We start from the raw sequence: 58,718 nt of genomic DNA, 5'->3' as shown, positions 1-58,718 counted from the left end.
TTTTTACGTCCATGTTAAACTAGACCCAGGAGATCAAGCAGCGCCTGTGGAGGGAGATGGGTGATTGACGTGGAGAGTGGGCTGTATCCTCTTCCTCAGGTCCCGCCCATCTGACCTTGACTGACAGCCTGTGACGAATCACAGACGATGGGTCGTGTTCTGTCCGTGACTGACAGCGCACTTCCCCAATCACAACGAGGGGCGAGGGCGGGCCCTTGTCTGATTGGCGCAGTCCGGGGGGGGGGGGAGCGCCGTTGCCAGGTCACCAGCTGCGCGTTGCGAGGTGCGCGTCGGAAGCCGGCCGGTGCGGACGCGGAAGGGTGAGCGGCGCGGCCTGGGCAGGCGAGGCCGGGGATCGAGCGAGGAGCCCAGGGCCGGACGCTGCCTCCCCGCCGGCCGAGGAGCGATGGAGCGCAGGCGGCTGGAGACGGCGGGTTCGAGCTCAGGCTCAGGCTCCAGTTCGGGGTCGGGTTCGGCGGTCGCGGGCCTCCCTCCACGGGAAGACTCCGAGATGGCGCTGGCCGGCATCAACATGCTGCTCAACAACGGCTTCAGGGAGTCGGACCAGCTCTTCAAAAAATACCGGTCAGTCAGCACATTGACAGCGCTCCGGGCGCCTTCAGGTCCATTCGGCTCAGGCCCGGGCCACGGGCCCCAGCGCATCGCATCGCGCTCTGTTCGGGGTTCGGGTTCGGGTTCCCTCGGTTCAGGCTCGGGTTAGGTTCCCTCTCTGTCGCGCTGGGCTCGGGTCAGGTTCGACCGCACTCGGGTCAGGTTCGGATCCCCTCAGCTGCGCTCGGCTCGGGTCCTCTCGGCCGCCCTCGGGCCGAACTCGATGTTGCGGATGGGAGAAGCCTGAAATAAGAAAAAAGGTTGTGAGGCAACAAGACAGACGGCAGGTTGTCCAGACGCCCCCTTCAAGCACCAGAGACGCGGGTTCGAAGCTGACCTCGGACACTGTCTGTGTGGGTGTTTGAGGATAATCCCTGTGACTGCCTGGGTCCCCACCCCATCCCAGGGATGTGCAGGTTGTTGGGTTAATAGTCCACTAAAAATTGTTTTTAGTGTGTAGGGGAATGGTGTTGTCTGGGGGTGGGTGGGGGGGGGGGGGGGGTTTGATGGAAACGATGGCTATTTTGGTGCAAATATTGCCAACAATTTGTGCAACCACATCGAAAATGTGACCCAGAGATCAACACTTCTACTTCCTCAGGAGACTAAGGAAGTTCATCATATCTCAAGTTCAAGAGAGTTTATTGTTACGTGTCCCACATAGGACAATGAAATTCTTGCTTTGCTTCAGCACACCAGAACATAGTAGGCATGAATACAGAACAGATCAGTGTGTCCATATACCATTATATAAATATATACACACATGAATAAATAAACTGATAAAGTGCAAATAAACAGATAATGGGCTATTAATGTTCAGAGTTTTGTCCGAGCCGAGTTTCATAGCCTGATGGCTGTGGGGAAGCAGTTATTCCTGAACCTGATCGTTGCAGTCTTCAGGCTCCTGTACCTTCTACCTGAAGGTAGTGGGGAGATGAGTGTGTGGCCAGGATGGTGTGGGTCCTTGATGATGCTGCCAGCCTTTTTGAGGCAGCGACAGCGATAAATCCCCTCGATAATAATAATAATAATAATAATAAATTTTATTTGCGGGCGCCTTTCAAAGTCTCAAGGACACCTTTCAGAAATTAACAAGAGAGAAAAAACATAGAGTTGGAGTAAAATAAATAATAAGGACATCACCAATACACAAATTAAAGACAGAATTCGCTCCAAAGACAAAAAATCAAAAACACAATGTGAAGAGAGAGCAGCGGCAGCTAAAGCGCGCCAGCGTCCACTCTCCCTTCCGACAGCCATCTTGGACACAAACTAACATATTCACATTACACACAAAAAATCATCTCCCCACAATGGATACCACTGTCGGGGAAGGCACAATGTCCAGTCCCCATCCCCAGTTCACCCAAAGTCAGGCCTATTGCCTCTACGGAGGCCCGATGTTCCTGGCCGTTCTGGCCGGGTGCTGTTGCCCCGGAGTCGGGAAATGGAAGGGAGGTCAGAGCCGATGATGGACTGGGCAGTGTTTACTACTTTTTGTAGTCTTTTCCGCTCCAGGGCGCTCAAGTTGCCAAACCAAGCCACGATGCAACCGGTCAGCTTGGTTTCTTGGTCCTCCAAAATATTCCAAATGGAATTTAAACTGGAGATGGTGAAGGGAGGGCTTAAGCCAGAAAGGGTTATTGGGAAGAAAGAGCTACTTTAAATTTAGTTGCATCTGGTTGGGTAACTATAGTTGGGTGGAGCTTATTCCATGCTTTAATTGTGCGGGGGAAGAACGAATTGCTGTATACATCTGTCTTTGTAGCTGTGATCACAAATTGGATCGAATGCCCTCGTCTGCTCCTAATTGGCTTGGGTTTGGTGTAGGTCTTGTAGTCTATGTCGAGCTGACCATTTAACATTTTATAAAAACAGGTCAAACTTCACGTCTGTCTTGGAGAGGGTTCCACCCCAGAGCATTCAGAAGTTTGGTGACACTCGCTTCTCTCTCATAGGTGTTATTAACTTGTTAGTCTCTCTCCTTGACATACCGACTCGCCATAATCTTCTCAGGAAGTAGAGGCACTGATGTGCATTCTTTATAATTGCATCAGTGTTCTCGGACCAGGATAGATCTTCAGAGATATGCACGCCCAGGAATTTGAAGCTCTTGACCCTTTCCACCATCGACCCGTTGATATAAACGGGACTGTGGGTCCCCATCCTACCCCTTCCAAAGTCCACAATCAGTTCCTTGGTTTTGCTGGTGTTGAGGGCCAGGTTATTGTGCTGGCACCATTTGGTCAATCGGTCGATCTCTCTTCAATAATCTGACTCATCCCCATCAGTGATACGTCCCACAACAGTGGTGTCGTCAGCGAACTTGATGATGGAGTTCGCACTATGACTGGCTACGCAGTCATGAGTATAGAGTGAGTACAGCAGGGGGGCAGAGCACGCAGCCTTGAGGTCTCCTGTGCTGATTGTTATCGAGGCTGACACATTTCCACCAATACGGACAGACTGTGGTCTGTGGATGAGGAAGTTGAGGATCCAATTGCAGAGGGATGCACAGAGACGCAGTTCTGCGAGTTTGGTAACTAGCTTGGAGGGGATGATTGTGTTAAATGCCGAGCTGTAGTCAATGAATAACAGCCTGACATATGAGTTTTTGTTGTCCAAGTGGTCCAGAGCGGAGTGGAGAGCCAGCGAGATTGCATCCACCGTTGATCTGTTGTGGCGGTATGCAAACTGCGGTGGGTCCAGGTTTTTGTCGAGGTAGGAGTTGATTTACACCATGATCAACCTCAAAGCACTTCATCACCACCGACGTTAGTGCCACTAGTCGATAGTCATTGAGGCACGTCACCTCGGTCTTCTTGGGCGTATAATTGATGCCCTTTTAAAGCAGGTGGGAACCTCAGACCTCAGAAGTGAGAGGTTAAAATGTCTGTAAAAACTTCAGCCAGTTGGTCCGCACAGGTTTTTAGAACACGACCGGGTATACCATCAGGTCCAGGTGCTTTTCGAAGGTTCACCACTCTGAAGGATTTTCTGACGTTGGCCTCTGTGACTGAGACTGAAATACCATCACAGCGAATGGGGGCTCGAGAAGGCACATCAGTGTTCTCCCTATCAAAGCGTGCGTAAAACTCATTGAGCTCGTCAGGGAGTGATGCTACGCCGACATTCGAGCTGCCTCCTGATCTCGCCTTGTAGGAGGTGATTGCATTCAAGCCCCGCCACAGCTGCTGAACATTTGTCTCATCCTCCAGTTTGGAGCAGAAGTCCCTTTTGATGGCCTTACCAAGGTTGTATCTGGACTTCATGTAGACCACTGTATCATCAGACATGAATGCCCGGTGTCTGGTCTTCAGAAGCGTGCGGATCTCATAGTTCGTCCAAAGCTCCAATGACTCTTGCCAATTGTTACCGAGGTAACATAGAAATAATCCTATTGGGAGATATCCCAACCTGGTTTGTCAACAGCTCTGCCCAAGACTGTGACAAATTACAGAAAGTAGCAGGCAGCCCAGTCCTTATCACAGGCCAGACTGCCAACACACACATCACAATATAGACTTCAAACAACATCAAGAAAGCATCATACACCCGACCCAAAACATCAACTGTCATTTCCCTTCACGGATTCTGCCTGAGCTGCTGAGTTCCCCCAGCATTTCATCCTTAGCTCAGGATTCCAGCATCTGCAGTTCCATGAGTTACCAGCTTATTAACCAGTTGGCCTGACCCTTTCTCTTATCCATCATTCTCCACCTTCTCTGCAACTGCAAGCTAACTTGTTTTCTCTCTTTTACATGACAATTGCGATGAAGGCTCCTTCATTTGGAATGTTAATCATGCCACTGCGTGGGCTGATGTTTCCAACATCTTCCGATTTTATTTTATTTTATCTGCAATTTAAATAAAATCAAGGCAGTTAATTAAATGTAGAACATTCTAATTTATTGGAGGGGTTATGGAAAATGTAGTCAGTTGAGTGATGATAGAAAGCCATAGCACTGAGTTCTGGTAGATGTACATTATTGTTTGTTTTGATGCTCTACGGATGCTGCCTGACCCACCGAGTTCCTCCAGCAGCTTGTTCTTTATTCAAGATCCCAGTGGCTGCAGCTTCTTTGTCTTTATTTGTTTTGAGAATTTTAACTTTAAAGGTTTATTATTGACATGTGACTGAGGTACAGTGAAAACCTTAGTTTTTGCATGCTATCTAAGCAACTCGGATACCATATGTAAATACAATCGTCAAACTATATGTAAATACAATCGTACAATAGATAAAGCAAAGGGAAAGAGAAAGAATGCACAATATAATTCTCAACATTGTAATGCAACAATTGCATAGACAAAGTCCGATGTCTGTAATGGGGTAGAGTTGAATCGGACAGTACCCTGGCTTATGGATGGAATGTTCAGAAGCCTGATAATGGGAAGAAGCTGTTAGAGACTCTGCACACTTTCAAGCTTCAGCACCTTCCGCCCAACAGGTGCAGGGTGAAGGAATAACTGGGATAGGACAAGTATTTGGTTATGTTAGCTGCTTTTTCGAGGCACCGTTAGTGTAGATGGAATTATTGGTGGGAAGTCTGATATCTGGTGATGGACTGGGCTACATCCACAACTCTGCAGTGTCTTGCGGTCTTGGGCGTTTCCAAACCAAAGTATGATGCAACCCAACAGTCTACTTTCTATGGTGCCTGTGGAAGTTTGTATAACTCATTGGAGACATGCCAAATTTTCTTAGTCTCCTGAGGCTAGAGGGATGTTGGTGTGTCTTCTTGGCTGTCGCCTCAACGTGGTCAGTCCACGATAGATCTTCATAATATTTGCACCAAGGTACTTGAAGTTAAGAAATGGGTTAAGTGTTTCACAAAAAGTGGTTGCAAAGTGTTATTATGAAGTGTTTGCAGCTGAGTGTTGAGCAATCTTATAACTGTGGGAGAGATGTCTTATTTGCAAGTTACGGATCATACAACTTGTTTTAGTTCCTTTTCCTTCATGCAAGAGTCAAGAGAATTCAATTGGCCCAACAACGGAACAATGAGATTCTTATTTGCAGCAGAATAACAAGCCTGCAAACACAATACACGTAGATTATATTTAATTTTAAATTAAATGAATTCATGAATTAAATGAATTAATAACCACAATACAACTAACGAAGTCAATAAAAGTTCATACTTGAGGTTGGCTGTGCAGCCTGTGCAGTCTTCAAAGCCTGATGGTTGTTGGGATGAAGCTGTTCTTGAACCTGGTTGGGGTTTGTGGACTCCAGCACTTTAGGTTTAGGTTTATTTTTGTCACATGTGAAAAACAGATCAGATCAGATAATACTATACATCAATACAATTGAGTTTTATAAAGTTGGACCAGGCTCTTCGGCCCAACTTGCCCATGCCAACCAAAAATGCCCTATCTACGCTAGTCCCACCTTGATCCACAACCTTTCCTATCCATGTACCTGTCCAAATGTATTTTTAATGTTGTTATAGCCAACAAGGTAGACATTATAGGTAGTAGTACATTGGGTGGTGCAAAGGGAAAAGTACAGAGAGCAGAATATAGTTCTCAGAATGGTAGCACACCAGTTCTATCGACAAAGTTGAATGTCCACAATGGAATTTAAGTGGATCAGACAGTATTTTTCCTGATAGTAGGAGTGAAATGAGAGCATGACTAGGTTGATGGTTCTTTGCAATTGGCTGCTTTATGAGGCAACATTTCCTATAGATCTCTTCGATGGTGGGGAGGTCAGTACCTATGATGGACTATGCAGTATTCACCACTCTCTGTAATTTCCTTTCCTAGGCATCTAAGTTGCCGAATCAGGCCATGGTGCAGTCAGTCGGTATAGAAATACAGAAAGTAGGTGCAGGAGGAGGCCATTCTGCCCTTCGAGCCAGCACCGCCATTCCATATGATCATGGCTGATCATCCAGAATTAGTACCCTGTTCCTGCTTTTCCCCCATATCCCTTGATTCCGTTCATAAGAGCTATATCTAACTCTTGAATACATCCAGTGAATTGCCTTCCAGAGAATTCCACAGATTCACAACTGTCTGGGTGAAAAGGTTTTCCCCCATCTTGGTCCTAAATGGCCTACCCCTTATTCTTCAACTGTGACCCCTGGTTCTGAACTCCCCCAACATCGGAAACATTTTTACTGCATCTAGCCTGTCCAATCCGTTAAGAATTTTATATTTTTCTATAAGATTCCCTCTCATCCTTCTAACATTCCAGTGAATACAAGCCCAGTCGATCTATTCTTTCATCATATGTCAGTCCCGCCATCCCGGGAATTAAACTGGTGAACCTACGCTGCACTCCCTCAATAGCAAGAATGTCCTTCCTCAAATTAAGAGACCAAAACTGCACACAATGCTCCAGGGCTCTGTACAACTGCAGTAGGACCTCCTTGCTCCTATATGCAAATCCTCTTGCTATGAAGACCAACATGCCATTTGCTTTCTTCACTGCCTGTTGTACCTGCATACTTACTTTCATGTACAAGGGTACCCAGGTCTCGTTGCACCTCCCCTTTTCATAATCTGACATCATTCAGATAATAACCTTTTTCTTAACCTCACATTTATCCACATTATATTGCATCTGCCATGCATCTGCCCACTCACCCAACCTATCCAAGCCATCCTGCACCCTGATAGCATCCGCCTCACAGCTCACACTGCCCACCAGCTTTGTGTCTTCCGCAAACTTGGAGATGTTATATTTAAGTCCTTTGTCTAAATCGTTAATATATATATTGTAAATAGCTGGGGTCCCAGCACTGAGACTTGCGGCATCCCACTACTGGTCACTGCTTGCCATTCAGAAAAGGACCCGTTAATTCCTACTCTTTGCTTCCTGTCTGCCAACCAGTTCTCTATCCAAGTCAATATTCCTACCCCATGGATATTCAAGATATTATTTGTCGACAAGACAAATTTCAAATTTCTGAGGAAGTAGAGACATTGATGAACTTCTTTTATGATCACACCAATGTACTGAACCCAGGTCAGAGATATGCATGCTAAGGAGCTTGAAGCCGGTCACTCTCCACCGTCAACTCCTCGATCAAGAGTGCTTTGTGGATCCTCTGCTTTCCCCCCGTTAAAGTCAACAATTAGCACCTTGTCTTGCTGATATTGAGAGCGAGATTGTTCTTCTAGCATCGTCAAATCAAATTTTCAATCTCCCGCTTGTACTATGAGTCATTACCGTTTATTTGTCCAATAAAAATAATATCTTTGCTGGTATTATGCACAGAACTTTGTATGTGCATGAATTATTTTAAACAGTTAGATCAAGGTTTAAGATGAAGCTTGTATAAGAATTTACTGTAATATTCATATGACAGCAATGCCTTTCAGTTGGTCCTGCCCATAATCATTGAGTCTTTCATTCACTGAGTGTCGAATTCAAACCATTCTAACGTGGCTGTTCAAAATATCACTTACTAACGGATGAGAATTTACAGACTGTCTACATAATGAAGAGTAGAAAGAATGAGAATAACTGATGGTTTGAAATGGAAACAAACTCTGGACACTCATAAGTCAGGCAGCATCTGTGAAAAGACAAACAGTTAATGTTTCAGGAAAAGAACACAAGTTAGTTTTAAGTTGAAAGGATTGAATACACGATTATCTAATTTTTAAAAACTATATCGGAGTGAATTATGTGTCGAAGATGATTAGGGAGGATTTAGTTTATATCAAATTGATGTTCTGTGTGTGAGGTTAACTGGTTTTTGTTGAATGTTTTTCATTTGGTGACCAATTATGTAAAGTGCCCACTTGCAATTGTTTAGTTTGTTGCACTGCTAGTTCTCTTATAATCTTATGCGCTTTGAGGGTGATATAATGAGTTCCAATATATTTGCAAGGTTTCTGATTCTCATTTGTTACCTGATTGCTGATGAATTATTTGACTTTGGGTGGCTCTGTACAAGAAACGTGTGTTCATTGGCCGAGCAGGAACCACTGAAGTGAATTACTCGGTGTTGCAGTTTATATTGTGGGTTATCGATCTGGTGGCATAGTGCGATTTTTTAACTTTAGTTCAGAATTTTGCGGTGCAAAAGGCTGATTTAATAAAAGCTTTATGAAATGTCGCCTGCGAAATGTTCCAGTACGACACCTCTGCCTCATGCGCAATCATTCAGTATCATAGACTGAGGTTGTTAAAAATCCAAGTGTTCATGCAGTTAATAAGTCATTTTTTTCCTATCTTTTAAAATTTTTTAGTTTGGCTTGCAGTTTGTTTTGGATTTTCTTTACTTTTTTTCTATGTGGGGGAGGGGGGTAGGTTAAGGGGGAAACCGCTTCCCAGTCACCTCCTGGCGAGGACGCGACTATTCTCCGAGTCGCGTCCTCGCGGCCTACCAGCTGGATTGGCGCGGCCTTTCCTACTGGGGACCGGACCAGAGCTTCAGCTTGATTTAATATTCACGCGTTCAATAGATATGGTCACTGCAGCCCCTTCTTGGCATGGCTGTGACATTTTCTAAACGTGTACAAACCCATAGTTTAACCCACTGAGCCTTCAGGAGAAACAGTATTTATCATGCAGAAACGAGCAGGAGAGAAAAATATTTAAATCTATAAAATATATAAGGTATAGGAAAGAACTGCAGATGCTGGTTTAAATCGAAGATAGGAACAAAATGCTGGAGTAACTCAGCGGGACAGGCAGCATCTCTGGAGAGAAGGAATGGGTGACGTTTCGGGTCGAGGCCCTTCTTCAGTCTCATCCGAAATGTCACCCATTCCTTCTCTCCAGAGTTACTCCAGTATAAAATATATAAGTTTGTTGTCAAACTGGAAGGGGTTCTATGTTGTACGAGGATGTTGCCAGGACTCGGGGGGCCTGACCTATAGGGAGAGGTTGAGCAGGCCAGGACTTTATTCCTTGGAGTGCAGGATGAGTGATCTTTTAGACGTGTACAAAATCATGAGAGGAATAGATTGGGTAAATGCAGAGTGTTTTGCCCAGAGTAGGTGAATTGAAAACCAGAGGGCATAGATTTGAGGGGGGGGAAAGATTTAACTTGAAGAACCTGAGGGGTAGCCTTTTTTACATGAAGGCTGGTGGGTGTATGGAACAAGCAGCCAGAGAAAATAGTTGAGGCAGAGACTATCTCATCTACTAGTGTAAATGGGACATGTTGGTCAGAGTGGGCAAGTTGGGCCGAAGGGTCTGTTCCATGCTGTGTGACTTGACGACCCAATTGAAATGTGACATAAACATCACTGTGAAGTATATATTAGCTCTGAAGAATATACGGGCTGTTCTGGGCAAAATGCAAACTACCCTCTGTTTTGTAGTTGCAGTGGTGTGTGGAAAGTAGAACTCACCACAGGGCTGTGGGGTGCTTTAAATCTCCATATTTTTGGTCAGATATCTCTGCGTATGATTCTGCTGCAGCAGTATTTGTATTTGCTGCCCTGAGATCCTGGAAGCATTCTCCGTGATGAAACCCATGATGTGCCTCCCTCTCCTGTTTTATTTTCTTGAAACGTTTATCAACCTCTCCAAACTCATCTGTTCTTGGAGTTTGCAACTAATTTCAATTGGTAGCACATGTGGGCAATTTACTTCAAAGATCTATGAAAATGTAAACCTCCTGACATTGAACTTTTCTCAAGTCTATCTTCTTTATCTACTGTATCTAATTTAAATGATATTTTACCACTTACACAATCTAGTTCTTTCATAACTTTTACTTCAATCAGATCTCTTAATTTTTAAGAACTCTTAACCCTGTGCCTAATTTTGGAAATGTTGGAAAGGAACAATTAGTAAAAGTGCTCAAAACTATTTGCTACACTCATCTTCCAAATAACATATAGCAAAGACGTGTATTTTCCCAAGTTGTAATAAAAATAATTCAAAAGTTAAATTGAGAAAGTTAATAGAACATGGAAACGTGCAGAACAGGAACAATCCCTTTGGCCCACAATCTATGTCAAACTTAAATGCCAACATAAACTAACCACACCTACCTGCACATTGATTGATTATACCTTTAATAATCCTTTACAGGAAATTACAGTGCCACGACAGCTTCAAGACAGACATAACACCACACATTTCCTCAAATGGCTTCCATACTTAACAAGTTAAAATACAAGTTAAAATACAATTAATTAAAAAAAAGTGCAGTTATTTATGCGCATTATATAACCTTATAGCAGCTGGTAAACAGGACTTCCTATGTCTCTCAGTTTTGCACATTGGTGCAATCAGCCTCTGACTGAAGATGCTGCTCTTGATCACCTTCAGGGCATGGAGTGGGTGAGTGGGATTGGTCATTATTGAACCCAGTTTGTTCAGAGTTCTGGCCTCTGCCACCTGCTGGACCGTTCGTTGCTCAGCCCCGACCACTGAGCCGGCCTTCCTGATTAGCTTGTCCAGTCTGTTTTTGTCCGCTATGCGGGCGCCATCTCCCCAACAGGCCACAGCAAAAAACAGAGCACTGGCCACCACTGAATGGTAGACACTGCACAGTAGGGGTTGGCAGATGTTAAATGACCTCAGCCTCCTTAAAAAATACAGTCGGCTTTGTCCCTTCCTGTACACCGCCTCCATATGACACTTCCAGTTCAGCTCACTGTCAAGCTGCACCCCAAGGTACCTGTGGTTAGCGACCACCTCCACCTCAGTGCCCTTAATGGTGATTGGTGTTGCTTGAGTCCTCCTCCTCCCCCTCCTGAAGTCCACAACTATCTCCTTGGTCTTTTTGGTGTTAAGATGGAGGTTATTGTGTGCACTCCACTCCACAAAGTTACTTATTATGTCTCTATACTCCTCCTCATTACCCCCTTTAATGAGGCCGACAACAGCTGTGTCATCCGAAAACTTCTGCAAAAAGCAGCTGTTGGTGTTATATTGGAGATCCGCTGTGTAGATGGTAAACAGGAACGGAGCCAGCACAGTTCCTTGTGGAGCCCCTGTGCTGCTCAAGATGGTGCCCGAGACACTGTTCTGTAGGCGCACGTACTGTGGTCTGAGGGAAAGGTAATCCAAACACCACAGTACCAGTGATGTATCCACTTTCATCTTCTCCATCTTCTCCCCTAGCAGTCGGGGCTGAATTGTGTTGAAGGCGCTTGAGAAGTCAAAAAATGTAATCCTTACAGATGCATCAGTAGTGTCCAAATGTGTGTACACCCTCTGTAGCATGTAAATGAGGGCATCATCGACACTGATGTTAGGCTGATATGCAAACTGTAAAGGATCCATTTGATTTGACACACTAGTCCTGATGTAGGAAAGGACAAGTCTCTCAAATGTCTTCATTATATGTGAAGTGAGCGCTACTGGTCTGTAGTCATTGTGGAGAGTGGGATGGGTCTTCTTTGGGACAGGTACCAGGCAAGATGTTTTCCACAGCCTTGGAACCCTCTGTAGACGCAAGCTCAGGTTGAACAGGTGTGTTAGAATACCACACAGCTCTGAAGAGCAAGTCTTCAGTAGCCTTGGGCTGGTGTCATCAGGCCCCACTGCTTTCCCTGGCTTCAGTCTGTCCAGCATCACCTTGACCTGAGCAGTATGAAGAGTCATGGGTGGGGCTGCCGGTGGAGTGGGAGGTGGAAAGAGGGTGTCCACATCCACATCCCTCCATTCCCTGCACGTCCATCTGCCTTTCTATAAGCCTCTTAAACACGAATATCATATCTGCCTCCACCACCACCCCTGGTAAAGCCTTCCAGGATGAGGAGGAATTTCTTTAGCCAGAAGGTGGTGAATCAGTGGAATTCATTACCACAGATGGTTGTGGAGGCCAAGCCAATGGATATTTATATGGTGGAGATTGATATAATTTTGATTAGTATGGGTGTCACTGGTTATGAGGAAAAGGCAGGAGAATGGCATTGAGCGGGAAAGAGAGATCAGTTGTAATTGAATGGCGGAACAGACTTGATAGGCTGAATGGCCTAATTCTACATTCTAGAATTTATGAACTTGTGAACATGGATAGGTGACCCAAGAAGGGTTGCAACCCGAAATGTCAACTCTCTATGTTCTCCGGTGATGATGCCTGACCCAAGTTTCTCCAGCATTTTGTATCTTATATTTGTGGTGTGATTGCTCATATGTTGATTGAAAAGGTATTAGGATTTGTCCATTTTCTCCCAAGTTTGTTGATGTGAACTTTTGGAAACAGATTTATTTCTAATTGGTAATAGGATAATAAAGGTGAGGTTACAAAACACTTGCATGAACTCGGGGTAGGTGGCCGGTTTCAGAGTGGTCTTTGAACTCAGAAATAAAATGAAAGGCACCTTAAAACATTTGGACTGAATGGAAGTGTTCTGCAAAGTGTTGTCAGTCAGTACTTGTTCCCCTTAATTTAGAGACACAAGGAACTGCAGGAATTCTGACATCTGGTGGAGAACACAAAGAACTGGAGTAAATCAGTAGGTCAGGCAGCATCTCTGGAGGACATGGATAGGTGACGTTTTGGGTCGAGAAGAATCCTGACCTCTAACAGCACCCGTCCATAACCTCCAGAGATGCTGACTGATCCTCCGAGTTCCTCCAGAACTTTGTTAATTTAGATTAAATTCCATGTGAACAATATACTGACTTGGAAGAAGTACAAAGAACTACGGAGGGTCAGGGCCCTGACCACGGGTGAACAAGGGAGGAGGAGGAGGACTGTCTGAACTGTATTGCCTTCCACCACAGTGAAGAATGCTGTGGTGGATGTCTGTGTTGAATTATGTTGTGTATTGTGTCCTTTTTTTAATTGTAACGCTGCATGGTAAATTACATTTCACTGCACCTTATAGTGCATGTGACAAATAAATTTGAACTTTGAAATGCATTTCTGTCTCACTGAGAAGTTTTAGACTCCCTTGCCCTCAAAAGCCTATTACCATTCGCCTAATCTACGCCTCCTGATTTTTGTATACCTCAAAGGTATCAGGCTTCTGAATGGTTTTTCCACAAGATAGGGTACTTTTCGATTCACCTCTACCCCAATGTGGACATTGGCATTTGAACTGATGCACTACAATGCTGAGAACTATATTCCACACTCTGCATCTGCCCCTTTGCTTTGTCTATTGTACTTGAGTTTGATTGTATTTATGTTAAGTATTATCTAATTGGATAGCATGCAAGACAAAAACTTTCACTGTACCTCGGTACGTGTGACAACAATGAACCTAAACCTTCAACTTCCTACGCTCCAGGGAAAAAAAAGTCCCAATCTATCCAGCCTCTCCTTATATGTCAAGCCCTCGAACTCTGGTAACTTTGTGGTGAAAGCTATTGGTTTAAAATGCCTGTATCTTAATGTGATGCACTTTGGCATTTCAATGGTTAAGCTCTGAAATAGGCAAAAATTCAATATTGACTGTGCTATTAAACCAAGCACAATTTTGCTGAATCGTGCCAACTGGCAGTGACTTCTATGCAACTGCTTGCTAATGTTCTTATGGCTAACATCAGCAGAAAAGGGAGGCCTGACATGATTCATCAGGATAAGAGGAGTATGCTGGTCATTGTATTATTCCTGTTGTCTCCCATGCCAGGATTCCGTTTTTGATGTATTAAGCGGCTTTTTCACGGGGCGACTTGACGCAAGAGTTAACCAGAGTTTAACATCGTGGGAACCTCGTGCGATAACAGTACGGCATCCGTGGACCACCGTAGCGCTAACGGCAGGTAATCGTGTAACTTGGTCACTCGGGAGAAAATTCAAGAAAGTTTGAATTTCTCCAAGAGTGACTTGTACACTTGTGGTTGAGCATTGCAACATTATATGAACATAGTGGCCAGTGCGATATCCGTGCGATATCCGTAATAACTCTTGCGGGTACCGTGGGAACTCCTGCGAACGGTGAGTAACTGAGCAGTTTGATTGTCAGTGCTTGTTTTACCTCATTGTTAAATAAATATATTTTTTACTATCAGATTGATGTCTGCAATTCTTCATTAACACATCACTACAAGATGAATGTCTCTAATGTTATAATCCCTCTCATGCTGAAACACAAAATAGTTGAAGGGAGGTGAAATAATCACATTTTCATTCTTTTTCATTTTTGAGTGTTCAGGTACCTCACTTGCTGAGCTATTTTACTCCAGCAGTTTGTGTCTCTTTTTGTCTAAAGCAGTTTCTAAGACTGTAGGAACTCCGCCGGCCAGGCAGCAACTACGGAGGGAAATGGACAGGCGACCCTTTCTTCAGGCTGCCTTATCTCTCTCTCCCGAAACGTTGCCTACTTCCTTCGCTCCATAGATGCTGCTGCACCCGCTGAGTTTCTCCAGCATTATTGTGTGTGGGTGGAAGTAGGGGGGAGGGGGGGGGGAGAGAGAGATACTTGCATAGAGGCACAAAAGTTAAAGAAAGGGCAGATAAACAGAGAGGGGGGGGGGGACTTCCCTCAGTGCCCATCTGTTACCATTAATTGGACAGTTCGGTCTGTGAAACGCAACACGCCAGCCCCGACATCCAGCCCGGTGGTCAGTCCTTTGAAGATAGACACCAGTTGCTTGGAGCAACTCAGCCGGACAGGCAGCAACTCTGGAGAGAAGGAACGGGTGGCATTTCGGGTCGAGAGCCTTCTTCAGACTGAGGTCAATCCCCTGCATGGATAACAGGAGTCCCAGCCAACACGACAATCGCCCGCTGCACAGTCTCTGAGCTTCCACTGCGAAAACGGTGCCTACATTTGAGCACTTATGTGACTGAACCATCCTAACACCAACCACAGAGCATTCCTGAACTACTACCTACCTCATTCGAGACCCTCGGAATGGGTGACGTTTCGGGATGAGACTCTGAAGAAGGGTCTCGAACCGAAACGTCACATATTCCTTCTCTCCAGAGATGCTGCCCGTCCCGCTGTGTTACTCCAGCATTTCGTGTCTATCTTCCGTATGCTCTGTGATGGTCATCTCGGAGTCAAGTGGCAACTCTGGTCTGTAGACACGAGGAACTGCAGACGCAGGAATCACGAGCAAAACACAGAGCGTTGGACGAGCCTGACCCTTTGAGTTCCTCCATCACTTTGTGTTGAAGTCAGGTCTGGACATTGCTTGGCTCAGTCTCAGGCGCCGGCTAACTAGGAAGGTCGAGTCAAAGTCCAGCACTAACACTCAAGAAATAACGTTTGCGGCCTGATGTTCCCAATATTTAATTGAAATCATTAATAAAGTAAATAAATAGATACCGGTCTAATCAGTATCTACGGGATTGGACAGGCTAGATGCAGGAAGAATGTTCCCGATGTTGGGGGAATCCAGAACCAGGGTCCCAGTTTTACAGTCTACCGTGGGAACTCTTTAACTCAGTAAAGTAAAGTAAAGTAAAGTAGCCTTTATTGTCATATCAGCGCACAGGCAGCAGTTGATTGTTGCTCTATTCAGTTTCCCAGGGGGTCGGGACGGGACTGGAGTTGGGAGGGAAAGGTGGGGGAGTCGAGGGAGAGGAGGGGGAGACAGATGGGGGTGTCTTCATTTACTGGCGGCGGGTGTCTGTCACTGAAACAGGCAGGTGAGATATCACATCCACCTTGTGTGTGCCTCTCTCTCTCTCCCTCCCTCCCTCTTACACAGGCTGAGAGACTCTGCCTCTGTGAGTGTACGTCTCTTTCTCCCCCTCTCCCACACACAGTAAGACCGAGGTACTGTGCTCAGTCCATCTGTGTCTCCCACATACACAGTAAAACATGTCTCCAAATGAGCCAATTCAACCAAGGGAGGATATTTATAGTGTGTGAAAAAAAAGTGACATCATTTGTGCCACGTGATGATTTAACAACACTTCACAATGTTCATTCAAGATTTAACGGGAAAGCTCGGGAGACGGACAAGTCACTCGCACAAATAACAGAAATGCCGAGTACCGTGGGAACTCTTTATCTACCCCCCGTTATATCGTGCGAAACTCGTGCTGGACCACGATCACTTCACTCTGGTGACATCTTGCGTCAACTCGCCCCGTGAAAAAGCCCCATTACAGTTGTTATTGTACCTGAATTTGGTGACTGGATTACTTTAATATTCTGGGCTTGCGACAGCACTAAATAGGCTGTGTTTATTGTCCATTGTTTGGGCTGAGCCTTGAACTGCTGCTGTCTTTTTGGCACTCCCAAAATGGAGATGACCACGACATTACCCTAATAAACAGATGAATGCTGCTATATGTTCTGTTGTCGTGATGTGGGATTTAAAGTGGACTTCAAAGATGAAGTTGACTCTGCTCATTCTCCTTTAAGCAAGTTCTTCGGTTTCCTCCCACACTCCAAAGACGGTGTCCAATTGGCTTGGTAAACTGGTTTTGGTAAATGTAAACATTGTCCCCAGTGCGTGTAGGATAGTGTTAATATGCGGGGATTGCTGGTCAGTGCGGACTTGGTGGGCTGAAGGGTCTGTTTCCGCGCTGTATCTCTAAACTAAACTAAATTCTGACCCAATGCTGCTGTCAGGACAACGGGACTTTAAGACCATGTTAAGACTACATTTTTAAGAACTATGAAACTTGAAGGAGGCAAGATGGTGCTGGAGATGTGGTGACTCATGTGTGTAATCTCAGTGTAATCTACTAATCTTACTCTCTTGTACTTAAATATGATTGTGCTTATGTATAGTAAGATTTTTATTGAAAGGGGCAGACTTTTTTGAAATTACATATTTATTGAAGTACACTGATGTAAAATGTCCCAGCTGTCCTGGTGGAATTAGATCTACTACTGTGGACTAGAACTTTGGCACAATGTGATAATTAGGTAATGTAGAGTAATGTCTGTGCCAAAGGTAGCATTCCAAAGTGTTACATTTCAGTTGGTGTAAGGGGCAAATTCTCTTGAGCACATTGAATCTTTTGGATTCTCTACCCCAAGAGAGCTGTCTATCTCAACCCAGAATATATTTAGTGATGCAGAAACACCCTTTGGCCCACCGAGTCTGCGCCAACCAGCAATCACCCCATACACTAACACTATCCTGCACGTGAGGGACAATTTTATACAACCTACCAAAAGACACTTCTTTCAGCAGTTTATTTTTTGCTTGAGAGGGCTGCATGACTGCCTCCTGTGTATTTTCTTCGGAAATTTAACCTTGTTCCGATAAGATCCATTAAAAAATATTTATGTGTAAGATAATTTGTTTGTTACAAATATGAGTTGATGTTACAATGAGTAGTATTGTTCCTAATTCTAAGCAATTTCATGTATTTTTCAGGAACAACAGCCCTCTAATGAGCTTTGGAGCGAGTTTTGTTAGTTTTTTGGTGAGTAATCATACAAAAGCAGTGTTTGTTTAATAATTTCCCTCCTTAAATAAAGAGTAATGGCATTCTGCTGCAGTACTGGCCTTGATTCGTTATATTGTGGCAAGTGTTGCTGTTAATAAAAATTGGATATTTCGATATGTCCTAACCACGCCAAGGCTTTGTGTTTCCATTTCATGGGGCTGTTTCCTTGCTGCTGGTTCCCCCTGTTGCTGCATCTGGTGCAAGATTGTGCAATTTAGCTAAACTTTATTCAACACAGCTTGAATGGGCCAGAGTGGTCACTCTACCCCTTGGTGAATTCTTCATTTTTGGGAGTTTTGGAAAATAAGTTTAATGTTTTGAAAGTTTCTTTGTTTTGTTTTAAATTTACCACCGGTGACTGTATAGTACTTCAGTCTAACTATAGATAATCAATCTATGTAGACACAAGGAACTGCAGATGCTGGTTTAGAAAAAATGACTCAAAGTGCTGGAGTAATTCAGCAGGTCAGGCAGCATCTCTGGGGAACATGGATAGGTTATATTTTTGGGCGGGATTCTTCTTTGGACTGTGTATTTCGATCTGTATACTGCATTTTAATCTAAGTCGATCTCTATTTCATTTTTAGTCATTTAAAATTGACTTGGAGGTGTTTTGATGTTGTATGTTTAAATGCCCTATTTTGATTAAACCCATTATCTGTTGTGCCAATTAAGGTTTACTCTTAAATATACAAGCAAATATATGGAGCTGACAGAAAGCTGTCGGTTCCATGGAGAATCTTAAGTGTTTTGAGTTTCCGTGCATGTCCAATGAAAGGCAGAAGTGGAAGACATGATAGAGATCAGATGCCAGCACATCAACTCGTCTGCTTTGCCATTGGACCTACCATTGAGCTCTGTGGCAGAGGTGTGATGTGTTAAAGTGTGGGACTGGTTGCCTCTCACATCTGGTCCCTCAGCTTTGTACCAGAGTAAACTCCTGGAAATGGGCAAGTGCTTCAGTTATTTTAATTTATTCCTCCATGCTTTAGACTTTGAGAAACTGGTGGCTATGTTTGTACACCATGCTTTGCCATCCCAGTTTAGTTTTAGTTTAGATTTTGTTTATTGTCGTGTGTACCGAGATATAGTGAAAAGCTTTTTTCGCGGCATGCGGAAAGACTGACGATACCTGGTTACAATCAAATCTTCCACAGAGTACGAATACATGATAAAAGGAATAACGTTTAGTGCAAGATAAAGACCGATTAAAGATAGTCTGTTTGAAAAGATTGACAATATATTCCCTCCTGACGATTAACTATTATCTCCCATCTTTACTTCATTACGTGGTACATTTGTCTCAACTTGTCTTTTCCTAACACGGTTATATTTTTATATTGTAGCTCATTGTTTGGCCAAAGGGCATGCTTTTGCAGTAATGGAAATTGATGGCAATGCAACCTCAACATGTCGTACTTCGCTCACAGGGTTCCTTAATGAAAATTTTACATGTGCTCACGTTAATTTCAAACATACTGTTGAGCTGCATTGACGAGAATTTATTAAAGGGATCCAAATTTGAATTCCTGACATTTGGCTAAAATAAAGAAAACAGAATTGAAAGGAAAGTGTGATATTATTGTTTATCTTGAAATGTTTTGCAAGGCTCAATAGTTAGTTGAGTTTATTTTATTGTTGTCCGTACCGAGGTACAGTGAAATGCTTTTGTTGCATGCTTGCCAGTCAGCAGAAAGACAAACAATGGTTACAATTGAGCCATCCACAGTTATGAGTTTAACTTCAAATGTCATGTTACCAGCATGCTAAACTAATGAAAGCATCCTGCAATTATACAGTGCCCAGGATCTGCAGTGTTTTGTTTTGTGTACTTGGCTTGTTGAATCTTCATGGAATCGCAGTACAAGGTCATTTGTCTCATGAGAAGCAGGATCAGGCCATTAATCCCGAGAACCTGCTCTGTCATTGAATAAGAGTGTTGGTCTCGATGCCAGTTTTCTGGGCTCTTCCCATAACCCCTGGATAAGCTGTGATTTAAATGTCTGTCCTGGATTGGGGGGAAGTTGGATTTTAAGATGATATAAGACAGACATGAGCAAAAGTAGACTGTGAACTGTTACCCATATGTGAGTCTATAAATCAGACAAGTGGCAGTTTTTCAAAAGTGAAATGGTGAGATTTCAGGACCAGCGTGTTCCTGTAAAGGGCATGGACAATATGACCACAAATCCTGGGATGTCAGGGAAAAGGGAACTGGTGAAATGGGACGGGCCAGTTTCTTCCCAGCTGTTATCGGGCAACTGAACCATCCTACCAACAACTAGAGAGCGGTCCTGAAGTACTATCTACCTCTTTGGAGACACAATGAACTATCTTTGATTGGACTTTACCGGACTTTATCTTGCACTAAACATTATTCACATTATTCCCTTTATCCTGTATCTGTATACTGTGAATGACTTAATTGTAATCGTGTATTGTCTTTCCGCTGAATGGTTAGCACGCAACAAAGGCTTTTCACTGTACCTCGGTACACGTGACAATAAACTAAACTAAACTAACCTAGGAGGCTGACAGTAGTGTAGAGGTTATAGTGGGGTATTTAAAAAAATGTAGGAAGGCAAAAGGATGAACATTTTGTGAGTTTGTTAGGAACAACAGAGATCCTAGGGAAAGAGTTGGACCCTTTGGGGACCAAAGGAGCAATCTGTGCATCAATAGGCACAGGTGAGGTGATGAATAAAAACACCTATCTCATTGTAGCTGGGGGATTTGTAGAGGCGTTGCAAATAAAAGGGAGTGGACTTAACGATAAACAGGACTGTAGATTCAGATGTTGGTTAATACACAAAAGGATATAAAGTGCTGTATTAACTCAGCATGTCAGACAAACATGGATAGATGATGTTAAGGTTGGGACTCTTCTTCAGACTGATTCAATCAGTTTGCTGGTTTATACTGAAGACAGACACAAAGTGCTGGAGTAACTCAGCAGGTCAGACAGCATCTCTGGAGAACATGGATAGATGACGTTTCGTGTTGGGATCTTTAGACCTTGCTTCTCTAGAGATGTTGCCTGACCTGAGTTTTCTCCAGCACTTAGCACTTGTGGATTTAAAGATGGATACGTTTGCAGCAGTGGTAAGATAGAAGTAGGGGGCTGAACTAGGAATTGTGTGGAGGGAAGATCTCCTGAGAAGCTGAGGCCAGAGACTGGGAAATTGGCCTGATGTCCAGTGTGGGGATGAGTTCCAGAGAAAGGTATGGTGTTCTGAAATATGAAGTTTGCACTACGTTATTCTCCTGCTCAACCTTTGTACTTTCTCCCTCTCCTCTATTCTCATTTATCTCTCTCTCTCTCTCTGCATCGCAAGATCAATCAGTTATGACTAACAAGCCTTCACCACTTTCTTTCAAATAGTACTACTTCATCTCCCACAGACATTTCCATTGTTCACTCCATTCTTCCCCCCTCTGATCTCAACACCTGCTTCTATTTTCACTTCATCCGATGAAAGGTAATCGATCTGTATCATTAACAGTTTTTCCCTATCTACAGATGTCTGACCCAAGTATTTCTAGTATTTCTGCGTTTTTTATTTTTGCTTTCAGTTTGCAGTTGGTCTCCCTGTGCCGTCCTTTTCCATAACTATTGCTTCAAGAGATTTAATTTTGCAAATAAATTTGTCTCGCAGAAATAAATGAGGAGGGTACATTTTCTGAAGGTAGTTTTATTCCTTTTAGTACAGGTGCACAACCTTTTATCCGAAGATCCAAATAACGAAAACCTCCGAATAGCGGCCATTTTTTTCGGTCCTTGAAGAAAGGTCCTTGAAAACGTTCACCGAGGGCGGCCTGCAGAGGTGACAGCAGAACCTCCGGTCGGTCCTCGAAGAAAGGGGAACTAAATCCCCATTCATAAAAGAGAAGATGAGGGTATATTGCGCGGGAGGGTTAATAATTGACAATATGCTGCTGCCTGCCCACTGAGTTAAAAAGTTCCCACGGTAGACTCACGATACACAGTGCAGATTGTCGCTCCCTTCAGTTTCACCCCACCTACGCCCCTCTGCTTCCCGGCCATGTGTGTGACCCCTTCCCTCCCCTCTCCAGCTCCCCGCCCATTGCACCGGCGCGGGGGCTTTGCACTGTCTTCACGTCGGCGATTGCAGCAGGACCGTGCCAGTCACCGGAGACGTCAGGACCAATTGGACACCGACCACCAGGCCCACCGCAAGCACGGAGATCCCAGAGACCCACAGCCAACAGCAGCCCAGCCCAGCCCCACTCCAACTACAGAGGAACCTGGGTTGCGGATGACGGGGCGCAGCTCGGGGCGTCGTAGGGGCCCATTGGGGAGCGGCCACACAAAGCCACGCCGGGCGATGTAGCGCCCTGCCCCGGTCTTGATGTTGGAGTCCCCGGCGGGCGCTAGCAAGTCCGCGGCAATTTACAGCTGCGCCGGGCGTTGTAAGGCCGCCCTCCAGGTCACTCTCAACCCTGTAATTCGGGCGGGAGAAGTCGCCGCTGCCGGTGCCCCGCAAAGCAGTCTCCCACCGGGGACCCGCGAGCTCCCGGTGTCACCATCCACCGGAGTCGGGTCGCAGCAGCGCACCACCGCAGCTCTCCACGCTCCGAAGCTGGCTAGCTCCACGGAGGTAGGTCCGTAGGTCCACAGCTCCCACCGCTGCCCACCGACCCCCAGGCCCACTGCAAGCACGGAGATCCCAGAGACCCACAGCCAGCAGCAACTCCAGCCCAGCCCCGCTCCAACTCCAGAGGAACACGTAGGGGCAGAAGCTGATGGTGTGCAAGGTACGTCTTGTTCTTGGGGTGGCGGATGAGGGGGCGCATCTCGGGCTGTGGGCAAACTGCCACTTGTCGCCGTAGCGGCCCATCGGGGAGCGGATTCCTCTGGAGTTGGAGGGGGAGGGGGGTATTGTGCTGTTTGATCCCCCCTGCTATCCCAGGGACAGGGAGACACAGTGGCTTTTTAGACTGGTAGGCAATCACTTCCAAAGTTCTGCCCACACAGTCAGTACACCTCTCCTACACTGCATTTCATACAAATATTTATTCTGCAAGGAAAAACGACATTGAAGACTCAAACTCGCGATCGAGTAACTGCCAGGATCAAGGCGCAAACTCGCGACCTTGCGTATATCAGCCGAGCACTCTACCACTGAGCCAGCCATTAAAATCTACGCTAAAAAATTTCCATTCCGAAGACCGACAAATTCTGAATTACGAAAAGTGTCTGGTCCCAAGGCTTTCGGATAAAAGGTTGTGCACCTGTAATTCCTTTTACTAAGGAATTATAGAGCAATTGTACAATATCAAATCACTGAGTACACTAATGTTGATTACGGTGCACTTTTGAAATAACTGTTAACAAGACTGACCTTTTGGACTTGTATTTATTGTGATTGAAGCTAAGCTTGTCGCTAATCATGTCAGAAGAGGAAAGAGTAATGCAGACTTTATATTTCAGAACGCCATGATGACCTTTGAAGATGAAAAAATGCAGCTGGCTTGTGATGATTTAAAAAGCACAGAAAAACTGTGTGAAAGTAATGAAGCAGGCGTCATTGAAACAATCAGGAATAAAATTAAAAAAAACGTGAGTACATTGTATTGCAGCTTAAGCCAAATAGTAGGGAGAATATTGAAAGGATACAAAGGAGATTCGCCAGAATGTTCCCTGGGTTTCTCGGCTTGAGTTACAGGGAGAGGTTGGATAGGCTAGGAATTTTATCTTTGGAAAGCAGAGGCTGAATGGTGACCTTATTGAGGTGTACAAGATCATGAAGATAAAGTGAATGCTCAGTCTTTTATCCCAGGTAGAGGATTCTAAATCGAGAGACCACAGGCTTAAGGTGAGAGGGGATTTACAGTGCATTCAGAAAGTATTCAGACCCCTTTACTTTTTCCACATTTTGTTACGTTACAGCCTTACTCTAAAATGGATTAAATTCTTTTTTTTTATCATCAATCTACACACAATACCCCATAATAAAAAACAGGTGTTTAGAAATTTTTGCAAAGTAATTAAAAGGAAATTACTGAAATATCACATTTGCATTAGTATTCCGACGCATTACTCAGTACTTTGAGGCACCTTTGGCAGCAATTACAGCCTCAAGTCTTGGGTATGACGCTACAAGCTTGGCACAGTTGTATTTGGATAATTTCTCCCGTTCTTCTCTGCAGATCCTCTCAAGCTCTGTCAGGTTGGATGGGGAGCATCGATGCACAGCTATTCTCAGGTCCTTCCAGAGATGTTCGATTGGGTTCAAGTCCGGGCTCTGTCTGGGCCACTCAAGGACATTCACAGACTTGTCACAAAGCCACTCATGCGTTGTCTTGGCTGTGTGCTTAGGGTCATTGTCCTGTTGGAAGGTGAACCTACGCCCCAGTCTGAGGTCCAGAACGCTCTGGAGCAGGTTTTCATCAAGGATCTCTCTGTACTTTGCTCCGTTCATCTTTCCCTCGATCCTGACTAGTCTCCCGCTGTTTCTGCCGCTGAAAAACATCCCCACACCATGCTTCATCGTGATGAGTGGTGCCTGGCTTCCTCCAGACGTGACGCTTGGCATTCAGACCAAAGAGTTCAATCTTGGTTTCATCAGATCAGGTCTCATGGTCTGAGAGTCCTTTAGGTGCCCTTTGGCAAACTCCAAGCGGGTTGTCATGTGCCTTTTACTGAGGAGTGGCTTCCGCCTGGCCACTCTACCATAAAGGCCTGATTGGTGGAGTGCTGCAGATATAGTTGTCCTTCTGGAAGGTTCTCCCATGTCCACAGAGGAACTCTGGAGCTCTGTCAGAGTGACCATCGGGTTCTTGGTCACCTCCCTGACCAAGGACCTTCTCTATCGATTGCCCGGTTTGGTCGGGCGGCCAACTCTATGAAGAGTCCTGGTGGTTCCAAAGTTCTTCCATTTAAGAATGACGGAGGCCACTGTGCTCTTCGGGACTTGCAATGCTGCAGAAATTGTTTTATACCTTTCCCCAGATTTGTGTCTCGACACAATCCTGTCTCAAAGGTCTACGGACAATTCCTTCGTCTTCATGGCCTGGTTTTTGTTCTGACATGCTGTCAACTGCGGGACCTTATATAGACAGGTGTGTGCCATTCCAAATCATGTCCAATCAATTTAATTTACCACTGGTGGACTCCAATCAAGCTGTAGAAACATCTCAAGGATAATCAATGGAAACAGGATGAACCTAAGCTCAATTTTGAGTGTCAAAGCAAAAGGTCTGTACACTTATTTAAATGTGATATTTTGCAAACATTTCAAAACATCTGTTTTCGCTTCTTCATTCTGGGGTATTGTGTGTAGATTGATGATAAGAAAAATGAATTGAATCCATAAGGCTGTAACGTAACAAAATGTGGAAAAAGTGAAGGGGTCTGAATACTTTCTGAATGCACTGTAAGAGGAACCCTGGGGGGTAACTTTTTCAATCAGAAGTTAGCCTGTATTTGGAAAGAGCTGCCAGAGGTAACGATAGAAGCGGATACAATTATGACTTTTGAAAGATTTGGACAGATATATGGACAGGAAGCGTTTAGAGGGATATAGGTCCAATGCAGGCAACTGGAAAAAGCACAGAATGCCAACTTGTTCAGTCTGGACAAGGTGAGCCGAAGGGTCCAGTTCCGTGCTATAGAGCTCTATGATTAACAACTTCTGTTACAAGTGCCTCTGAGATACGTACATGCAGTCAACGGTGCTGCGTAAAGACCTGTCCTGACTAATTTGAATGGGCTTCCTGGTAATCAGTTGAAGATGAATCAAACAGTACCCTAGCTTATTGAAGGACCATTCAGAAGCCTGATAACATGTGAAGAAGCTGTACCTGAGTCTGGTGGAATGGACTTTCAAGCTTCTGCACCTTCTACCGGATGAAAGTGAGGAGAACAAGCAATGAGCAGGGTGGGACAAGTCTTTTGATTATGTTGGCTGCTTTCCCGAGGCAGCGTGAAGTGTAGATGGAGATGATAGTGGGGAGTCTGGTCTGTGTGACGCATGCACCGATGAAGGGCCAACGATATATTTTAGTCAGAACAATGTTTGGCGTGGAGGGGAACTTGCAGGTGACGGTGTACCACCTGCTTTTCTCCTTCATTATAGTGAGGGATGCTGCTGGAGTAGCTTGGGCGAGTAACTACACTGCCTGTGTAGATGCTACACACTTCACCTACTGTGAGTTTAAAGGTGAGAAGGTATGATTCTGTGAGTAATATAGCCTGCCTGTTATTTGTTGAGCTGTGGGACATCTGTCCACATGTGGTTGCTAGGGGAAGGAAGGATTTAGAGGACTATGGGCCAAATGCAGGCAATTGAGACTAGCCCAGTATTCCAACTTGCTCGGCACAGCCGTGGTGGGCTGACAGGTCTTGTTTCCGTGCTGTAAGGCTCTAATGTTGCAATGAAATAAAAAATAGTAAGGTAAGAATAGGGTGACACAGTGGCGCAGCAGAAGAGTTGCTGCCTTATAGCACCAGAGACCCAGGTTCTATCGTAACTATGTGTGATGTCTATACAGAGTTTGTACATTCCCCCTGCAACCACAAGGGATTTCTCTGGGTGCACCGGTTTCCTGCCACATTTCAAAGATGAATGAATGAATGAATGAATGAATGAATTGTCCAAGTATTCACATACAAGGAATTTGCCTTGGTGCTCCCCCCACAAGTGACAACATGACATACAGTGACAGTTAAGAATGATACATAAAACATTAAACATTAATAATAAAATATGTGAATTAAATAAAATACCAGAGCAAAAGGAGGCTCCAGATTTTTGGTTATTGAGTAGATCTACTACTCGTTGAAAAAAGCTGTTTTTATGTCTGGCTGTCGCAACTTTGACAGTCCGGAGTCGCCTTCCAGATGGAAGTGATTAAAAGAGTTTGTGGCCAGGGTGAGAGGGGTCAGAGATGATCTTACCCACTCGCTTTCTGGCCCTTGCAGTGTACAGTTCGTCAATGGAGGGAAGGTTGCAGCCAATAACTGAATTTGATGATCAGCCATGATCATATTGAATGGGGGTGCAGGCTCGAAGGGCCGAATGGCCTACTTCTGCACCTATTTTCTATGTTTCTATAACCTTCTCAGCTGATCAGACAATTCGCTGCAGCCTCCAGGTGTCGTGCTTGGTGGCTGAGCCAAACCAGACCATGATGAAGAAGGTGAGGACAGACTCTATGATGGCCGTATAGAATTGGACCATCATTGCCTGTGCAGATTGTGCTTCCTTAGCTGCCGCAGAAAGTACATCCTCTGTTGTGCCTTTTTGACTGTGGAGTCTGAGATGATGGTTCCCAGGAATTTAAAAGACTCCACAGATGTGACTGTGGTGTTGTTGATGGTGAGTGGGGCGAGGGGAGGGGGAGTTCTCCCAAATTCTACAATCAATTCCACTGTCTTAAATGCATTGAGCTCTAGGTTGTTGCGATGGCACCAGGACGCCAGCTGTAATACTTCCTGTCTGTAGGCAGATTACTCCCCATCCTGGATCGGTCCAATCAGGGTTGTGTCGGCCGCAAACTTGAGAAGCTTGACAGAGGAGTCAGTGGGGGTTGGTGTAGAGAGAGTAGAGGAGAGGAGAGAGTACGCAGCCTTGCGGTGCTCCTATGCTGAGGGTTTGCGGGTCCGAGATGTGCTTTCCCAGCCTCATATGCTGCTTCCTGTCTGTCAGGAAGCTGGTGATCCACTGACAGAGTCAGTCAATTTTGCATCGTTGACAATATCACCGGCTCTATTACTGATTTTTTTTTTTTTAAATGTCCCCCACCCTCCCCCCACCTCACCCAACTGGGCCTTCACTGATGTGTCCAGTTCTTATCCAGCACTGAAAAATTCAGGCACAGTCAACTTAGAAAGTTTGTTGTGTAGTAGCTCTGGCACAATGGTGTTGAATGCAGAGCTAAAATCAACAAACAAAATCCTCGCCTAGGTCCCCTGGCAGTCTAGGTGCTGGAGTATGAAGTGCAGGCCCAGGTTGACTGCGTCATCCACAGATCTATTGGCCTGATATGCAAACTGCAGAGAGTCCAGCAGGGGGGGGTTTGTGATATTTTTCAGCTTGACCTTGAACAAGCCTTTTAAGGGTCTTCATGACTACAGAGGTCAGTAAACAGGCCTGTAGGCATTAAGACCAGTAATCCTTGCCTTTTTGGATACAGGGACAATAGTGGAGACTTTGAAGCAGGCAGGGACAGTACAGGTTTGCAGGGACTGGTTGAAAATGTCTGTGTAGACTGGTGCCAGTTGTTCGGCACGGAGCTTGAGAGTAGAGGGGGAAACATTGTTCGGTCCTGGAGATTTCCGGCTTTTCTGCCATCGGAACAGCCTCTCCACGTCTATTTTTATTGTTGATGATTGAGAAGTGATGTTGTGCTGCACGGAGGGTGTGGGTAATTGGGTGTGAAGTGGTGATTGGAGAGTGGTGGGTGGGAAAGGTTCCAGTCTTTCCAGACTGGAGTCTTGCTTTAAGATATGCAGGTTTGCAGGTTAATTGGCTTCGGTTAAATTGTAAATTGTCCCTTATGTGTAGATTACTGCTAGTGTACGGGGTGATTGCTGGTTGGTGCAGACTCGATGGGCTAAAGGGCTTGTATCCGTTCTGTATCTCTAAAGTAAAGACTAGAGCATGACTTAGGATGTCAGCATATTATTATAGCTTGCTACCTGTTACCATTATGTCTGCATGTGGTTGGTTAGTATCCCATATGTGGAGTTTGAAAATTACATGCTACTTTCCTGAAATGCAAATAGAAATGTCAATTTTGCATCGTTGACAATATCACCGGCTCTATTACTGAATTTTTTTTTTTTAAATGTCCCCCACCCTCCCCCCACCTCACCCAACTGGGCCTTCACTGATGTGTCCAGTTCTTATCCAGCACTGAAAAATTCAAGCACCTTGTACTGGAACAAAAACCTGATCAATGTTTCCATATTCAACGTAGTGTTGAATAATTGATTATCTATAATGTTTAATTAGTGGAAGAAGCCTTGCAATGCATAAGTGAGCAAGATGAATAAGCAAGTGTGGTATTTGTACTGCGCATGGCCAGGTCATAGGACACTCGAGATAAACATTCTCGGCAGCTGAGCTGCTGCGTGTATGCAGACCTGCGATTCATCCGTAATCAGGATTGAACCCGGTTCTCCGGTGCTGCAAGCGCTGTTGAATTGCTACTGGAGTTCACAACACTATTTCTCCCTTCTCCACTGGTCCATGCAGAAATCTCAGCAGAGACAATCTAACATGCACAAACTGCATGTGACAAAAGCGTGCGTCAGAGGGCCAATTTCTCGGCATTAATATTGGAGTTTGGGCGGAGGTGATGACATGCCAGATGGCGGGGACTATTCACAGCAAGAGAAAGGCCTTTAGAGTACAAACTAGAACCAAGATATTACAAAGCATCAAACGCCATGGAGTGCAGTTGTTAATGATGTATTGTGAAATGCGTCAATTGGAGCTGGTTTATTTCGTGAGCTTTCCCCCATGTGGTGGGGGAAATCTGGCCATTTCCAAGCCTCGGGATCGACTCTGACCTGGGTCACTGTCTGTGGAGTTTGCACGTTCTCCCTGTGCAATATAACGTTGGTTTCCTCCATATTCCAAAGATGTGCGGGTTCGCCGGTTAATTGGCCTCTGAAAATTGAGAAAGTGAGATAATGTAGAATAAGTGCGAATTGGTGATTGGCGTGGACTTGGTGGGCTGAAGGGCCTGTTTCCGTGCTGTGTCCCTAAACCAAATTGATCTTAGAAACATAGAAAAATAGGTGCAGGAGTAGGCCATTCGGCCCTTCGAGCCTGCACCGCCATTCAATATGATCATGGCTGATCATCCAACTCAGTATCCCATCCCTGCCTTCTCTCCATACCCCCTGATCCCTTTAGCCACAAGGGCCACATCTAACTCCCTCTTAAATATAGCCAATGAACTGGCCTCAACTACCTTCTGTGGCAGAGAATTCCACAGATTCACCACTCTCTGTGCAAAAAATGATTTTCTCATCTTGTACCTGTACCTTCCGAAGAGCACCAGGGACTATACTGGAAGGTGGACAATTTTATACTGGACAATTTTTACATTTATCAAGCCAATTAACCTACGAACCTGTATGGCTTTGGAATGTGGGAGGAAATCGAGGATCTCGGAGAAAGCCCACGCAGGTAACAGGGAGAACGTATGAACTCCGTACAGACGTTCTGGATCGGACCCGGGTCTCCGGTGCTGCATTTTTGCTGTAAGGCAGCAACGCTACTGCTGCGCCACCGTGACTGCCCATCAGGGCATCTAACTAGGTAAAGGTAAATCATCGGAGGACGCAGGGAGGCTGGACACCTGCGGTGAGGTTGAGGTGCGGAAGGAAAGTTGTCTGGGACCAAATTTCGGTACCAAAAAGAACTAGGGGGCTTAGGTGAGAGGGGAAAGATTTAATAAGAACCTGAGGTTCAACATTTTTCACACAGTGTCTGGTGGGGAAGTTAATAAGGCAGGTATAACAGCATTTTGAAAGACATTTGGACATGGGCATGGATAGGAACCCTCTCTCTCTCTCTCTCTCATCCCCTCTCTCCCTCTTTCTCTCCCTCTCTCTCTCTCTCTCTCTCTCTCTCTCTCTCCCTCTCTCTTTCTCTCTCTCTCTCCCTCCCTCTATCCCTCTCTCTCTCTACCTATCTCTCTATCTTCGCCCCCCCCCCTCTCTCCCCTGCCTCCTATTCCCCACTGTCCCAACAGATGAATCATGGTCCGGTCCCCCTCAGCCTGTGTGTATGGGTTCATTCTCACTCTGGCTGCCCTCCCGGGTTATGCAGGGTTATTATACAGGGGTGAACCACGCACCCCTCTCCTGCATAACCCCAGGAGGCAGATTTGTGAGTGGAGTCCCACTACCGTCCCCTCCTGATTGTCCCATGCCTGTCCGGGGGGTCAGCTGGAGATGTCCAGGGTGACCCCTGGACTGACGGGACACTAGCCCGGAACAGTGGCGGTCCCACCACCGTACAGCCAGCCCGGAGAAGAAGCGCTAACTACAGCTCAACTTTGCTCCAACTCCCGAGGAACCCGTTCCCCGACGGGCCAGGGACCTCAACTGCACCTCTCGCCTTATCCAGTGTCTGTTGGTTAACCCCCTCGGTGCCGGCGAAAGCCGAGCTCCAGTCATCAATCGGGATACACACAAAATGCTGCAGTAACTCAGCGGGTCAGGCAACATCTCTGGAGAACATGAAAAGTCACCTGTTCCTTTTCTGCTGCCTGTCCCGCTGAGTTACTCCAGCACATTGTGTCTACCTTCGGTGTAAACCAGCATCTGCAGTTCCTTCCTACATGGTAATTAACGGGGTACCGATTACCCTATCAAATATCGATTAAACTAGAGAGAGAGAGAGAGAGAATGTCCTCCAACGCTGCCGGGAGAGGTTCTGCGGAATTCAAGAGGGTGGATTTGTGAAGTGAGATAGAAATAAGATTGAATTAATGTTCATAAACGAGCGACGCCTGTCCACATTTGAGTTGACAGAATTCTAGATTAATTAATTGGCCGAATAGTTAACAATTTATTCACGGTTTATACAGCCAGCGCTTCGTTCGCTTTTTCTTTATCACGATAACCTTTGACAAATCCCATGATTCCTTCCTCAGAATACGAAACTGGCTTATTGTTTTCTATCATGTTTTGAATTTGCCAAATATCCTATATCCAAAGATTGCCAAATATCCTATATCCAAAGATTGTTATTTAAACTATCAATTTAAATTGCTCATTCGCAACTGAATCTTTTGTGAATCAATTGAAGGATAGATTTATTTTATATTCCCCTGATTAATCCTTTCTTCAGAGCCATTTTGGATTAGAAAACTGAGCTAGTGTAATTTCCAAGGTACAAAAGAACAAAATATATATATTGATGGCAGCTGTAAGGCCAGTGGAGGAGGCAATAAACGTGTGTGTTCCCTAATTTCTCTGGCTTTGTTGAAGTTTGTGTCTGATGAGAATTACCTGATTAACCTTTGTTTTTCTTCTCTTCATCAGGTTGATATGCAGAGGCCAACAGCTTTAGACGTTAATAGACTCCAAAGGCAAATCATCATTGCTGACTGCCAGGTCTACCTTGCTGTACTGTCTTTTGTGAAGCAGGAACTCTCAGGTAGAGATACAAGCAATTGTTGATGCAGGTTTACAAAAAAAAAGAGGGGAATGAATAAGGTGAATGCACAGTCTTTTACCCAGACCAGGGGAATCAAGAACTAGTGGACACAGGTTTAAGGTGAGAGGGGAAAGATTTAATAGGATCCTGAGGGGAAGGTTTTTCACTCGAAGGGTGGTGGGTATATGGAACGAGCTAACAGAGGAAATAGTTGAGACATTTAAAATACATGTGGATAGGTACATGGATAGGAAAGGTTTAGAGGGATATGGGCCAAATGTGGGCAGATGGGGCATGGGCTCAGTGTGGCAACTTGATCGTCATGAACAAAGTGGGCCGAAGGGCCTGTTCCTATGCTCTGACTCTCAGCATCAAATTGAGCATTTGAATCAGCATAACAGGCAGTGGATGAAGCACTGAATTGGTTGAAAAGGTCAGCTCACTACCAGCTGTTGAACTGGATAATAAATACTGGCATTTAAAATCAAGTGTTGCAATTGACATATTCTTTCTCTTTCAAATCATAGCATATATTAAAGGTGGATGGATCCTCCGAAAAGCATGGAAAATTTATAATAAATGTTACAGTGAAATTGATGCTCTACAGCTAATGCATAAGAAAAGATCTCAAGAATCGCTGACATCAGATCGGGCAAATGATAATCATATTCCTGCTATGTCTTTGCACCAAGAGTCTCTGAGCAGACTGAAAGGTGCTGTCAGCTTTGGCTATGGGCTCTTTCATCTCTGCATTTCAATGGTGCCTCCTAACCTGCTGAAAATCATCAACTTGCTGGGGTTTCCTGGAGACCGTCTACAGGGATTGTCTTCGCTAATGTATGCCAGTGAAAGTAAGGACATGAAGGCCCCGTTAGCTACGTGAGTAGGTGTATAAGTATTTTTACTTTTGAGCTTCACAATAGAAAGTGGTACTTTGCATTTAGAACATACAGAGGAACAGGCCCTTCGGCCCACAATATCAGTGCTGAATTTAATCTCTGAACTGATCACCTCGGTCTGCATGTGATCTATATCCCTTCACTCTCTGCACATCCATGTCCCTTTATAAAAACCTCTTAAACATCATTATTGTACCTGCCTCCACCACCTGGCAGTGTGTTCCATGCATCCACCATTCTGTGCAAGACAAAAATAAACTTGTACATGCTTCCTACAAAATCAACATCTCTGACCTTAAGCAATACCCTCTAGTCTTTCACATTTCTAGCCTGTGAGATAGGTGCTGACTCCCCCAATCCATGGCTCATAATTTTATAAACTTCTGTCAGGTCTCCCCTCAACCTCTGACACTCCAGAGAAAGCAACCCAACCTTTCTCATCGTTAATACCCTCTAATCCAGACAGTAACCTGGTGAACCTCCTCTGCACCCTCTCCAAAGCAAGAATGAAATGATACATGTTCAAATCATAATGTCAAAATATCCTACCTTGGTGAAGGACACCAAATATGTAAACAATAATCAGTAATCTTGAAATGCTCTAATTAATTGAAGCATGACTCTTGCATTCCCATCCTTCTACTATTAAAGCTATCAAATCATTTGCTTTCCTAATTGTTGACTGTATCTGCACGCTCTCTTCAAAATCTCCACACGTGCACTCGGGTGTTTGAGTGCCATTTCCTAGTATTTCACCATGTAAAAAAATTACTGTTGGTTGCTACTTCCCCATTTACTTAGTCTGACCATATTCCTTTACAGTCTCTTTAACTACTCCTCCCAGCTTGCCTTGCCAGTTGGTTTTGTATTGTGAGCAAGCTTCGATACATTGCACCTAGTTTCCTCATCTAAATCAGGGGCCTCTAAACTTTTCAGCATGAGGGTCACATTTTGCAGGCCGTAGGAATAAATAAAGAAGTCACACACGCACACGCACACGCACACACACACACGACACGGACTCACACACACACACGGACACACACACACGGTGACACACGCGCGCGCACACACACACACACACACACACACACACACACACACACACACACACACACACCCACACACGCTCACATACACAGGCTCTCTCACACTCTACTCTCCTTCTCTCCCTCTCACACAGAGCCGGCTACCGATCCACCGATCTTCGCAGGGCTGGAGAGAGAGAAGGGGGGGAAGAGAGGGGCGAGAGAGCGAGAGAGAAGGGTGAAAAAGGAGAGAGAGGGAGGAGAGGAGGGTTCCCACTGGCGGCGCTGGCGGAGACCTGGTCAAAGGGTCCAGGTCAGTGCGGCGCCCCGGAGCGGGAGCTGTTCACGGGTCGCCCACACCGGGGGGGGGGGGACCCGTGAACAGCTCCTGCTCCGGGGCGCTGCACTGACCTGGACCCTTTGACCAGGTCTCCGCCAGCGCCGCCAGTGGGAACCCTCCTCTACACACCGCTACACACCTATCCTGGCCGGCCCTGCCGCCAACTGTGTGGTGGGTTCTCTCCAAGTGCTCTGGTTTCCTCCCACACTCCACGTTTGCAGGTTAATTGGATTTGTCCTGAGTGTGTGTAGGATAGTGCTAGTGCATACGGGCATCGCTTCAATGGGCCGAAGGGCCTGTTTCCGCGCTTTCTCTAAAGCTGCGCTAGCACAGAACCCGCTAAATAGCCCGCTGCACGGAACGTGTTAAGAGCTTGTTGCGGGCTGGGTAAAATCTTGTGGTGGGCCGGATGGGGCATAGTTTGGAGACCCCTGATCTAAATATTGATACAAGTATTAAATGCTTGGTGTACAAATGGTGATCTTTGGGTTTACTGTGATTGATAGCTGATCACACTGAAAATTATTTAATCCATTTTTTTATCCTATTGGTTTTCTGATTATTAATCAGTCCTTTTCCACTCTAATGCATATCACCCAAACTCATATTGTTTTTTTGTGTCAAGCCTCTTGTGTAACATGTTAGCAATATTTTTGTTGGATGTCTACATGTAGTGTACACCAACTGGCTCGTTTTGCCTCCCCTCAAAAATCCTGCAGGTTTGTCTCAAGCTTTTACCCCCCCGGCCTTAAATGTTATCTGCCATTTGCTCCACAGATGCTTCCTGGCCCGCTTGTCTTCCTCCAACACTTTGCATTTTGGTTTTTATAAATCTATTTCTACTTTACCTTCTTATATGGGTGAAGATGTAAATTCCATGTTACAGTATCATTATCAGGTTTCAGTATTCTTCCTGCCACTGCCATATACAGATGGGATGTTTCAAGAAATAATTTAGTGCAATCTAGTTTTTCTATCTCGACTAGGAGAACCACTGGCTTTGTTCGATATTTTGTCAAAGATCAGGTGTTATGAAGGAGAATAGTTACCTGGGCAACTTTATCATCGCAACTTAGTTAATCATGTGATATTTTAGATGGCATAGAGGACACCTATTGTGGCTGTTGGAGGCTAGTCCACATCACTGGGTAGTCTGCAAACCCACGGCATAAACATTGACTTCTCCATTATCAGGAACCCGCTTCCTTTATCCCTTTTCCTCCTCTCCTGATCCACCCTGGTCCTCCCCCATACCCGCTTCTTTCCTACTCCCCACCTCCCTCTCCCACAGGCGGGTAATGCCAAGTTTCTTTCCTCTCTCCCACCTACTCCATCTGCCCATCACCCGCACACCAACCAGCATCTACATCAACCTCTCTCAATTCTGCATTATGCGTAGTAGGAAGGAACTGCAGGTACTGGTTTATATTGAAGATAGACACAAAATAGTGGAGTAACCCAGAGGCTCATGCAGCATCTCTGGAGAAAAAGAATAGGTAATGTTTCGGGTGGGATCTGAAGAAGGGTTCCGACCCGAAAAGTCACCTAATCTTTTCCTCCAGAGATGCTGCCTGACCTGCTGAGTTACTCCACCATTTTGTGTCTATCTTCAATTCTGCATTATTTCCACAGGTCTTAGCTTTAAATTAGTGGCCTTCCTGACATAAGGATATTAGACCCTTCAGTCCCAGTAATATCCTGGTGAATCTTTTCTTCACCCCTTCCAGCTGCATGACATTTTTGCTATAGCTAATGACCGGAACTGCACACCGTCCTCTAACAGTGAACTCACCTGCAATTTGTACAGCTATAAAGTCAAATCCGAACTCCTATACCCAATGTCCTGACTGATAAAGGCAAACTTTCCCAATGCTTTCATTGCTGTCCTGTCTATCTGTGTTGCCCCTTTCAGGGAACCATGTACCTTACCAGCTAATCTCTTTTGGACCAGTCCACCATACAGGACATTGTCAAAGGCCTGACTGAAGTCCGTGTGGACAACATCTACTGTACCCCATTCTTCAAAGTATTTCAGTCAAGTTATTGAGAGGTTTAGGGGTTTTCTCAAGAACAGAACCAGGTTGTTGTTCTCTAATCAGTACCTGCCTTTCCAAGTGTAGGTAAGTCACGTACCTTTGAATGTTTTCTTGGAGTGTTCCTACCATTGATGCAAGAATCGCTGGTTGCAAGTTGCTTGCAGACGCGTTGAGCATTTTCAGTTTTTATTATGCCAACTCCCATATTTTATCACTAATAATAGTGATAAACCTCGCTGTGAATACAGGGTATCCTGCAGAAAGTATAAAAGTAGAAACAAAAAATTGCAGATGCTGGTTCATTAAAAAGGACACAAACTGCTGGTTCGGCTCAAAGGGTCAGACAGCAACTGGAGAGAACATGGATGTGTGGCATTTCAAGTTGGGATCGCTGTCTGGGACTACAGATTATTTAAGGTATACAGACATCCTAAACCTCTGTTCCTGTTCTGCTGCTTTCCCCACTAGGTTAGCCTTGCTGTGGTACCATACAGTAGTGCGTCCTTTCTTTGCTTTGGACGGCATGGATGCCCAAGCTGGTTTGAGGGAAGCAAAGGAAATCCTGCGGACAAAGGAATCTATTTATCCAGACTCTTCATTGTTTCTGTTTTTCAAGGGACGAATTCAACGATTGGAGGTATTTGTTTTATATTACGTGCTTAAAATATAATGCTGGAAAAGAATACAAAATAACATAAGGGCAGCACAGGGATGCAGCTGGTAGAACTATTTCTTCACAGCACTAGAGACCCGAGTTCGATCTTTACTTTAGACTTTATAAATACAGCGCAGAATGGTTAAGACATGCTAGTTCATAACAATATGTTTTCAATTTATGAATTTACATTTTTCACATAAATTGTGTTAGAGTACATTTTATTTTATGCATCAAACCTGGGTAGTCATTTGTGGGCTGTTTAATCAAATGTAGCCTGTCATATTAACCAATCGGTCTGTTCTGAAGAAGGGCTTGACCTGAAACGTTACTTATCCATGTTCCCCAGAGATGCTGCCAGACCCGCTGAGTAACTCAAGCAATTTGTGTCTTTTGTTCATTTTCTATACTTTCTGTGTTCTTTGACCAGTGCAGCAGCAGAGCTCTTTGGACAAATTGTCCTAGCGTATTTATCAGTCAACGGTGTGGCTAGTCTCCTAAACAGATGTCAGTGAGGCCACATCTGGAGTATTGTGTTCGGTTTTGGTCACCCTGTTACAGGAAAGATGTTGGGAAGAGTGCAGAGGAGATTTACGAGGACGTTGTCAGGACTCATAGGCCTGAGCTATAGGGAGGGTAAGGTAGGCTAGGACTTAATTCCTTGGAGCGCAGGAGGCCCAGGAGTGATTTAGAGAGGTGTATAAAATCAGGAGGAGAATAAAAAGGCTTGGGGAATTGAGAACCAGAGAGCATAAGTATAAAATCATGAGGGGAATAGATAGAGTGGGGAATTGAGAAGCAGAATCTTAAGTATAAACTTATGAGGGGGATAGATGGGGTAGGGGAATTAAAAACCAGAGGACGTAGGTTTAAGGTGAGAGGAAATGAAGCTGAGGGGCAACTTTTTTCAAACAGTGGTGGGTATATGGAAGGAGCTGGCAGAAGAGGTAGGTGAGGTGGGTGCAATAATATTTAAAAGACACTTGGAAAGGTATTTTGATAGGAAAGGTTTAAAGATATGTGGTCCAAACGTGGGCAGATGGGACTGGCTTAGATGTGCCATATTGGTCAGCATGGCGCGTTAGGCCGAAGGGCCTGTTTCTCTGTTGCATGGCTCTAACTCTATGACTGTCGTAACTTGCAACTGTGTGTTCACAGACTCCAAGAAGTTGCTAGCAATCTCCAAAACTTTTAACATCTATCTGACGAAGTCTCTTGACCATCTATAGTCTCATTATGTGGCTAGATGCCAACATTGTTTGATAATGGTTCAGAGGGATCTTTTACCACATTGTCAATGCAATGTTCATGATGCTACTGCTTGTATGAGGATATGTTTAAGATGTAAGTGGCTAAAGAACAGTCTTAACAACAGAAGACTAACAACGGAAGAAAAGTAAAGTCCTTGTGTATGGGTAGATTTTATTTAGCAGACAGTTGATGTCATTTTTTTGTTTTCTTCCTCAGTGTAAAATTAACAGTGCCTTGACGTCATTTCAAACTGCATTAGAGCTTGCGGTGGATCAGCGGGAGATCCAGCACGTGTGTCTGTATGAGATAGGTAAGTGTTTGTTCTCAGGGTTCGGGTTTATTTTGCAAGTCTGACAGGAGCCATTTGCTGCGTGATTTATGACCTGCTCCATGTTGTACCTCTAGGGTGAGCTGAGGCTATGTCGTTTCTAACATTCATACAGTGTACGTTCTTGGAAACGGCTTGCACCTTTGTAGAACTTGCATTCTGAGATCCTAGGCTAACTCCTTTAAGATGTAAGTGGTTAAGGAGGGAAGGGAATAATAAAAGGACGGGATTTTAAGTGGCATGTAGGTGACCCAGAGTAGAGGATTCTAAGACCAGAGAGACCTTTGGGACAAATTTTTCATTTGGAGGGTCGTCCATATCGGGAATGAGCAGCCAGAAGAAGTTATAGAAGTGGACACAATTACGACTTAAAAGAGACATTTGGCCAGATATATGCATAGGAAGGGTTTGGATGGGCTAAATGCAGGTAAATGGGAGTAGCCCAATATGCCATGTACTTGGCTTGTACTCGTTAGAATTTAGAAGATTGAGGGGGGATCTTATAGAAACGTACAAAATTCTTAAGGGGTTGGACAGGCTAGATGCAGGAAGATTGTTCCCGATGTTGGGGAAGTCCCAAACAAGGGGTCACAGGTTAAGGATAAGGGGGAAATCTTTTAAGACCGAGATGAGAAAAACATTTTTCACAAAGAGAGTGGTGAATCTATGGAATTCTCTGCCACAGAAGGTAGTTGAGGCCAGTTCATTGGCTATATTTAAGAGGGAGTTAGATGTGGCCCTTGTGGCTAAAGGGATCAGGGGGTATGGAGAGAAGGCAGGTACAGGATACTGAGTTGGATGATCAGCCATGATCATATTGAATGGCGGTGCAGGCTCGAAGGGCCGAATGGCCTACTCCTGCACCTTTCTATGTTTCTATGCCAACACAGTCAGCTGAAGGGCCGGATTCCATGCTGTGCAACTCTATGACTAGATTTTGAATTACATCAACATAGTTACTGAGGAAGGGGATTTTAATTCGGGATGTGGTTCATAACTTGGACAGTGTGGCGTAAAAGTAGATGGAGCAGCTGTCCTTTGCAAAAAAAAATTTTTAATTAAAAAAAAAAAATTATTAGAAGCAAATGTACAAAAATAGAACCAACGGCATATGAAATAATACAGTTATTGTACAGCTTCAATTTTAACTTTTAGCTATAGCTGGAAGAAAAGAAAGGAGAAAAAGCAAGAAAGAGAAAAAGTGAGATGTGCAAAGATAGAACCCCTAGACTACCAAAGTGGTGTAGCCAAAGAGTGAATAAATGAAAGAAAGAAGAGAGGAATAGAAAAAATAAGAAAAATAAAAGGACAAAAAGAGAAAGAAAGAAAAAAGTGGTGATATACCTGTCTCACATATCCTCCCCACCCACCTCACGCAGCCCGTAATTAGATTTAAGTCCAAAGTTGTGTTGTACCATGCTATCTTTGTAATAAATCAATGAATGATGTCCATGTCTTCAAAAAATGATCTGGTTTTTCTGCCAAGACAAGTTTAATATTTTCAAGATGTAGCGTCTCGGACATGTTTGTAATCCACATCTTAAGAGTAGGGACGGATGTATGTTTCCAAAATTTGAGTATTAGTTTTTTCGCCGTTATCAGGCCATAATTAAGGAAACGTCTTTGAAATAATGATAGCTCAGAGCAGGCTTCTGACGTACTTAGAATAATCAATTCCGTATCAGGATCCAATTTTATTTTTAGTGTTTTTGAGAAAATTTCAAAAATTCCTCTCCAGAAATTATGTAACTTTATACAAGAGTCAAAGGAATGTGTTATAGTTGCTTCCTGAAGAAGACATTTGTCACAAATAGGAGATGACTGAATAATAGAGACTGTGCAATATTTTAAATTGAATTAACGAATGCCTAACGTTAATCGAACAATTGTGTATATATATAGAAGGTTTTCTTCACATCTGTCTTTTAGAAGTTTTAGGCCAAGTTCATCTTCCCATCTTTGCAATTTATTTAATATTTAATCATTTGTCCTCGTGAAGTACCTGTGTTGGATCAACTGATTCAACTATTGATATTCACCAAGTTACTCGCCTATTTTCAGGTTGGTGTACCATGATAGAAATGAATTTCAAGGATGCCTACAAATCTTTTGCACGACTTAAGAATGAGTCCAGGTGGTCCCAGTGCTATTACGCTTATTTGACTGCAGGTTTGTGCAATTTTGCATATTTGTTTTAAAAAGAAGCAAATGCATGCTGCAGTTATAACTTGTGATGTGTGCTGATTAATACAGATATCGGTTTCCTGCATAATTCAGTTCAAGTTATCCAGAATATATATGGAACCATACAGCACAGGGGCAGGCCATTTGGCCCACAATGTCTGTGCTGAACATGATGCCAAGGTAGATGGTCAGAACCTTTTTCTCAGGGTGGAATGACAAGGACTAGAGATCATAGCTTTATGGTGAGAGCGGCAAAGTTTAAAGGAGATGTGTGGGCCAAGCTTTTTTCCCCATAGGCTAACGGGGGCCTGCAACACGCTGCCAGCGGTGGTAGTGGAGGCAGATATGATAGTGGCGTTTGAGGCTTTTAGATAGACACGTTGGTTAAGTATTAGATGACCAAGAGCTTGTTTACTAATTAATCTGTACTGAGAAAGATAAGAGCAGAAGAAATTACGAGCTGGGGCCGGAAACATGGTAACTCGTGTCTACTGCCTCAGTGTAATCTACCATTCTTGCACTCTTGTACGGGTATGATTGGGCTTCTGTATGGTAAGATTTTTACTGAATTGTATGTAAAAAAGAATTTGACTGTACCTGGGTACATGTGACAATAAAGTACTATTGAACAACTTGGATATGCATGGAATGAAGGGATATGGTTCATGTGCAGGCACAGGAGATTAGTTTAATGTGGGATCATGTTCGGCACGAACATAGTGGGCCAAAGGGCCTGTTCCTGTGCTGTACTCTTTAGTATACTGTTCCATGTTTTCTGGTTGCCAGGCTGTGATTCATCGTGTGTCCCAGGGATTGATGCTTGGGCCCCAACCTTTCACGATCTGTGTCAATGGTTTGTTCGAGTTAATCAAACATTGTGTGTCAAGTTTGCTGATGACATGTCTGGGAAAATGAAGAGGAGTGATGAGAATGCAGAGGAGTTTCAGGGGGATGTGGATAAGCATAAAGAATGCGCAATAACCTGGCAGATGGAGCACAACATGGACAAAGAAAGATGAGGTTAACCAGTTTGATACGTATAAAAAAAAGATGTTGATAGGGAAGCATGGTGGCGCAGCAGTAGAGTTGCTGACTCGCAGCGTCAGAGACCTGGGTTCAATTCTGACGATGGATGCTGTCTGAACAGAGTTTATATGTTCTCTCCGTGACCATGTGGGTTTCCTCAGGGTACTCTGGTTTTCTCCACACTCCAAAGGCGTACTGGTTTGTAGGTTAACTGATTTGTAGGTAAACTGTAAATTGTCCCTGGTGTGTAGGATAGTGGCAGTAATGGAGTCATCATTGGTCAGTGTGGACTCAGTGGGCCAAAGGGCCAGTTTCCACTCTGTAACTCTAAAGTCTAAAGTAATAGATGGATATGTGTGTACATTCAAAGGGCCCTGGATATCCTTATATGCATGCTACTTAAAATCACCATGCTCGCAATTAGGAAACCAGATTGTCCAACACACGGTCACAGAGAGAACGTACAAACTCCGTACAGACAGCACCTGTAGTCTGGATCGACCCTAGGTCTCTGGCGCTGTGCCACTGTGCTGCCCCATTAGCTTTTATTTTTTATATATACCAAACTGGTTAACCTGAATCTGAACTCTGGAACAAGGGCACAAGAACAGGATGACATCCAACTCCAGACAACATTTTTAATTGAAAGATAGTCTATGATAGAATCACTCCAAGTCATCCCACGTGATCTGGTGTTAGGTGGGAAGAAGCATTATCATCTTCATAAATCTTGGTTTATGGTGCAGGGAACATTAATATTCAGATTTCTGAATGGTCCTTCCATAAGCTAGGGCACTGTCCGATTCACCCTCTACCCCATTGTGGACATTAGACTTTGTCTCTGGAACTGATGCGCTACAATGCTGAGAACTATATTCTGCACTCTGTATCTTCCCCTTTGCTCTACCTATTGTACTTGAGTTTGACTTGATTGTTTTTATGTATAGTATTATCTAATCTGGTGCAAAACAAACCTTTTCACTGTACCTCGGTACACTTGTCAACTTAAATCTATTGTTAGTAATAAAGTAATAAATTATTTGAATTTATTCGGATATAAAAAAGGGTTCTGACCCGAAACATCACCTGTCCATTTTCTCCAGAGATGCTGCCTGATCCCCTGAGTTACTCCAGCATTTTGAGTATATCTTTGGTCTAAACCTATTATTGTTAGAATGATTATATAACATTTGATTGTTTTTACACTTCCTGTGCACCCTTTGTTCTGTATGCAAAAGTTAAATACAAAAGTTTTTTAAAAACCTAAAACACTATTTTGTTGCAGTCTGCCAGGGAGCAACAAGTGAGATTGACAAGTCACAAGAAGCGTTCATAGAAGTCCAGCAGCTATTCAGAAGGAAGAATAATCAAATAGAGCAGTTTTCCTTCCGAAGGGTGAGTAACTGAAGAGCAACTTTATTTTTGTTGTAATAGAACAAGATACTGGATATTAGAAACTAATAGTGAATAATGTGCTTGAGAAAAAGTTTTAGAGACACAGTGTAGAAACAGGCCCTTCGGCCCAATGATTCCATGCCAACCAGTGGCAACCCGTTCACACACTAGTCCTATCCTACACACCAGGGGCAATTTACAGAAGCCAATGAACCAACAAACCTGTTCTTCTTTGAAATGTTGGAGGCAACCAGAGAAAACCCACGTAGTCACAGGGAGAATGTGCAAACACTGTACAGACAGCACCTGCAGTCAGGATCGAACCTGGGTCTCTGGTGCCGTGAGGCAGCAACTCTACCTCTGCGCCACCGTGGCGATGATGTACCAACTCTTATTATCCCTGCACATAAACTGTATCCCTCCTTTCTCTGCTTATCTAAAATCTCTTAAACACCACTATCTCCACCATCACCCCCGGCAGCCCATTCCAGACACCCCCATGCTTTGTGCAACAAAAAAAAACTTACCCGCAAATCTCCTTTAAACTTTGCCCCTCAGACGTTAAAGCTATGCCCTCTAGTATTTAATTTTTCCAGCCTGGGAAAAAGGTTCTGACTTTCTGATGGGCTTATTGTATCTATGCCTCTCACGATTTTACATGCTTTGAAAAATAGTTTGTGCTTATAAAAGTGATACTTCATATAATTAATATTGGGGAGCTGTAAATGGTCATCAAGTCAGGCAGCATCTATGGAGAGTGAATCAGTTTTCATCTTCACCTTGACCACATTGGATATTGCCTGACCTGCTCAGCACTTTGAATATATTCTTTTGTTTTTACTGGTATACACTGTTATCTCTATAAACATAGTAAATTACTTATTTCTCTGAATATGTTTACTTCTTTTTGTACAGGCTGAAAGATTTCAGAAGGAGAAGCCTACAAAAGATTTGTGTGTGCTTGCTGTCATTGAAGTGCTGTATTTGTGGAAAGCTCTCGCTAACTGTTCCCCTTCAAACCTTCAGCGAATGAATCAAGGTAGTCCACTACAACAGCATAGCTTTATCGGATTTGAATAAGACATAAAGCATGGTGGCGCAGCGGTAGAGTTGTTGCCTTACGGGGTTCGATCTCGACTACTGGTGCTGTCTGCACGGAGTTCTTCTCGTGACCTCCGAGATCTTCGGTTTACTCCCACACTCCAAAGACATACAGTTTTGTAGGTGTTAAGAAGGGTCTTGACCCGAAACGTCACCCATTCCTCTCCGGAGATGCTGCCTCACCCGCTGAGTTACTCCAGCATTTTGTGTGGATTTAAACCAGCATCTGCAGTTCTTTCTTACACTGGTTTGTTGGTTAATTGGCTTGGTATAAGTGTAAACTGTCCCTAGTATATGTGGGATAGTGTTAATGTGCGGAGATCGTTAGTCAGTGCGGACTCGGTGGGCCGAAGGACCTGTTTTCACACTGTATCTCTGAACTAAACATACCCTCGGAAATAGACCACTCATTCCCTCAGATCTACAAATGTCTTGGCTGTGCCCTATCTTGCCCTGTCTTGTCTTGCTTTCTGTGAAAATCCTCAATGCTACATTCCTACTACAGTGCATTTAGAAAGTATTCAGACCCCGTCACTTTTTCCACATTTTGTTACGATACAGACTTATTCTAAAATGGATTAAATTCTTTTTTTTTTTATCATCAATCTACACACAATACCCCATAATAAAAAAGCGAAAACAGGTGTTTTTTCAAAGCAATTTAAAAGAAATAACTGAAATTTAAAATAAATCACATTTACATAAGTATTCAGACCCTTCTTCTTGCGTATGGCGTGCAAAGCCTAAAGTTGTATGTCAACTTGTCCTATTTGATCTTGTTTGTGCATGTCGGGTTGATTGCATTAGTCGAAACAGGGTGCAATCTCCCACCCCATTCATTCCCTTTACTCAGTACTTTGTAGAGACACCTTTGGCAGCGATTACAGCCTCGAGTCTTCTTGGTTATGACGCTACAAGCTTGGCACACCTGTATTTGGGTAATTTCTCCCATTCTTCTCTGCTGATCCTCTCAAGCTTTGTCAGGTGGGATGGGGAGTGCGATGCACAGCTTTCAGGTCCCTCCAGAGATGTTCGATCGGGTTCAAGTCCGGTCTCTGACTGGGCCACTCAAGGACATTCACAGACTTGTCACAAATGAATGAATGCCGATTTGTCATTGTAAGCACTACAGACAACAACATTATTATTGCCACTCCATTGGTGCATAACATACAAACATAAAAACACAGGACACAATTTAAAAACAATGTTATAAAACTAGGTATCAAGATAAATAAATAATCAGTATTGCACATGGTGATAGTAAAGTGCGAGGTGGGTAGCAGCAAGGAAAAGTGCAGCATGAATAATACTCAGTGTTTTTTCATATTGAATGTGCAGATTGCTTTGGGAAGAAACTGTCTCTGAGTCTGGAGGTGTGTGTTTTGGCTGACCTGTAATGCCTGCCAGAGTGCAACAGTTCAAAAAGGTGGTGACCGGGGTGTGTGAAGCCTTTGATGATGTTAGTGGCTCTGCTGAGGTAGCGTGAGGTGACAAAGTCCTCCAGAGAGGGCAGTGGGCAGCCAGTGATTCTCTCTGCTGTTTTTACCGCTCTCTGGAGCACTTTCTTGTCTGCAGCAGAGCAGCCTGCATACCACACTGACATGCAATATGTCAGTAGACTCTCAATGGTCACCCGGTAGAAGGCCACCTGCAGCTTCTTCTCGGTGTTGTGTCTCCTGAGCACTCTCAGGAAGTGGAGTTTCTGTTGTGCTCTCTTGACAGTTGCAGTGGTGTTGGCCGACCAGGAGAGGTCCTCGGATATGAGGACTCCTCGGATTTTGAAAGTCTGCACCCTTTCCAAACATGTTCATTTATGCAGAGCGGGGCCGGGTCTGTGGCCCGTTTCCTCCTGAAGTCCAGTATTAGCTCCGTTGTCTTTGTGGTGTTCATTCTCAAGTTATTCACTGAACACCACTCTGAGAGTCGCTGTATCTCGTCCCTGTATGCTGACTGGTCCCCCCCCCCTGAGATGAGCCCGACGGCAGTTGTGTCATCAACAAATTTAGTGATGGTGTTGGACGGGTGGGCGGGTGTGAAGTCATAGGTGTATAAGGAGTAAAGGAGTGGACTCAACACACAGCCTTGAGGTGCGCCAGTGTTTAGTGTGATGGAGGAGGAAATGTGGTGGCTGGTTTTAACTCTGTGGGCGAATTGTGAGAAAGTCTTTGATCCATGTGCAGATGGAGGAGGAGAGGCCTAGGTCAAGCAGTTTACTGATTAAAATGTCTGGAATGATAGTATTGAATGCTGAGCGATAATCAATAAATAGCATCCTCACGTAGCTTTCCTGGTGTTCCAAGTGGGTCAGTGCGGTGTGAGTTGCGATGGTGTCCTCTGGATCTGTTCTCTGTAGGCAAACTGATGTGGGTCAAAGGAGGGAGGTAGGCTGGTTCTGATGTGATGCAGGACTAGTTTCTCAAAGCACTTTATAGTCACTGGTCTGTAGTCATTCAGGTCCTTAGGGACTGGCTTTTAGGGAATAGGAATGATAGTGGCTGACTTTAAGCAGGGTGGTATGATGGCTTGTGACAGGGAGATGTTAAAAATCTTTGTAAAGACCCCAGCGAGTTGGTCAGCACATGCCTGGAGTACTTTATTTTACAAAGCCACTCCTGCATTGTCTTGGCTGTGTGCTTAGTGTTGTTGTCCTGTTGGAAGGTAAACCTCCGCCCCAGTCTGAGGTCCAGAATGCTCTGGAGCAGGTTTTCATCAAGGATCTCTCTGTACTTTGCTCCGTTCATCTTTCCCTCGATCCTGACTAGTCTCCCTGTTCCTGCCGCTGAAAAACATTCCCACAGCATGATACTGCCACCACCATGAGGTATGGTATTGGCCAGGTGATGAGCGGTGCCTGGTTTCCCCCAGACTTGACGCTTGGCATTCAGGCCAAAGAGTTCAATCATAGAAACATAGAAAATAGGTGCAGGAGTAGGCCATTCGGCCCTTCGAGCCTGCACCGCCATTCAATATGATCATGGCTGATCATCCAACTCAGTATCCTGTACCTGCCTTCTCTCCATACCCCCTGATCCCTTTAGCCACAAGGGCCACATGTAACTCCCTCTTAAATATAGCCAATGAACTGGCCTCAACTACCTTCTGTGGCAGAGAATTCCAGAGATTCACCACTCTCTGTGTGAAAAATGTTTTCCTCATCTCGGTCCTAAAAGATTTCCCCCTTATCCTTAAACTGTGACCCCTTGTTCTGGACTTCCCCAACATTGGGAACAATCTTCCTGCATCTAGCCTGTCCAACCCCTTAAGAATTTTGTAAGTTTCTATAAGATCCCCCCTCAATCTTCTAAATTCTAGCGAGTACAAACCGAGTCTATCCAGCCTTTCTTCATATGAAAGTCCTGACATCTCAGGAATCAGTCTGGTGAACCTTCTCTGTACTCCCTCTATGGCAAGAATGTCTTTCCTCAGATTAGGAGACCAAAACTGTACGCAATACTCCATGTGTGGTCTCACCAAGACCCTGTACAACTGCAGTAGAACCTCCCTGCTCCTATACTCAAATCCTTTTGCTATGAATGCTAACATACCATTCGCCTTCTTCACTGCCTGCTGCACCTGCATGCCTACTTTTAATGACTGGTGTACCATGACACCCAGGTCTCGTTGCATCTCCCCCTTTCCTAATCGGCCACCATTTAGACACCAAAGTGGATAACCTCACATTTATCCACATTATACTGCATCTGCCATACATTTGCCCTAAACCCAGCCTATCCAAGTCACCTTGCAGCCTCCTAGCATCCTCCACACAGCTAACACTGCCCCCCAGCTTCGTGTCATCCGTAAACTTGGAGATGTTGCATTCAATTCCCTCGTCCAAATCATTAATATATATCGTAAATAGCTGGGGTCCCAGCACTGAGCCTTGCGGTACCCCACTAGTCACTGCCTGCCATTGTGAAAAGGACCCGTTTACTCCTACTCTTTGCTTCCTGTCTGCCAGCCAGTTCTCTATCCACATCAAATACTGAACCCCTAATACCGTGTGCTTTAAGTTTTTCTATACTAATCTCTTATGTGGGACCTTGTCGAAAGCCTTCTGAAAGTCCAGATATAACACATCCACTGGTTCTCCCTTATCCACTCTACTAGTTACATCCTCGAAAAATTCTATAAGGTTCGTCAGACAAGATTTACCTTTCATAAATCCATGCTGACTTTGTCCAATGATTTCACCACTTTCCAAATGTGCTGCTATCCCATCTTTAATAACTGATTCTAGCAGTTTCCCCACTACTGACGTTAGACTAACTGGTCTGTAATTCCCCGTTTTCTCTCTCCCACCCATTTTAAAAAGTGGGGTTACATTAGCTACCCTCCAATCCTCAGGAACTACTCCAGAATCTAAAGAGTTTTGAAAAATTATCACTAATGCATCCACTATTTCTGGGGCTACTTCCTTAAGTATTCTGGGATGCAACCTATCTGGCCCTGGAGATTTATCGGCCTTTAATCCATTCAATTTACCTAACACCACTTCCCGGCTAACCTGGATTTCACTCAGTTCCTCCATCTCATTTGACCCCCGGTCCCCTGCTATTTCCGGCAGATTATTTATGTCTTCCTTAGTGAAGACAGAACCAAAGTAGTTATTCAATTGGTCTGCCATGTCCTTGTTCCCCATGATCAATTCACCTGTTTCTAACTGCAAGGGACCTACATTTGTTTTAACTAATCTTTTTCTCTTCACATATCTATAAAAGCTTTTGCAGTCAGTTTTTATGTTCCCTGCCAGTTTTCTTTCATAATCTATTTTCCCTTTCCTAATTAAGCCCTTTGTCCTCCTCTGCTGGACTCTGAATTTCTCCCAGTCCTCTGGTAGGCTGTTTTTTCTGGCTAATTTGTACGCTTCATCTTTTGTTTTGATACTATCCCTGATTTCCCTTGTTATCCACGGATGCACTACCTTCCCTGATTTCTTTTGTTGCCAAACTGGGATGAACAATTATTGTAGTTCATCCATGCAGTCTTTAAATGCCTTCCATTGCATATCCACTGTCAACCCATTAAGAATCAATTGCCAGTCTATCTTGGCCAATTCACGTCTCATAGCCTCAAAGTTACCTTTCTTTAAGTTCAGGACCCTTGTTTCTGAATTAACAATGTCACTCTCCATCCTAATGAAGAACTCAACCATATTATGGTCACTCTTGCCCAAGGGGACACGCACAACAAGACTGCTAACTAACCCTTCCTCATTACTCAATACCCAATTTAGAATAGCCTGCTCTCTCGTTGGTTCCTCTACATGTTGGTTTAGAAAACTATCCCGCATACATTCCAAGAAATCCTCTTCCTCAGCACCCTTGCCAATTTGATTCACCCAATCTATATGTAGATTGAAGTCACCCATTATAACTGTTTTACCTTTGTTGCACGCATTTCAAATTTCCTGTTTGATGCCATCCCCAACTCCACTACTACTGTTAGGTGACCTGTACACAACTCCCACCAGCGTTTTCTGCCCCTTAGTGTTTCGCAGCTCTACCCATATCGATTCCACATCCTCCAAGCTAATGTCCTTCCTTTCTATTGCGTTAATCTGCTCTCTAACCAGCAACACTACCCCACCTCCTTTCCCTTTCTGTCTATCCCTCCTGAATATTGAATATCCCTGGATGTTCAGCTCCCAGCCTTGGTCACCCTGGAGCCATGTCTCCGTGATCACGACTATATCATAGTCTGGATCCCAACTATATCATAATCTGATTTCATCAGACCAGAAAATCTTGTTTCTCATGCCTTTTGGCCAACTCCAAGCATGTTGTCATGTGCCTTTTACTGAGGAGTAGCTTCCGTCTGACCACTCGACCATAAAGGCCTGATTGGTGGAGTGCTGCAGATATAGTTGTCCTTCTGGAAGGTTCTCCCATCTCTGCAGAGGAACTCTGGAGCTCTGTCAGAGTGACCATCGGGTTCTTGGTTACCTCCCTGACCGAGGCCCTTCTCCCCCGATTGCTCAGTTTGGCCAGGCAGCCAGCTCTATGAAGAGTCCTGGTGGTTACAAAGTTCTTCCATTTAAGAATGACGGAGGCCACTGTGCTCTTCAGGACGTGCAATGCTGCAGAAATTGTTTTATACCCTTCCCCAGATCTGTGTCTCAACACAATCCTGTCTCTGAGGTTTATGGACCATTCCTTTGTCTTCATGGCTTGGTTTTTGCTCTGACATGCACTGTCAATTGTGGGACTTTATATAGACAGGTGTGTGCCTTTCCAAATCAAGTCCAATCGATTTAATTAACCACTGGTGGACTCTAATCAAGTTGTAGAAACATCTCAAGGATAATCAATGGAAATAGCTTGAACCTAAGCTCAATTTTGAGTGTCATAGCAAAGGATCTGAATAATTATGTAAATGTGATATTTCAGTTATTTCTTTTTAATTACATTTGCAAACATTTCTAAAGACCTGTTTTCGCTTCTTCATTCTGGGGTATTGTGTGTAGATTGAGGATAAAAAATTTTTTTAATCCATTTTAAAATAAGGCTGTAACGTAAGAAAATGTGGAATAAGTGAAGGGGTCTGAATACTTTCTGAATGCACTGTATGTCGCTACTCGTATGTTCTTTACATAGAATAGTTAATGTCTGGGGCGTGTTGCCAGAGGAGATGGTAAAATCGATACAATTGTCACATTTAGGCAGACACTTAAATAGGCAAAGGCATAGGTGGAGACTGTCTTAATGCGGGCAAATGGGATTAGTGTAGATGGGCAAAAGTGTAGGCATGGATGTGGTATGACACTGGTTCAGTGGCCCATCTGGTCCTCTTCACTGTTCAATTTCTCGAATAAAGACCCAAATGTTTGCAGTAATAAATGTAATTAAGTGTTGTGACTTGTAATTTGTACACTGAGGAGATAGTGTCTTCCTCACCAGGATTCTAGTCCTTGATGAACATATCTCTCACTCACTCTCACTTCCCCCCTCCTCAGCCAAATGGAGCACAGGTGCCAGTGTCTGGCATGGTTGGTGGGGGGGAGACTACTGGTTCATGACTAAGACTAGTGAGTTGGGATAGCTCATCTTGCAAGATCTGTGCAAAACGTTGGTGGGACCACACTTGGAATACTGTGTGCACTTCTAGTTGCCCAGCTACAGCAAGGATGTCATTAAGCTGGGAAAGGTACAGAAAAGATTCACCAAGATATCGGGATCGGAAGCATTGAGTTATAGGAAGAGACAGGATAGGCTTGGCCTATTTCCCCTAAAGCATAAGAGGCCAAGACGTGGCCTTAAAATGATCAGGTGCATGAATAAAATGGATGGCCACAGTCTTTTTCCCAGGTTAGGGAAGTCTAAAACCAGAGGCCATAGTTTAATTTTGTTTAGTTTGGAGATACAGTGCAAAAACAGGCCCTCCTGCCCACCGAGTCCGCACCGACCAGCGATCCCCACACATTAATACTATTCTACACACACCAGGGACAATTTACACATACACCAAGCCAATTAACCTACAAACCTGTACATCTATGGAATATGGGAGGAAACCGAACATCTCGGAGAAAACCCACACAGGTCATGGGGTGAATGTACAAACTCGGCACAGACAGTGCCCGTAGTTGGGATTGAATCGGGTCTCCAGTGCTGCATTCGCTGTCAGCAGCAACTCTATCGCTGCGCCACCGTGACTGCCCGGTAAATGGCTGTAATGAAGCACCTCAGACCTGAAATGTTTCTGTTTTTCTTTCTACACATGCTGCTCCTGGGTAAGAGGGGAAAGGGGACCCGAGAGGCTACTTTGTATTTTGGCTTGCAATATTCTGTTGTGCTGCAGCAAGCAAGAATTTCATTGTCCTATCTGGGACACATGACAATAAACTCTCTTGACTTGACTCTTGACAATAAAGCACCATTGAACCATTGAACTCTAAAACTTTCCTATCTAAATATTTTTTAAACATTGTCATTATACCTGACTCTACTACCGCTTCTGGTAGCTTGCTTCATATACCCTCCAGCTTTTTGTGTCTATCTTCGGTTTAAACCAGCATCTGCAGTTCCTTCTTACACCCTCCTATTTATTTGTCCTTACAGTTTTAATCTGATGTTGACAGTGAGACTGGTTGTGCAGTGTAACATCTAACATGTCCTTTTTTTAAAATTTATTTAGCCTGCCAGGAAATGTCTGAGCCATTAACTATTGGGTTAAAACACCTACTCCTTGGTGCAATACACAAGTGTCTAGGAAACACCGACGGTGCTGTTGAGGTGTGTATTGTCTGGTTTCCCCAAACAACCCCACCTTTGTGTTTTAAAAGTACAATATGAAATGTTAGGGGGAAGGGGGTGGGCAATACAACAGTTCTGTATTACCTTGTGCTAAAATATAACTAAAATGGCAGCACAGAGGACTGGCCACTGTGATTATTGCAGATTATCCTGACCTCCCATCTACCGGGTGTTCAATCCTGACCTCTGGTGCTCTCTGTGTGTGGATTTTTGCACATTCTCCTGGTGATTGCGTGGGTTTTCTCCGGGTGCTCCGGTTTCCTCCCACATCCCAAAGATGTGTGGGTTTGTAGGTTAATTGTTTTCTGTAAATAAGCCCCTGGTATATAGGGAACAGATGAGAAAGTGGGATAACATAGAATTAGTGTGAACAGATGATCGATGTTCGATATAGACTTGGTGGGCCAAAGGGCCTGTTTCAATGCTATATTTCAATTCAATACAGAAGTATTTTAGACAATTATGCAATGGTATATAACAATTAGCTCAATTGCTGCTGTAGAGTTTTATTTAATGCATGTTTGCGTGCATTCTTCCACTGTTGTTTTGCTATGGGGAAAATATGGTGACATGAAAGCACTTTAGGTTTAGGTTTATTATTGTCACATCTACCAAGTTACAGTCAAAAGCGTTGTTTTGCATGATATCTGTACAGATCCGACAATACTCTCCATAAGTACAATCAGGACAAACTCAAGTATAATAAGTAGAGCGCAGGGGAAGATAAAGACTATATTGTAATATAGTTCTCAACATTTTAGCGCATCATTTCCATAGACAAAGTCCAATGTCTGCAATTGGGTAGAGGTGAATTGGACAGTACCCTAGCTCATGGAAGGACCATTCAGAAGCATGATAACAGAGGGGAAGAAGCTGTTTCTGGGTCTAGTGGTGCATGCATTCAAGTTTCTGTATATTTTGCCAGGCGGGAGCGGGGAGAAGAAGGAATGAGTGGGGTGGGACAAGTCTTTGATTATGTTGGTTGCTTTTCCGAGGAGGGTGAAGTGTAGATGGAGTCGATGGTGGGGCGTCTGGTCTGTGTGATGGACTGGGCTACATCCACAACTCTCTGCAATTTCTTGCAGTCTTGGGCAGAGCTGTTCCCAAACCAAGCTGTGATGTAAACCAGGCGCATTTTACAATCCTGGGTTAATGAATACCTTATGGAAGTACTGTGCATCCAGTGTTTAAAGATGCCACTGTTCCCTCTCCTTACAGGCATCATGCTGTTACGAATGTACTGTAACATGTCTGTTTTATCTTTTCTACCTTCAGTTCTTCCAGTTAGCTATAAAAGATGAACTAAGTCGTCAGACCAATTCTTACATACAGCCCTATGCCTGTTATGAACTGGGATGCTTATTACTGGAGAATCCAGAGGTAAGGAGGGGTTTCTGTATATCTGATCCCAGTGTCAGAATGGCAAATTACTCCAGCTCAATGTAACTGCTTCTTATTTTTTCTGATTTTTCACTTTGAAGAATTGGAGCTCATAGTTTTAAATAATTTTCCATGTGGTTATACTCATAGAGCACATAAGCAGGCCCTTCGGCCCACCTTGTCCATTCTGACCAGGTTGGCATTATGTGTTGACACAAGGAAGTGCAGATGTTGGATTTAAAAAGAGACACAAATGTTGGAGTAATTCAGTGGGTCAGGCATCTTCGCTGGAGAACACAGATCGGTCCTGAAGAAGGATCCTGACCAAACCATCACCTATCCATATCTTGCAGAGATGTTGCCAGACCCGTTGAGTTACTCCAGCACTTTGTGTCTTTTTCTAGCATTATTTGTCGATTTTATCATTTATGTTATCTATGAGCACTGTGTGTTACAGGCCTGTTATGCTGCTGTAAGTAAGAATTTCATTTTTCCATTGTTGGTGCTTAGGACAATTAAACACTGTTGACTCATGAACTCATCCTGTTAACACAAGATTTTCAGAGCCAGCATCTGCAGTTCCTTCCTACACATTTTCAGAACCAAATGGTTTTCTGGGCTCCTCTGGGGGAGAGTTTTGTTTTTTATGTACATTATTCGATAATTCCTATGTATTTTCTTTCAGTTATCCCACCCATTTCATCTCAACATTTCCAAAGAACAAATTTACTGAACTAAAAGAACAACTGCATTTTTTAAGTTTGAATGGAGTGGTGGAGCAGATCAGTTTTGAATTTGCAGACTGGTTTAACTCTGTTCCTATGTCCCCCTCTGTTCTTTCTACAAAAGTTAGATTTTGCATCTCAAGAAGGTTCTCAACCCAAAACGTCACCTATCCATGTGTAGGAAGGAAGTGCAGATACTGGTTTACACTGAAGTTGGCACTAAATGCTGGAATAAGTCAGCAGGCCAGGCAGTATACCTGGAGAAAAGGAATAGGTGACATTTTGGGTTGAGACTGAGAATCAGGGAAGATGGAATCTAGAGGTATTAAAAGATTCTTCAGACTGAGAATCAGGGAAGAGGGAATCTAGAGGTATGAAAAGATACAAAGAACAAATGAAAGAAAGGTATGAAAATAAATCCAGCAAGGATGATCAAGGAAAGGTGGGGCCCACAATGGTCCATTGTTGGCTGTGGAAAAGGTGATAACGAGGGGAACAGTGGAACTAAGCAGGGCGACAGTGAAACTAGCAGGGTGACTTGGGTAGGGAAGGATGGAGAGAGATGAAATGTAACGGTTATTTGAAATTTGAGAAATCAATATTCATACCGCTGGGCTGTAAGCTGCCAGAGCGAAACATGAGGTGTTGTTCCTCCAATCTGAGTTGGGCCTCGCTCTGACAGTGGAGGAGGCCCAGGACAGAAAGGTCAGTGTGGGAAGGGGAGAAAGTGTTGGCCACCAGGAGATTACGTAAGCAAAAGTGTTCATCGAAACAATCAATATTTTAATAGGATTTGTATTGTTCATATATGTCTTGTGTACTGTGATTGTAATTTGGGTGCACCCCAACAGTACTGAGCTTATTGGGGTGAAGAATATTGTTAATGTATGTTTTCTTCAATGGCAGATGCTGGATAAAGGCAAAGCTTTGCTCTACCAAGCCAAGGTAGGTTAGAAGATGGATTCACAACCTTACTGTATTTTTTCTTTTCATGGATGTGTTTCAGACTCGTAACACAAAGTGGCCCTTCAGCCCAACTTGTCCATGCCAACCAAGATTCCCTGTCTAAGCTAGTCCCATTCGTTCATTTGGCCCATATCCCTCTAAACCTTTCCTATCCATATACGTGGCCAAGTGTCTTTTAAATGTTGTTATAGTACTTGCCTCAACTACTTCCTCTGGCAGCTTGTTCCGTATACCCACCACCCTCTGTATGAAAATGTTGTCCTTCGGGTTCCTATTAAATCTTTCCCCTCTCACCTTAAACTTATGTACTTTGGTTCTTGATTTCCCCATCCCTGCATAAAAGACTGGATAAAACATTCTGTACATTCACTCTAACTATTCCCCTCATGATTTTATATACCTTTGTAAGATCAGGCCCCTCAGCCTCCTGTGCTTCAAGGAATAAAGTCCTAGCCTGCACAATCTCTCCCTATAACTGGTAACATCCTCGTAAATCTTCTCTGCACTGTTTCCAGCCTAATGGCATCTTGCCTGCAGTACAGCTACCAACACTGAACACATTCATAAGTTATAACATAGAATAAGGTCATTCGGTCCATCAAGTCTACTTTGACAATCTTTCCTTCTCAACTCCATTCTCCTGCCTTCTCCCCATAACCCCTGGCATCCATACTATTCAGAAATCTGTTAATCCCTGCCTTAAAAATGTCCATTGACTTGGCCTCCACAACCGTCTGTGGCAATGAATTCCACAGATTCACCACCCTCTGATTAAAGAAATTCCTCTTCATCTCGTTTCTAAAGGTACGTCCTTTTATTCTGAGGCTATGGCCTCAGGTTTGGTGGTATGCAGAATTTTGTATGTAATGTCGACATTTTGGTATCCACTCTAATTGAACATTTCCATTTGATGTAGAAAAATGATATAGTCTTATCGCATGGAAACTGGCCTTTCGGTCCAACTCGCCCACACCAGGCCAGTCATGTCAAGTCTACACTAGCCCCATCTGCCTGTATTTGGCTCATATCCTTCTAAACCTGTCCTATCCATGTACCTGTCTAAATGTTTCTTAAATGTTGCGATAGTACCTCCCTCAACTACCTCCTCCGGCAGCTCATTCCATACACGCACCACCTTTACCGTGAAATATTTACCCCTCGGGTTCCTATTAAATTTAACCCCCCACCACTCACCTTAAACCTATGTCCTCTGGTTCTCAATTCCCCTACTCTGGGCAAGGGACTCTGTGAGTCTACCCGATCTAATCTCTCATGATTTTGTACATAATTGTGTGATCCTGCACTTAATGCCTATTTTCTCCCGCAGGAGGAGTTTGCTGGGTATGACTTTGAAAACCGGCTTCACGTGCGCATCCATACCGCTTTAGCGTCTCTGAAAGAAGTTGTTCCACAGTGACATTTGCCAAACCGGAGTCCTCTTCAGTGCACATACGGTTGAACTTAAATCGATTTCTGCACTTTACGCTGTAAATGCACAGCAAAGTGGTCAGCCTGAACTCAAGAAAGGCTCCATTAGACCTAAGCATGTAGAATAGTTTTGAATGTGTAAGGATGGTTTCGCCGGCGAGTGTGAGATGCAGGAGATCTGATGCTTTACTATCGATAGTTAAACAGGGGGTGGCTTAGACGGTTCCAAGGAGTATCAAGTGGCCTTGCTCATTTTAACCCCACTTTGATTAACTCTGTAGCCCAGTTTAGATCTTAGCTGTATAGTTGAACGATGCACAGAGCCCATTCCTGTCATTGGCACTGATTCTAATGGGTTTGGTTAACGTTAGTAGGTCAGGACTGAGGGAGGATTCATGGCTTTTGCCTATTTCAGGCAGAATAAACAGCCATATAGTTACAAAATAAAATAAATAGCCATACTATTTGTTGCTCTAATCTTATTTATATTTTGCCGAGATTTTATGCCATCGTTATTTTAAAATGTGTAAAATATTGGTAGCACTTTTTAATCCCTTTTGTATCAGACCCAGAGAACAAGGGACTCTAGTTCATTTCTGCTCAGGGTCATTTGTTAATTATGAGTGTAGGATGCAGTCTTTTTTGAAATGCCTCTGAACCTCAGAAATAACTACACCAAGATGTTATTTGATCTTTCTGTGTTGGCATTCTTTTAAAAGTATCCAGATACCTCAGTTGAGGATCGGATGCAAATTGTGAAATTCATACATTTTTAAAAGTATAACTCTGGAAAACAGGGTACTGAACAAATGAAACTGCCTTGTAGCATCTCAGTGTCAAATTACCTAATTTTCCTGCGTTTTGTCATATTATGATGTTGGGTTTGTATCTATTGTTACAAACATCTTACAGGGATAAACACAATTTCATTCTGTGTTAGCTAATGCTATTGCCAAGTTATTTAAACTCCATTATCTGCAAGATGTGAACCATTGGATAGGAACATGTAACATTATCACTTGGATGTAGACACCACTTGGAAACACCACCATGATTTCTTTCAAATATATTTTTTTATAAATTATTGAACTAAGAGGCACGGTTTAAAGGCAGTGAGACCTGCGTACTCCGTCCCTGAAAGGTGCACATTTGCGTTTCTGTATATATTGCAACGTGTGTAGATTGTCCAGCTGCCATGACTATTTCGAGCGCCAAGCTTCTCTCTTAATTCCTCACGGCAGCATCATTCTACAGGCACTGGTACCTTGCCCACATTTCCAATTGGCTTGGTGCAGACCCTGGAATAGTTCTGTCAAACCAAAACTCCAAGGACTATTTGATGCTGAGCCAAATCCAAAGTGCTGGAGGAACTCAGCGGGTCAGGCAGTATCTGTGGAGGAAAATTAACAGGCGGTGTTGCTTCAGACTGAAGACGGTTCCCGACCTAAAATGTCGCCTGTCCATACCCTCCACAGATGCTGCCTGACCCACTGAGTTCCTCCATGCACTTTGTGTTTAGCTCAAGATTTCAGCATCTGCAGTTCCTTGTGTCTCTCTAATTGTTGCTGGTTGCACTGATTAATTTTTATTCTGAATGTTTAGCCTGTTGCTCAGAAACATGTCTTTCTTGTAACTTCATATCCGTTGTACTGTTTTACGAAGCTGATGATCCGAGAAGTTCAGTCCCCTTATGTACACAATGTTGTGTAATTCTACATC

General features: G+C 44.0%; 1 protein-coding gene across 3 annotated transcripts; it reads left to right on the top strand.

Moving 5' to 3' along the window:
* Positions 1-283: 283 nt before the first annotated feature.
* ttc39c (tetratricopeptide repeat domain 39C) lies at positions 284-58,439 on the top strand. Of its 3 annotated transcripts, XM_033019522.1 has the most exons (14): positions 284-585; positions 17,783-17,831; positions 23,308-23,436; positions 31,885-31,999; positions 32,527-32,878; positions 36,771-36,939; positions 38,425-38,518; positions 40,598-40,705; positions 43,032-43,141; positions 44,057-44,180; positions 52,382-52,479; positions 53,776-53,880; positions 55,512-55,550; positions 56,899-58,439. In XM_033019522.1, the coding sequence occupies exons 1-14, from the start codon at positions 407-409 to the stop codon at positions 56,986-56,988; spliced, it is 1,761 nt and encodes a 586-aa protein (XP_032875413.1). In that variant the 5' UTR covers positions 284-406; the 3' UTR covers positions 56,989-58,439. The 3 variants fall into 3 exon arrangements, with proteins under 3 accessions (XP_032875413.1, XP_032875414.1, XP_032875416.1); XM_033019523.1 differs by lacking the exon at positions 23,308-23,436; XM_033019525.1 differs by lacking the exon at positions 17,783-17,831 and having other exon boundaries at positions 476-585.
* The last annotated feature ends 279 nt before the right edge of the window (positions 58,440-58,718 follow it).

Source organism: Amblyraja radiata, chromosome 4 (genome assembly GCF_010909765.2).
Source record: "Amblyraja radiata isolate CabotCenter1 chromosome 4, sAmbRad1.1.pri, whole genome shotgun sequence".
NCBI lineage: Eukaryota > Metazoa > Chordata > Chondrichthyes > Rajiformes > Rajidae > Amblyraja > Amblyraja radiata.
This window is presented reverse-complemented; position numbering and strand designations above follow the sequence as displayed.

Bases quoted from the DNA above. Each gene is read 5' to 3' on its own strand.
- ttc39c (XM_033019522.1), top strand. From the start codon at position 407: ATGGAGCGCAGGCGGCTGGAGACGGCGGGTTCGAGCTCAGGCTCAGGC. The intron at 40,706-43,031 runs GTTTGTGCAATT...ATTTTGTTGCAG, and splicing joins TTACGCTTATTTGACTGCAG to TCTGCCAGGGAGCAACAAGT. The intron at 44,181-52,381 runs GTAGTCCACTAC...AAATTTATTTAG, and splicing joins CCTTCAGCGAATGAATCAAG to CCTGCCAGGAAATGTCTGAG.